This window comes from Callorhinchus milii, unplaced genomic scaffold (genome assembly GCF_018977255.1).
Source record: "Callorhinchus milii isolate IMCB2004 unplaced genomic scaffold, IMCB_Cmil_1.0 Scaffold16, whole genome shotgun sequence".
Taxonomy (NCBI): domain Eukaryota; kingdom Metazoa; phylum Chordata; class Chondrichthyes; order Chimaeriformes; family Callorhinchidae; genus Callorhinchus; species Callorhinchus milii.
In genome coordinates, this window is record NW_024704757.1 from 11,547,777 (window position 1) to 11,600,698 (window position 52,922).

The 52,922-nt window shown below is 39.4% G+C and overlaps 1 protein-coding gene and 2 non-coding genes across 3 annotated transcripts; 2 read left to right on the forward strand and 1 right to left on the reverse strand.

Annotated features, from left to right (window-relative positions):
- The first annotated feature begins 377 nt into the window (after positions 1-377).
- On the forward strand, positions 378-52,620 carry cpped1 (calcineurin-like phosphoesterase domain containing 1). The gene is made up of 4 exons (XM_007893699.2): positions 378-513; positions 7,171-7,389; positions 30,734-31,156; positions 52,216-52,620. The coding sequence occupies exons 1-4, from the start codon at positions 435-437 to the stop codon at positions 52,464-52,466; spliced, it is 972 nt and encodes a 323-aa protein (XP_007891890.1). The 5' UTR covers positions 378-434; the 3' UTR covers positions 52,467-52,620.
- trnat-cgu lies at positions 29,903-29,975 on the forward strand. Its single transcript has one exon. It is a non-coding gene; the product is annotated as a tRNA-Thr (tRNA).
- Positions 33,025-33,096, reverse strand: trnav-cac. Its single transcript has one exon. It is a non-coding gene; the product is annotated as a tRNA-Val (tRNA).
- Positions 52,621-52,922: the final 302 nt, after the last annotated feature.

Sequence of the window (52,922 nt, forward strand, 5' to 3'; positions counted from 1 at the left end):
TGATGGTGATGGCCTGGACTGGAGGCCGCGCCGTAGGAGCGGGAGGGGTTTCCCCGGGCGCAGGGCAGGGGCGGGAAGGGGGGCGGGGCCTGGACTCCAGGCCGCGCTGCAGGAGCGGGAGGGGTTTCCCCGGGCGCAGGGCAGGGGCGGGAAGGGGGGCGGGGCCTGGACTCCAGGCCGCGCCGTAGGAGCGGGAGGGGTTTCCCCGGGCGCAGGGCAGGGGCGGGAAGGGGGCGGGGCCTGGACTCCAGGCCGCGCTGCAGGAGCGGGAGGGGTTTCCCCGGGCGCAGGGCAGGGGCGGGGAGGGGGGCGGGGCCTGGACTCCAGGCCGCGCTGCAGGAGCGGGAGGGGTTTCCCCGGGCGCAGGGCAGGGGCGGGAAAGGGGGCGGGGCCTGGACCCCAGGCCGCGCTGCAGGAGCGGGAGGGAGACGGTGATGGCCGCCATGACAGCGCCCGGCGACCGTCAGGTGTTCCTCAGAGCCCGGGACAGAGGCTTCGCGGGACTGACTGCAGGTCGGGTCAGGGCGGCCGAGAGCCTCAGGAGGGAGAGGGGAGGAAGGAGAGAGGGATTGACTTCCCCGCCCAGAGAGAGTCTGTCTGTGTGTGTGTGTGTGTGAGAGAGAGAGCTTTATTCCCGCCGCTCTGCCTCTTCACTTAACTCTCACCTTTCAACCTCTTCACGTACGAAAAAAAAACACCCGGGGGTGGGGGGTTGAGGGTAAAGAAAGAGAGAATAAACTCCCCTCTACTGGGAGTCCCAGGAACAGACTGTACACTAAAGTCACTCCTTCCTTCTGCCCTCTTACTCCTCTCTCTATACACACACACAGTTGCATCCCTTAAGGAATGGGGGGAAGGGAAGAGAAATCTACATAGAGAATTGTTTGCAGGAAGCACTTATATATATATATATATATATATATATACATATATACATATATATGTGGCACTTTTTAGGGCTGTCAACATTACTGAGAAAGTTATAAGATTGGAAAGAGTGACACAGACACTGTTAAAACCAATTGTTTTATTATTACCTGATTGTAATATATTATAATTCTATAATATTATAATTATTCATATTATATTAATATAAGTGTTATAATCGTAATAACAATATCGCAATTACCAATATGTTAATATTATTATAATATATTATAATGAATATGATTATAATATATAATTATTATTATTATTAATTGAGTGATGTGTGTAGCTTTTTTTCCCCCCCCGTAACGTGCACGAATACAATTTTGGTTAGCCAAAATAAATAATTGTCATTCTTAATGTGGTCTGTGTGTAATAAATATACAAAATGCATCTGGCCTGAATTCTGTAATTGAATACAGCAATGCTGACACCTCGTCTTGACAGATTAATTTACAAAATCACAGTAATAGCGAGAGATTCAAAACCCATTGGGTTTTTTTTCAATGCAGAGACATATATAGAAAAACATAATTTTCTAGAAAGAGGTTTGACAGCTCTGTCAAATTTATTTTGTTCAGTTAGTGGCAAATAACAGGACGTAGCCAAAGACAAGTGTAACAAGGACAGATGTTTCACAGTATTTGAGTGGTAGATCCAAGCAAACAAAGATTTGAGAGAAATTGTATGTAGGTGCTAATTCACCCAAAATATACAGTCATCACTTTACCGTATATCCTGTGAAGCACTTTGAGACGTCTAGAAGACGTGATGAGGCGATATATCAAATGCAAGGATTGTAATAGCAGAAATTCCCAATAGTTTAATGCATCTTGTGTTATACCTGGCTTAGCTGCAAGTGATGAACTCTGCAATTGCACTTCTGGAAAAGGGAAAGAAAGATGATGAAAGGTGATATACTATCTGATAGAAAGTTGAACAGGAAGGAAACGTGGTCTGAGAAGCTTGGTCGTTGGTACTCTGGATTTTGTTTGATATAGTATTTAGGAAATGCTGCCAAATCCTGTGCCTCGTCATCTCTTCAAGAAGAATGAAAGTTGCTTTGATCTAGGATGGTAAAAATGATGGTTACATGTCCATCTTGGACTACTTTCAGATGATCAGGGGTTACAGATCAGAAACAGACAGGCCTCAGATTAATCTGGTTTGTAAGAAAAACACCTGTATGAAGCTATAAGCAACTGCAAGAGCACAGCCACATTTGTGGTTTTGCTTCTGAGCCACGCATTTCATTGCTGTTTATGGAACGTTGCTTGTGTTTGCCTGCAATACAGTAACTGCACTTCAAAGTAATTCATTGTATGAAGTGCTTTGAACTCACGGTCGAGGGCCTAGACTGACACTTCAATGCAGTATTGGTTGAGTGCTGTATCATCGGAGGTGCCATCCTTTGGGTGAGATGTTAAACCGAGCTCCTGCCTGATTGTTCAGGTGGATGTTAAAGATCCAACGGCTCAATTTGAAAAAAAGAAGCATGTTTCTCATGGTGTCCTGGCCAATAGTCTTCCAGAAACAAGGTCATTCACTTAATGGCTATTTGTGGGCATTTGCTATTCCCAAATTGGCTGCAGAGTTTGCCTGTAAATACAGTGTCTGTACTTGACAACAATTATTTGTTTGAGATGTTTAGATAGTATGGATCCTATTATAAATGCTAGAATTATATTAAATGTAAGAATTATTAAATTTATAGTATATTAAGGGAAAGGATTATTATTCCTCAAAAGTTGCAATTGAAGTCACAAATCAAAATGGTGTCTTTTGGAATAAAGATTCAATTTCTGTCATTGTCCTTAACTGATAGACAAAAATGGAATTCTCAGTCAGTAACAAATAGTGAATGGTTGGGAAGTGGGAAGGATCTTTTCTTCAAAGGAAGTTCTGTCCTAAGAACATATAAAGTACTTCATTACAGATCTGTGTGATTTCTAAACTAAGCTATGAATATCTGCTAACTCACTAACAACATGCGTCACCCAAATATTAAAAGGATGGATACAACCTATTTATAATAATAATCCTTGCATTTGATATAGCGATTTTCACCTGTTCTAGACGTCTCAAAGCGCTTCACAGAATATGCTGTAAAGTGAATTGACTGTATATTTGTGGACGAAACGTAGCAGCCAATTGCTCACAGAAGTGTCCCACAAACAGTCGTGGATTGAAAATGACCAATTTATTATTGTTTTGGAGGGATTATTATCAGGCGTGTGCAGTAAGGAAACTTGCCCAAGGTTTCGCCCTGCCTGGAATTGAACCCAGATGTCTCGCTTGCAAGGCGAGTGCTCTAACCACTGAGGTACAGGACTCCAAATATAGGACTATTTCAACAACAGTCATGTCAAAAGCTGCTACACCATTGAGAGAGAACAGATTAACATCAAGGCTGTGAATATCTATAAAATGTGAAGTAAATTTAGTTTCTTTGAATATCTATCCTTTGAATGAGACGTTAAACCAAGGTCCCGTCTGCCTGTTCAAGGGACATTAAAGATGCCATAGTGCTATTCAAAAAGAGAAAGATTTTCTCTCTCCCGGTGTTCTGGCCAACGTCCCATAAATAAAAAAAATTGATCACTCACTCCATGGCTGTTAAGGGGACATTGCTTTGTGCAAACTGGGTACCGCCCACAAAACACACAGTAAAAACCACAGCATAAGGGTATCCTTTGAGACACTTTGAGGTGTCTCAATGACATGATAAGGCTATTTATTTCAGATACATAATAATTTGAGAATATTAATCTCAAATGCAAGGATTATTATATAAAGCATCTAGTTTACCATTGATGACATCCATTTGTGTCTGAGCCAGATTTGTTTCACTCTCTTTCAAATGTTAAGCTTTCTTTTTAAAAAAACCTTCGAGTTAGATCTGATTTAGTGAGACTGATCTAAAATATATTCACAGTTAAATAACTCCTTTGAAACATTGTTTTATTTCATATAGAACATTTCCCATGGGAGCAGCCATGAGAAACTCAAACAGTAAAACAGTCAAGGAAATCTCTAGTTAACAAGGAGGAAAAAATACAGAATCTTATTTCCCAAGAGAACAGAAAATATAAATATCAGTCAAATCTCTTGTTTATTTAATTCTATATGCAGACGCAATGATCTTGTATTTATACTACATTATAAATCTGTATGATTTAAACAAATGGATGATTCCTCAATAAGGTATATTAATAAAAAAAATACATTTCCCGTCAGTGTTTGAGGCAAAGATTGGTTGCCGTGTTTCGCCCACAAATATACAGCCACTACACTTTACAGTATACTCTGAAGCATTTTCAGACATCTAGACGTGTGAAAAGCACTATAACAAATGCAAGGATGATGATGATGAAAGAGGTCATTGTAATTTGAGCTCTGGGTCATTCAACAAACTCCCGAGCAGGCTTTGTTTGGCATCCTTAATATAATCCTATACATTACTCCTTATATCTTATACTTTTTTAGAAAAATCTAATTTTATAGTCCAGACCTCAGTAATCACATCTTTATTGTGCTGTGCAAAACTGAGCAGGGCCGAGGATACAGTGAATATCAGAGTTTGTGGAATTAATTCCACCTAACACAACAAGTTTGTTCTACAAAGTGTAACTGATGTCATCAAACATTACAACGCTCTTGCCACATTTGATAGGTTCAGATCATACAATGAATTCTAAGAGAAGGATGTTAATGTTTATTTAGTCACCGGAGGTTTGCTGAAGTTTAACCACACACCACTATATCGTCTAACAATGCATATTCTATATCTTTCAGTTCTTCCTTTCCACATTTCTAGATTTTCCACTTGAATTTTACTATTGTTGATTATGCATTATTGATTTCCTCCATTTCCTTATCGAACTAATTCATGAGACATCCTCCTGACGTTAAAGGCGCTAAACTGTATAAATGCACATCATATTGTTTGACTTTAGAAGCATGTTTTTACATCCCGTGATTCCAGCAACTTTTTTAAAAAAAATACTAAATCTAGCCAACATACAATTGGGTCATCTCACTGAAAGAGAGGATTTTACAGGAGCATATCTCTTGTATTTATATTGTATATATGTACAAAAGTAAACTTGATGCACACATGAGACAGAGAGGGGTCTCGGGGAGGGGATCAGGAGGTATGGAGTGTAAATACTGGCACGGACTATGGCATGGGCTGAATGGCCTTATCACTATGAAATATTGCCCTTTATATATTGCAGGAACCCAAGGGACATCGCTTCTAGTAATAGACAAATTTATAAAACCCATTCAGTGCCCAATTGATTAAATGATTCCTTTGTCTTTGCAAACACGGGCTGCGATGTTAATGCATTGGAACTCATGAACATACAGTAGTTGGTTAAAATCCTTTGATAATGCTAATGGCAGGAAGCAGGGATGCAGAACCAATGGCAACAGCAGGGAGCAGAACCAATGTTGCCTCAATTGTATCTTGATAGGAGCTGTGCAGCTGTCCACAAACCAAAACCAATTTCAGGCTGCATGTTGGAAACTGCTTTTTATTTTCAGTGTTCAATTGATGTGAAAACTCTGTTGAGTTGACATACGGTGTAGTTTGAAAATCATTAAGACAACGGAGACAAGTTTTGCAAAAGTCAACGATAAATATTTAATTAGCTATTAACATGCTTAAATTGTTGGTTACAGAAGTATTCTAATCTTAAATCTATTCCAGCTGATAGTTCATTGCCCAGGTTTACTGGATGTGCTTCATCTGTTTTATATACCATAGTTTGTTGCTGGATATGGTAATGTCTAAAAGATCAGAATTCGTAATATACTGTGTTTCTAAAGTTGTACTATTTAAAAGTTATTTGCCTGCGTTAGTAGAGATGGACAGCAATGGACCTTTCAGAAGCACACATTTTAAAATAATTCCATTTTGTGTGACCAATTGGTGTGTTATTGCGATCCAAGTGTTGAAGTGCACTTGTCATTAGAATTACATTAATAAATCAACGACGTTTAAATAGATTACAGTATTTGTCATAACTTCCTATTCCTAATAAAGGACTGCAAAAACTGCATGAATACACCTATTTCAGTATTTCAAAACTTTCAGAAGTGCAGAAGGAGTCACGGACAATAATGAGCTTCTTTTCTTGGTTTAATTTCTAAATTGATGTCATTCGAGGTCAACACTACAGACAAATTATGTAGTTGTATTGGGTGAAGGGGTCAACATACAGTACAGGGGCTTTATATTGAGTTGACAAACGAAATGGGGGGAAAAAAGTTTAAATCATACATCATTATTTTTTTCTAAACACTTTATCTCAACACTGATGAATAGAAGTGACCCGAGGTGAAATACAATACTTTCCTGGGTCAGGAGGCTTTGCATAGACTTCCTGCCCAGTACAAAGCTCCTGACAGCTACAGTTTCATTTCGCCCACAAAATATACAGTCAATTCACTTTACAGTATATTCTTTGAAGCGCTATGAGATGTCTCGGACGTGATAAGGTGCTATATCAAACACAAGGACTATTATTATTGGTGGTAGTAGTAATAAATGCAACTGCACTAGGATGCTGTAACCACAGCAGCCTGTCTGAGGAGTAACCAAGACCCCAACAATCAGAGAATTCTGGTTCAAGTTAGTTTTTTTTAAAAAAAACAAGCTTATGTATTTTATACTATAGCTACGGGTATTACTTAAGCAGAAAATACTCCCTTTCCTTCATTCCCCTTTACACCCTTAAACTTTTTTTTCCCCGATTGAAGTACCTTGGTGGTGCTTCAGCTGAAGGAGTTTTACGCTCTGCATCCACTTATGCTTGACCTAACCTGGGTTTGTTTGATGCTGACAAGTGCCAAAAGCAGAAAAAGAAGAGTTCTATTCCTCAGCACTGACATCCCTCACCTTGAGCACAAGAACCAGTGTTTATTTTTACATTTTCCAATTAATTTAGGGTTCATACTCGGGCTCTTGTTCTCAAGTTCTTCAGTGTCAGGTGGCTGCACTTGAACCTTGGGATTCCATTCATTGGTAAAAATAATAGGCAGTGATTTCAATATTTTCCTCTTTCATCACCTTTGTGCCTCTGATCCCACCTTTCCTGTATGCTGGGTTGATTCTCACCTTTGCCACTTGCTTCCCCAGGACATTTCTGGCAGAGCCTTAATTAGGACAGTCACTTGTTCTCATTGTGAATGCTGCACCCGTGTGCTAATTTATTCTATCTTTCTCTTGTTTGGTAGAGGAAGATAGTGAATGGAAGGGACCTTTCTACTTTATTCAAGGAGCTGATCCACAGTTTGGCCTCATGAAAGCGTGGAATGATGAGGACTGTGATAACGGAGGTGATGAATGGAAGGCAGAGATCCAACTCACTGAGCAAGCAGTGCAGGCCATCAACAGACTAACATCTAAACCCAAGTTCTTTCTATTGTGTGGAGATCTTATTCATGCAATGCCAGGTAATTGTTGTTGACAAAGCATGCAATCAAGTAAATGACTGCAGTAACACATTTACTCTTACTTTCAAAAGTATCAATATTGTTACTTCATTAATTTATTCAGAATACATTGTAAAAATTTGCCTCCAATGATATAGTGATTATTGTACTCGGCAATATTTATAATAATAATAATAATCCTTGCATTTGATATAGCGCTTTTCACGTCTTCTAGACGTCTCATTTACTTATATTCATAGTAAATAATAACCATCGGGGGGATATCGCGAAGCACTTCACAGGATTTATTGTATTTACTGTCACAACTGTGGATTTTGTATGCAAACGCAGCAGCCAATTTGTGCACAATGTCCCACAAATATACATGAAGTGAAAGACCAATTTATAGTCCGTAAGCAAGCAATATGGGGAGAATAAACTTATTTTAAATAGTTTTTTTCTTAAATAAGGGGACAAAAAGGTCCTCAAGGATTATTAACCTAAGTCTAACCTAAATCAAATCCAATGAAACTAATTCCAATTTTAAAAAGCCTAAAAAGGAAAGTTGTCTTATTTCAAACAAAAGGCCTATATATACCTTTTGTATTCTCTTCAGCAAAACCTCAGGCATGTTTACTCTATTCACACTTTTGTTCCAAATACGCTCGACAGATTACCTAATAGCTGGGTTCTAATGCAAGATTGAACTGGACAAGTACAACTATAACCTAGCCATACAGAACAACCCAACACTCCTTATGCAAAACAAAGCAGACTTGACCTTCAAGTGGTTGAAAGAACATAGGACGCTCCATTTGCTTGCTTCTAAAGCAAGCCACGATCTCTGGAGTTATCTTTAGAAAGTCTAAGGTCATGTCTGCAGCTTTAAACTAATCACAGTTTAACAACCGCAGCAAAATGAATGTCAACTGCCGTTACTTCAGGAAAAGTGAAACAATCTAATAGGCCTACTAGATCTGCAATGCACCATGCTGGGAAGGCATAGTGCAACATACACATTTCATCTCGTCTTTAAGAAAATCAACACAACACCAAAGTGCCCCATCCAAACCTTAACTATCCAAATCATTCTGGTTGAAGGTTTATTAGATCATCAGTTGGCTGATTTAAGAAATGTCTTGCTTTATAGAAAATATTCCCAGCACAAACAGCAATCAAGTTTTTATTAACATCTGTCTGGTGTACTTTGCTGGGAAAGGATTATTGTGGCTGTTGTTTTTACTGTGCCTGCACTGCAGCCATTAGCTATCAATAAAGTAAAGTAACTGCATTTACAGTCTCTTGGTGCTTGAGAGAGCTCTCCCATTATATCCCAGCTGATCTAAGCTTGTAAAAGACTGCTAGCGGTTATTACTATGTGTGCTTGGACTTTGTTATTCTTCATCTGCTGTTAATTTGCGTTACTGCTGCACTTAGATGGCCTGTTAAAATATTTTCACAGCTGCTAGTTGGGAGGGATGCTACAGATTCTGTATTAGCTCGCCAGATAAATCATCTCAAAATATGAGTGAGGTACTGTGGTGTGAATGACAGAGAATGTTAATCTTCTGAATACCTACAGCGCAGCAGATCCAAGTGTTGTACTCCACTAATTTTTCAATAAAATGGGGCGAAAAGCTATCTTTCACACATGTAGATAAATAAAAGTCCTCACGGGTTCTCTCAGGTTCCTTTCAAATATCCTTCATATAGATTACTGGAAACTGAAGGACTTTGTGTTGTCGTTTTAACTCGAGTGCGTTTGAACTGGAGTTGTAGAAGGAACAGCTGTGAAAAAAACAGCATAGTTACCACCTATGGATTACTCCAGTTGCTATGCGGTTCTTCATGGGTATCAACTGTGACAGAGCTGACTGTGAAACACAGGAATGAGGGAAAGCATAACCTTAGTGAGTGGCAGGAATGATGAACTGCTCTGCAACTGGCAAGACCGGGAAAGTGATCGATTGTTAAAACTCAATAACTCCTGTTTATCAAATCAATCACACAACCTAGTGCACCAAGCACAAGCCACTGCATTGCACCCATTGTCCGGTGGAATTAAATTCAACATGTATTTAACCCCGGCTTGTGTATAAGAATCCAAAGGCGGCTGGCTGAATGACTGGATTTTTCGTGCTTGGTGCACATTTGAAGTGAGTGTATAATTCACCATATAGTGTATTTATAAAATTTACAATAAATTCTGTCAAGCGCTTCGAGACGTCTCAAAGACGTCTCGCAGCGCTATATCAAATGCAAGGATTATTATTCTTATTATAATTCAGGAACCTCAGCACAGCTTTGTGCTAGAACCAATTTTTAATGGGTTTTGCCTCTTTTTTCTCCTCTGTTCCCTATCCTGTACTCTCAAGGACTGACCTCATTCACTTCATACTCGATCAGTTTACCTGTCAGTTTTATTTACTTATTAAACCCAAGTTTGGATTTCAGCTAAATTATTTCACCACACTGCTGTAAACAAACAATGCTAATCTTGTTCACCAGAGGTTAATATGAACTATACAAGTGCAGAGAGTAGGATAAATCTACAACTATTGATGCAGCAGCTGGTGATCACATTAGCTTCATAACATTTCAAAGGAAAAGACAGAAATTAAATGGAAATGATCTGACTGACTATCAATACCTTTAGGATGTAGTCTTCCTTAATTAACTAGTTGAAAAGGAAAAAAATACAGATTTGTAAAGGATATTTGCAGCATTATTGCATTTGAAGGAAATCTCATATTATTCATGGAAAATTAGTATTCTTAAAGAGTTTTTAACTTAAATTAAATTTGGTTTGTAGAAAGGAAACCAAGATTTTGTTAGACTCTGAATCATTATCATTGTCGTCTGATGTGAGAATTCAATTGTTTCATCATTAAAACCGTTAAGCAATGATGTACAACAGTATTCTATTGAGTATAAAAAACATATAATTAATTTATCACAGAATGTTTTCTCCTACATTTTCTCCTAAATAAAAATATTTCAGTTCTTTTCTTTGACTCATTGTTCGGAGGAAAAGTGAACACTAACTGACTGGAGTACTTTAGGGGTGTATTCTTTTCATGCTGTCTGTAGCTACAAGGATTTTGTTGGGGTACTGATCATCCCACCATCTAGTGGTGGATAGTTTATCATCAGTTGAATATTTTTCAGTGTCTCTCAAATTTTAAAACAAAATTACAATCAACTCCAAGGCAGCCCAGTTATTAAGCATCTTGCTAGAATTCAGATAAGATACAATTTTCCTGTGGACGTGCAGTTATCGGTAGTGACACCGCTGGTTTCTGGTGGGGACCAGGATCCTGTGTAGGAAGTGGCCTTATTGGCCTTCGAATACATATGCAGAAATGGGTCAAAAGTTGAGGAGAATGCCTATATTCGCAGTCATCTTAAATGCATTGTATGTTGTTTAAATTAGAACCATCTATGCTATTCAAAGTGCTACAATTCCATTATTGCCCAATTGCAATGTCCTGGAGAATTGCACAACAGTTTGGAACACGTTTGGAACGCAAGCAGAACATCAGTGGTATTGTAACAGAGGAATAAAAAAGCATTGAAAAGATTGATGTTTAGTCCGGCTGTGAAGGTGGCACGGATCAGGCTCGCAAATTAGCAGTGCCCTAAAATGAGTCAGGAACAGTGTGCGCTAAGAACATCCTCAGGTAGAATTTTACCATGAATTCCTTTTCACCAGAAACAGTACTTTTTGTTTTGCAGAACAGAAGTTTGCAGTAGACAGCTTGAAAAGTTAGGGAATCTATATGCTCGTCAGGTTTCCTCCAGGTTGGTTATGCAGCAGATTGTTGAACGCGTCGTCAAACTATTGTGCTTTATGAAAAATGGTTATAATCACATTAAGGTTATGTTGTTCTGCTGTTAGGTTTCCATATGTTTGTCATTTGCTTGATAACACTGAGGACAACATTTGAATATTTCTAACCAAAAGCATCTTTTCCGTATTTACTGAAGGGTAGAAGCTGGTAACTTAGTTGGTTGAGCACCTGGCTTTCAGTCAAATCACAAGTCTGATGCTTTGGTTATATAATTTAGCCAGGTTTGGTTGATGGAGCAGTACAGAGCAGCAGTATATTATATGTGGATCATGCCTTTACAAATCAAGAGTCTCACACTTCATCTGGCCTGAGGCGGAAACCAATCATTACCATATCCTAGGTAAGCAGCTAAACATCGCACAGAATCCTGGTTTAAGGAAAGATGTGCTGCAGGATTATATGAAGCACAATGCTTTGACAGATGGGGAAAGATCATAAAACCATAAACATTGGGAAGCTCATCTCCGCAACAAGTTTCAGTATGAAAACCTAGTGTAGTAAAAACACGTTTGTCAAAGTCACTACATGTGATGGCAAGTGAAATGTCTTGTCCATTGTATGTCTTGAGACGAGATGAAAACAATAATTGTAGGTCCATTTCCTTTCTGCCAATTGTGTCAAACCTTATGGAAACCAAAGAGAAGTTGCAACTTCGGTAACAAAAACCTAATATCTGATCATTGGTTTAGCTCTGGTGGGTTATGATAAATGGATATTTGTTAACACTAAGACAGGGCCCCTCAGGGGAACACATTTAGTCCTACATTGTCTCTTGTATTCAACAGTGACCGAGCGGAATTCGTCAAATTGACATTTTCTTCACTGATGATCCTGCTTCAGGCAAATTTAGATAGAACTGAACTGTGTGCAGATATACTGTGCATTAACTGCAGTGCCGAAAAGATCAAGTCAATAAATTGGTTGAGAAAGATTGACTGTGATGTTACGCATGTTACCCTGCCTTAGGAACTGCAAACTGTCTTCAGCTACATTCAGTTCCTCATCTCGGTAATTGTGCTTGATCTATATTGGGACAAATGAATGGTAAGCATGTTACAGGAGTAAAAATGGTGAAAAAAGCAATACTTTACACCATTATCAAAGTCATGGAATATTGCAGTTTGCCAAGGAAAACCCCAACTCTTGCTTCTGTATTCAGCACAGTTCAGACCGATGGGCCGATTTCATCCATTTCCACCCCCCCATTTCATTTGGCCCACCCACTTCCTCTAATAACCTGTCAATTTTATGATTATGGAAGGGAAATAAAAATATTGTTTTTGCAGCCTGCGGAAGTTTTTCAAATAGGGCATCCAGCCCTCAGCAGCCAAAAGCTTGGATCACCCTGACCCACTCTATACACATTTAATACCAGAGTAATAGCAAAAGGTTCGTTAGCAAGTAAGACCATTTTTTTATTCCCAGGATCATGAGAGCTGCTGGAATTACAAGTGCAACATGATGTATCCATTGGACAAAAAGTGCTCAGATCACCAGAGACAAAGCCTCACATACTTCTCTTTCGTGTGGAATGTTGTGACTGTTCGTGCTATTTTTTTAATTTTGTTTGCACGCACAAGATAAAAGACAGGATTAACTACATTTGCCAAAGCAGGGTTGTTGGATCATGCATTTATGCGATGTGATATTTCTGATTTGCTCATTGCCAACCCAGGAGAATTTCTCCCAAGTCTTTCTGCGTGTCCATCAACTACCAAATCACATTCCTGAGTCGTCCGTCTTAGCTTTGTGATGCCGCCTCATATCCAGAAGTACAAATGGTAGTTTTTGGATTCACGACAGTAGTAAACCATGATGTGATTGACAATTACAGGAATTGTCAGTGGACCCAACTTTAGCAAAGTCATGTCATTTATAAAGAATAACTGACTGAAGAAATGGGAAAGCAGCCGAGATGAATGATCATTCGAATGCTGATTAGCAAACTCAGGAAGTAATCAGATGGAGCGAGCACTTTGTGTCTAACTGCAATTAAAGAGACCAATAATCAGTGATCACACTCTGTCTTGGTGCTGATTTCAGAAGGGTCCATAATTGATTTAAAATAGCCATTGTTCAAGCAGAAAAGCATTGATTGTAAGAATTTCAATTGTAAGAATCTTAAGGAATTAGAATAATGTTAGAAACACATTAAAGGAGGTCTACTTGCAAGGATTCATGTCAGAATTGTTTAGCATATAAGGATTTGTGAAAGAAGAACAGTAAACTGTCTGAGGCAAATAGAAGTATGTTTGTAATAATAGTTTAAGGAGTGGCTGGATAGTTGGCTATTTGCAGACCTTTAAATAATTTACACTTTGCAGATGGTATCTGTAGTGGCATTTAGTGCTTTAATTAATTTCCTATCTAACAAAAGTTTTTTTGTATAATTGAAATTCCCCTCCCTCTCACTCCATACAATTCTGGCCTGAGAAATGTAGCCCTTTGTTTTAAACTTTCAAAAAGTTTAGAATATTATTTCAGGAAGATTTGACAAAACAACCTGTGCTATACTTATTTAAAAAAGGGGGTTCTAGCATGCTTGTTCACAATCTTCATTAAACTGTGAATGTAGTTTACTGTTAGAATGCCCTAATCTGCTCCAATACAAGAATGAAGAATTTATCATGGATAGTTTTATTCCATTTTTTAACTACAACAACATAAGTATTATGCCAACTTTATGATTGAGTGTTTCCAGTGAAGGCAACAATTGTCGTTGTAATTAATACAAGTGAAACCTTTTATTGGGTGGTTTGTAGATTCCTTGCTTAAGTTTTATTTTTGACGACAACCGTTTTCCACTTAAAATGCTAATGATCCTCTCTCTCTCTGGTTTACAACGAACACATTAATGGATCTGTGGAATTTTAAAAAAAGGATCATCTAAGTCACAAGGTTGGTTCATTAATAGAGTCCTGTTAACATAACAGGCAGTCAGTTAGCAAATGCATGAAAGCAAAAGTGAGAAGTGTGAGACAGCAGGTAAATGCATTTGCTCATAATTATCCTTTCATATAGGTGGACCTATAATATAGAAAATTCTCATAGGTAATTGTCAAATATATTTGTAGGCAAATAAGGTACAAATAGATACAAAGGGAATGATGTATTTTATTTGAAGCATTTTTGGCCAGGGGGCAAAAAAAATCTTTTCAAATAGTGTCATGGGATCTTTAACATCCACCTGAACAGGCAGTCAGTTTAATTTCTCATGTGAAGAAGGATGGCACCTCTAACAATGCAGTACATCCCCAGAACTGCACTGGAGTGACAACATGGAGTTCAGCCACTCTGCCCCCAACCTCTGGAATTCTATCCCCCAATCTCTCCGCCTCGCCCCCTCCTTAGCCTCCTTCAAGTCCCACCTCAAAACCCCCCTTCTCCTCCCCTCTGACCCCAGCTCGGGTCTGAAATGCTGTACACTGTCCAGCACCTTGGGATGTCCTCCTGACGTGAAAGGCGCTATACCAATGTAATCTTGTTGTTGTTGAACCCAAAACCTTCTGACTCAATGTCGAGATTGCCAACAATGGAATCAAGCTGATCCCGAATACTGTGCAGTGAAATGTCTGCTGACTTTTCCTCCCTTATCTCCTCCTTTAACCACTCCCTCCACATCCACTCCGCTACCCACGTCCGCGGTCACCCCCTCGACCTGGTGATCACTCAGGGCCTCGCCGTCTCGGATCTCACCATCATCGACAAAGCGATCTCGGACCATCACTTCATCTCCCTTAATTCCTCAATCCCTCTCCCCACCGCCACCCAAACCACCTCCATCTCATACGCCCCTGGAAAACAAATCTCCCTGCTTCCCCCCTGCCCTCCACCCTCCCCCACCCCGACCCTCAGCTCGGGTCCGTAACTCTGTCTGTCTAATGCCTTGAGACATCCTCCCGACGCGAAAGGCCCTATACAAATTTAATTTTGTTTTTGTCAGAAGGTTTGGGGTTCAAGCCCCTTTGAAGCTGTCAATCCAATGCAGGAAGCAAAACACAGACACTGCAGCAAGGACATAGTACAACGACTGAAGTTATGGGCTCAACCACAAACGTGTTATTTCAGCTGTTATTTCAGGAGTCCGGTGATGTATTTAGTAACGTGCCTGTTTATTTTTAAAAATGGATACTGTAACATAATTTCATCGGAAATCAATTTTTCTTTCTTAAAAAAGGTGACCTTTGAAACATATAGCAGATTGTATTCCCCTTACTGGATAAATAATATTGCCATAGGACCCTAGATCAAAATAGAAGGGTTTCCCAAATTTGGAGAGTGACAGTGTAGCACAGATCAAGGCACAAAAGAAATGAATCCCAATCACGGCTGATATCAACGGGACGGGAGAAATTCTCCTATATACTCTGTGGAGATGACTGCAGACTCAATTCCTGGCAGAGATTTAATTTCCTTTTTGTTAACCTTTGTATCCAAATCACCATCAGAATCAATCCTGTCTTCAACTGACAACCACAAAATAAAGCACACGTAGTTTCCAGCAGAGTTCACTGAAAATCAGTGAAGAATGGAAAGGGTCGTTGATTTTTGCACACAAGGCTGGAGGCACCATAGTGTTCCTACTGCCGTGCGCAATTGGCTGCTGCGTTTTGCCCACAAAATGCACAGTCAATTTACATTATAGTATATTCTGTGAAGCGCTTTGAGACGTCTCGAAGAAGTGATAAGGCGCTATATTAAATGTAAGGATTATTATTATTATTATCATCATTACTGATGCCTGAGCTGAGATCAGTTAACTCAGCACAGAGAGCACATCAAACCCAAGACTTTGTACGAGTTTGTTTCATTCCAGATAGGCTTTACCAACTGGGGAGATATGATCGCTGTTTCAAAGGCAACTGGTGCCATTAGCATTCACTTTTGCTGCTGCCTTAGTCCAAAACAGTTCTTAACTTAATAACAGATTAGGCTGTCAAATATATCATTAAATGACAGGCATAAAAATGTTTACGATTGTAGCTAAGACATGAAGAGCGATTGTAAAATAACTGCAGGATCACCTTCGCTGTTGGGGCTTTGACTTGCTGGGTTAGCAGGAGCTGAGTGGGAATCCCTGCTCTCAGTGACTCCCGGGGAATATTGCCTGCTCTCAGTCTGCCTCTCCAGGCTTTGCAATGAGCCAGGCTGGCTGGTCTTTCAACTGCAGTGCCCTGGTGCCCTGCGGACTCACCTGGCTCAGAAGTGGGCTACTTGAGACCGCCGCAGATGATTGCCTCAATTCCAACATTCCACTGCCAAGCACGTTGCCTCGGAGCCGTCTCAGCTCCATTGAAACCCCGCTTATCTATCTCCCCTTCCTGGACAGAATAGAAAGGACAGGGCAGAGAAAAAAATCTAATGAACTAACTTCCGCATTCCACTTCCCAACCAAATCTCGAATTACCAGGGGAAAATTCCTGAGCAACTCCCGAAGGTAGTGGGACAAGCTCCAGAAGAGGGTAACACAGGAGACAAATTAACCTTATTCGCTGCCTCACCGCTATTAGTAATGTCAGTGCAGTACTTTTAGGCTCCCTGTCTGTAGCTGCCACTTCAATCCTCTCTGCAAAATCTGCCTAAGCTTCTCTTGAAAGAGTGAGTACTATCTGCACAGACGGTATCAGTTGGGAGTCTGTTCTGGATGCCCACCACGCCTCTATGTGAAGAGGTGCTTCCTCACTTCCAACCGGAGGAGACTTTTCTCCAACTTGATGTGTGACCTAGGTTCTGGAGGGTTTCTTAATCTGGGCTACAGTGAGCAGCACAGAAAATAAATAACTTCCCTCCAGTAAGAAAATCAATCACAAATTACAAAGGTCACTGAATAACTGAATATTATTATATTATTATTATTATATAATCGGGGTAAAAAGTTTCTCTGTTTCAAATAATGGTGCTTAAAACCTTTGGAATAAAATGCTACAGCTTGAAATTGCTCAATTTATATTTGTCTTTGTAGAGTAATTTTAACCTCATTGTTTACCAATAATAATTGGTAAATAATAATTGAATAATAATCCTTGCATTTGATATAGCACTTTTCACGTCTTCTAGACGTCTCAAAGCGCTTCACAGAATAGGCTGTAAAGTGAATTGACTGTATATTTGCAATAATAAATGGAGCACTTTCAGGAGCAATTTCCTTTTTTTAAAAAAAAGTATAAATTCCATTCCTAGAGGTAAATGATTTGTTTTTTACCTCATCTTTCTGAACCTTGCTTCCACGGGCTGCTCATCTCTCCATCCTCTCCTTTCACAGCCAAGTTACGGAATTATCATTGAAAATTACTAATGCAATTTGTAATTGGACAGCAGGAGGCTTGGGATATGGGATTGGGGTGGGGAGACAGAGAGAAGAAGGGAAAGCACTAGGTTTGTTTCTCCTGCTTGGGAATTGGAAGCATGTGCTTCAGAAACACATTTCACCTCAATGATCCTCAGCTGCTGGTTCGTGAGATTCAGCCAACCTTGCCAATTGAATGAGCTGCAACTGCGGGACTCCAGCTCACGGCAGCTGGCTGGTAGGTCATAAACCCATTTTGTCACGAACCATCCCACGATTCATCCAATACTGGAGACGAACCCCACAGGTGGCTCTGGTCAGTTGGCAGGCAAAATCCAACATCAATCAACACTAACTTCATATCCATCTTTGTTTCACTCCTGACAGAAAGTCAGCTTCCTCAGAAGAGGATACCCTGAGGCAGGTTATTCATGTCCTGATTGAATAGGACCACAATCTGTTGATCGTTCCTACTATCCATTACGTAACCATCAGACATACAGAGGTTCACACACTATCAATACAGACCAATTGTTAGATAATCAAGATGGCAGTTAATCAAAGTCCCATTGTAATTACCACACGCCCACCCCCCCACCCCCACCACCGACAGACCTGCAAATGCAGCATAAACTGTCAAAGAGAGAGAGAGCCCCCCTCCCCCCGTTAGAAATGGACAAATATATGAAAGGGGTTGGCTATACAGCTTAAAAACATATTTTAAGAAGTGTCCAATAAGTGTTTTAATGGGATATTTTTATTTTTGTGATTTGTATACAGAATAGGGAGCATTGGATCTGGGCTTTATGTGTATAGCAGGAAATGAATTATTCCAATTGAGGCTCATGACATACGAAGGCCATTGGAAACAAACCACAGCTGGAATTGGTACTTGGGGGATTTTACACATTTAAAAAAACTCATTTGGTTGTCTCATGGAGGAGCTCAGATTATTTCACTTTTCTTCTGGTGCTGTTTTGAATTTAATTTCCAATCTGCATGCAACAACGGTACCACAGCATTTTATACGGTTATGTGCTTTTAGTTCATATCTACATTTAATATTCTGTTTTAATGAGCTCTCATGAGAGGGCTGTTTCAAACAGACATAAAAGTGAAAAGGCAGTCCCCTTTGACTCTGTTGCACAAAGCACTTTCACCTGATTACCCATTTCAAGATTTCGAATGACATTTTCCCAAATTGAGAGACTTTTTGGTTACATTTAAGAATCCAGCCTCTGCTCATACAGTTGTTAGTTGTTCGAGAGAACAATTAACACCTGCCTGAGGGACGCTATATAAATGCAAGTTGTTGTTGTTGCATCTCTGTATGCAATTGAAAGAAAATGCAGCACTTTATGTAGTTAGATGTCAAATTCAGGGATTAAAGGAGAAAATTGTCTTGAGTGTGCGCTTGTATGTGTCAAATACAGGCCTTTGTGGCAGTGTTCGGCAGAATAACTGAGGATTCCTCAGCCTCAATCTCAACTCTCTGAATTATGCCAGCTGTGAAGAAAGAAAATCCTATGATTGAGTAAAACCATCTAAACAGTCCCAACTGTGCTGTTGTAGTTCAAGGTACAGATTGCAAATCAATTGTCATGAATATTTTCAATATAGAATAATAATAATAACCCTTGCGTTTAATATAACGTCTTATCACATCTTCGAGACGTCTCAAAGCGCTTCACAGAATTTACAGTGTATTCTGTGAAACGCTTTGAAATGTCTCGACAACACGATAAGGCACTATATCATTTTCAAGGACTATTATTAATATACTGTAAAGTTATTTGATTGACTATATTTTGTGGGTGAAACACAGCAGCCAATTGCACACAGCAGTGTCCCGCAAACAGTCGTAGATTGAATGACCAAATTCTTCTTATTTTTTTTAAAAAGCAGGCCTGCTATCCAGCCCTCAATGATAATTGCTAGAGTTGCTATAAATAGTGTCAAAATATTCAGCGGTTAAAAAGTTACTATTGAAATTGGTTGCTCCAATTAACCTCTGTATCATGTCCTGGAGATTATTGTTATCACTGTCAACTGTTAATGATGGTATTTTATGTGAAAGGCAGCTTAGAAATAAACCAACAAAGTTTTTTAATTCACACAAAAAATTGAAACCTATCATTAAGATAAATACCTTCTGTAAGCACTCACTCTTAGTCATGCTACATCAGTACTCGTCATTGTTGATAGCTACAGACAACAGTGAGAGCTGTTGGAAGGAAAATGCATATGAAATGTCATACTTTTTGTATATTTTGTCAAACTAATCTTTATAGTTATAACCTTCCAGTACAAGATCAGATTGAGGTGATTCGGTGATAGCAAATGTAGAGACACCCTTAAGATTGGTAAAATATGCTGCAACAATTCAGATTAATAAAAGGGAATGTTATGACATGTTCAGTTTACCCAACCGTGCCGCCTTTAACATAGCAAACACTGGACCAGCTGGTTTAGGCAATAATGAAGGAGCAGTTCTGCATTTCTAGATGACAGTGATCAGGCAAATGGATATCGCTGCTGGGTTTTAGTTGCCCTCCTGTTGTGTCAAACTGGACTGCAGCATGCTAAGCTCTACACTGTTGAGCACACTGTTGCCATAAGATTGCAGGCTTATGCGGGATATTGTTTGCACACGCTTCAACGTTGAATTTATAGCTTTATTTGAAGTCTTCCTGACTGGAGCAAAAAAATCCAAGTAGTATTCAACACTAAATATCTTCCTGTGGCTATTTCTGTAAAGCCATTTGCATTACCTGCTGATAACAACAACAACAACAAAATGACATTTGTTTAGCTCCTTTCACGTCGGGAAGACGTCCCAAAGCGCTGGTTGAAACTGGAACACTTTAATAAGGGGCATGCGCTAGTTGTGAATAGCTCCCTTCCTGCCTGGGAGTACAGTATACCTTTAAAATAAACATTTCCATTGACCCTCACAGTGCAACGCAACCACCATTGCCTGGTAATAAGTGGTTGGGCTGAATCATGCTTGACTTTGATTTATTTGAATAGCTCAAACAAAACTACTGCATTTTCAAACTACTTAACAAATTCGGGCTTTCCATTGTTTCTGAACACCTTTCAACCACATCCTTTCAATCTCATGTTGACACTGATCGTAATTTTGGATCCTCAGTAATAAAAACGAGTTGTGTTTACAGTGTAGGAAGGTTTAAAAATGAAATAGCAGCGGCTGTAATACCTGCCCCCTTCTTTTTCTTTAATTTTCAATGTCCGTGGTCCTGAACGGAATTTTCATGCTGTTTGACTAGCAATGCATTTACACCACCTCCAATCTCATGTACAGTGTTCTCTGTCTGCATTATAGCTTCTATATCAATGAATTCCAAGTGTAGAATTGGACCTCTTTTGCTGAACAGCTCATACATAAACATGAGCCTTTCCTCTCTTCTTCCCTTCAACTCTGGCTATTTGCAGTATTTTGCTGTATGCAAATTGGCTGCTATGTTCATCTACAAATATACAGTAATAACACTTTAGAGACATCTTTGGATGTTTCAACATCAGGTGCTATATCAGATGCAAGGATTATTATTATCAACTCCCTCCTCCTACTCTCACCTCTCTGTCCTTAGCTTTCTGCATTTCTCCAGCCAAGCGGAAGGCAAACTTCAGGAAAAACTTCTCTTCTACTTGAAGGCTCTTCAGTCCACCTGATGTGAATATTGAACTTAACATCGTCAAATCTTAGCCGTCTCCTTTATTTTCACAGCCACTTCAGGTTTGGTTTTCTAGCACTTTCTTTCTTCTCTCCCACTTACCCCTTGTGCTTTGTCTTGCTAATATCTGTGTGCTCGACTCCTGTTTGGAATTACCACTGTAGACTTCTAATCTTTCCAATATTTTGTATTCTGTTAATTAGCCATTGTGCCCTATGATGAGTGGAGTTGGTAGTTTTAATTTAGTTTATTTCTATTGGCTTGATTTTTTTGGCCTGCTTCTGAACGGCTTGTGTGCCTCAGCCCTATAAAGGGAATTCTCCAGCTCAATTGTTCTAGTTCCGACACAGGGTCACACTCAATATTGTCACCTCTCTATTTCAGAAAGCTGATTAGCTTGGTGTGCAGTTCCAGCACTCTGTTCCTGTGCCTGTTAACTACAGCACAGAGTTTGGTTTGGAAAAAGTCACCGGAGAGGTTATTTATTTGTTGTAAGAAAAGGAGTTTTTCTTTCAAGTGTGCATTGGAAGATCATTCATATAGACCCCATTGCAAATAGATAATGAACCAATGACAAACAGTTGAAAAACGTCTGCATTTTTTAAGGTTTAAATAGCTCTGCCTTACAACATCTGTGCCTGACTATTATTATGTTTTACAATTTTTGGATTGTGCAATTTTGGAATTAGAAGTGGGGGGAAAGGGGATGAAAAGGGCAAGGTTTTCAAGAAGTGAAAAAATCTATTATAATAATAATAATAATCCTTGCATTTGATATAGCGCCTTACCACGACTTGAGACGTCTCAAAGTCCTTCGCAGAGCATACTATAAAGTGAATTGACTGTATAGTTTGTGGGCAAAATGTAGGCTTAGGATTTGTCCTGTGTTAACTCAGTTTACCCGTACGCTGATAAAATAAGTGAGATAGCTGAGACTGAGGTGTTTGTAACAGCCCTCGTTAAATCAGCATACATCAACATGAGGAAGCATGTTGAGGTTTAATAATCCCTTCACAGAAGAAGAGCTGTCACTGCAGGGTATTATTTAATTATTTTGCTGTATATTGTATTCCTGCCACGCATGACAGAATGAGTGTGTGACAGCAACAGCACCGCTGTGCCCACCCACAGGTTTGCTCCAGCAATGGAATGCAGCCATTACAATTTTCAGATAAAATCATTCTCATCTAATAATCTGTGTAAGCAGAAAATCTGTAGAACTTTCATTGAGTTTGATCTGTTAGTGACCTGATAATGACAAAAGGAGCAGGTCTTCACGTACTCGTAACCTTTTAACATTCAATCGCAATGAAAATGTGAGAGCACTAGCCATGTTGTGCTAAATAAGCACTCTGGTAATGTAATAAACACAAACATTTTCGGTATTACACTAACTGCTTTGTGAGTACTGGTTACACTGTGCTGATGTTAACACCAATCCACTTTTTACAGTTAAACCTCCAACGTTTAAACAATCCAATCATCAATTTTGAAGGGTGCTGCAGTACCTTGTGAAAGGGTAATCTGCATTGACTTTATTGTGGCAAATGGTAATTTTGCTTGCCAGTTCTCATTACATCACTGTGAAAAGTTTTGTTTGCAAATGCGACTGAATCTTTCTCTTACCAAGCCCTTCGGGCATAAAAAGCATTTCTGTAATCCAAAATTCTGTTAAATTCTTTGGAGCTGGTTTAAACCTTCAAAACATCAGCAGGAGCTGACTTTCGCTGGCAACTTACGGAGCGGAACAAGACTTACATTTAGAATTTGGTCAGGAGGAGCTCTTGGAAGGCACAGGACAGCTGACCTTGGAGAAAAGAATGACATTAGAGGTAGGTAATATATTATTTAGACGTTATATGAATTGCCCTGTAGAGTAAAACATTATCTGTATAGATGCACATCAAAGGACGTGTAACAACAATGTTTCAGTTGTATAAGGGCAGAGCAATGCCCAAGTGGATTTTTGTGCAATTGAACTGATCATGTACCATCTGCTTGTTTTTTTTCTACAGAACAAGAAGCCAGTGGATTGTCTCCAGCACCTAAGGAGCGCCACAGCTCAGCACTGACCATCAACATCACTATTTGCTGCAGGCGCAGATACATATACTGCGGGAGGTTTCAATATTGCCGAGGAGACCTGGGGAAATGAGTGGTGGGGGGAGGAACAAGAGGTCAGCTGGCACAGGGCAGAGGGCTGGGGTCTACTTTTGTTATTTGCCGATGCAGATCATCCTGTGACTGCTTCGAAAGAAGACTTGTCATGCAAGGGTTATGTTGACGAGTCCCTTGCTTTCCTTCAGTCAGCATTGGAAGATGGTCAGTACTCGGATGGAGGAGTGCAACACTCAGCATGTCCTATATTATCTGCCATGTGATTAGGGAAATGGTGCCTGCAGTTTGGGTCATGGCAGCACCTGTAACATTTGGAGTGTAGCCCTCATTGTATAGACCTTAGACTTACAGTAGTTTTCGTTAATGCTCCCACTGCAACTATGTCAGCGGTGAGGTCAAACCACCAAGACAATGGTGGCAATCTCTGACCTCGCTCCAGTTTGTTCCACCTTGTTGTTAAAGTTGGCAATGACGGGAATATTAGGTCCAGAGTCACTGATGAGCTTTTATTGCTGGAGACGATGCTCAAATCGAATCCAATCACAGTAAATCTCTCAACACTGCTGTCATTTGGCTTCTTACTTGCACCATCTGCTTTCTGGATATTTAGGATTTGATGTCCACCAGAAGCACCACATGGACACATGAACTGTGCAGCGTAATACAGGAGACGCCTTCCTCCAAAGATGGAGACAAAAACCCTACACATTTTGAGTTACCAAGTCAAATAGAGACATTGTGTCCCAATGTTAATCTAGAAATAAAATAATTATTCTGCAATCCTAGCAGTCTGGAGCTGAAGGATCTAAGCCTTTTATGGTATATTTCCTTCTCACGACTGCTCCGGTTTAATGTTGTTTTTAATGGTGCTGGGTAACTACGGTTATTTTTGTTAGAGGCTACATTGTGATTGATTGGGTAGCTTAATCACTCAGGCCAAACAGGACAACTTCAATTTTTGAAGTAAAAATTGTTCAAATATTATGCTGTAAAAACCCAATATTGCAATTTTCTGGAGCTAATTCATGTTTTACAGAGTTAAAAGGAAAAACACATCTGTATGGTGGTCCATTTAATGTTTGCCTTGAGGGACTCTTGCACTTCAAGCCATTAATTCTCGCATGTTGAGAAGTGGAAGGCAGGGGAAATGACACAAATCACTTTAGCAGACATTAAAATTGTTCTTTGATTGAGGAACAGAAGGCAATAGAGAAAAAAATGGCACCAGAATCTATCACGATTAACAAAGCAGCTTGACCTGGTATAGTCAGTAATGGAAGACAGAGGAAATGTTATCAACTGAGACATCTCATTAAAACTGACAAATTTTGGGATCATGGTGATGTCTGGGTACTGAAATGTAAAATCAGACTTCCTTGAAACACATTTCTACATTGAATTTCATTTGAGAAAAACAATGGTCATCATGCTGAAAAATCTGCTTTTAATAATATTTAATGAGTAATATACGCTCTGCAGCTGTTTAGATGCAGTCTTGTCACAAATTCTTGGATATTTGATAGACAGTTACAATAGAAATGTACATTTTCTGTTCATAAAACATATGCGTTGGCTGCATGACTGCTAATAGGAGATTGCTGTGCGCAGATTAGCTGCCATGTTTTGCCTACAAATACACAATCACCAAACTTTACAGAAAACTTTGGAACAATTTGAATAAAGCCACTAAATTCAAATGCAAGGGTTACATGTATGTAAATGCTTTGTGCCCAAACATCAGTTATATTTTGTCAGTGAAGTAGCAGTGTTAACCAGCAGCAAGAACAGTAACAGCGTTTAACTAAGGTTAAAAGTTTCAACTATTTATATCCATTTATACAATACGTACTGACATTCAAGATTACGTCTTCAGCCCTTTTTCAAAAATAAAACAAAATCTCAATTAGTCTTCTGATCATCAATTGCTTATAAAGGGCCCTTTTTATAACCAGATTGGGTTTTTTTTGGACCAAAATGACTTAACCTCCACATGTGTGAATTAATTTGTAAACTCGTTGCTTCCTCCAATAACTGTTGCTGTATAATTAACACTGCTGAGCTCTTTCAATAAGTTAATAGTCTGCCATACACAGTTTGATAAGGCAGGGCACTGCTGAGGTGGATGGGCTAGATGCTGAGCTGAAAAATACTTGATGGATCACAATTATTATTATCTCTGCTGAAGACTGAGGAGGTACTGTCATGGTCAGATAAATGGACACCTGTGTAAATTACACGGACAAACAGATCAAGTCACGTAAATAGGCAACTGCACCGATGTAGCAGAAACTGCTGAATACCTTAACGTTATGGCAGAGGCTACTTTATATTCCACAGTAGGTGCTAAACAAATGATGAGATTACCTGCTGGTTTGCACAGTGAGGAAGGGGCAGAGACAGCATTGACACTACTTGTTCACAAGCGAAGTGTCAGGAAAATGCTATTCAGATTTGCATTTGGGGAGAAATGTTTTTCTCATAGTAAAGGAGCCTTGAACTACGTGCTGCATTCTGCACGGTTGTGGCATAATTGCGATTCTAAATCATATAAGACGACAAGTCTAGAGTTTAACTAGATTTGGGGTTTTCTAAATAGACTACGGCCAAGAATCAATTAGTTCAGGCACAACTTTCAAAAGTTCAGACCTTCGTACAGTTGTGGATGTGGTGGAGGATTATTGCAGTTTAAAATAAACACTGAGGCTGACATCCATTTTATTGCTATAGACGTGGATTAGGATGCAGGTTTGCTCCCACAATACAGTATCACACACAGCAAACTGCACAACTTCAGAACTGTCTTCAGAGAGAAGACAAAATAGAGCATCGAGTACAGGGAGAAGATGAGAGATGAAACAGAAAGATTTTTTGTTTGGTTGGCAAATATTTGATATAGAGGATATGGAAGCTCATTGCCAGGCTTAAAAGTATTCAAACCAGAGAGAGTTCCACATATGCAAGTCATTTACATACGGAAATTTCCCTTTGTTTTACCTAATCCTAAAAAATATTAGGCGCAGGTTGGCAAGACCCTAGGCTTGGGATCCCCCATAATTGTTCATTGGGATCCTGCTGGAGTTTAACCACCTAAAACAAAGGAGGAGAAAGATAGAAATTATTTTTATTCAACTTAAAAATAATAGATTTTGAAATAGACCAAAAAGATACTGAATGAGGAAGACAAGGCATAAGGAATGTTAAGTGACTCATCCAAAGGCTAAATTGCTGAGCCCTTTTAATTTACTCTGATTTTTAATTCTCGGCTGAGCCAGACAGGTTTTCAATGAGAAAATGTATGTTCCGTAGTGTGCACAATTAAATCTTGGCTCTGGAGGATTCATGTGAACTGAGGTGACAGAAAATAATCATGTAAGAAAAATCCACAGTTTAGAGAGAAGATTCTGTTACTGCAGCAGTAGGATAAGAAAAAAAATGAAACGACTAGCTTCGTTTGGCTTTCTTATTTGAACATGCCACTGCACAGAAAACAATTTGGGTCCTGGAGTTGAGAGTTGATCATATAGAGTAGCGGAACAGATTTGAGGGGCTGAATGGCCTAATCCTGTTCCTACGTCTTGGATTGTCAAATATATTGGCTTTTAGAACAAGATTTACAGAAGTAAAAGATATTTTAATTCCGCACTAAACAAGTTGTCCTGTATAGGTCCGCCTGCCACACTGAAGTCAGATATCCATTGAATAGTTGATGAGGAAACTCTTATCGCTTGGGAGAACAGCTGTTTGAAGGTATTATCTGGAAACTGGGTTCATGAACAAACACTCCAGCGTTTGGTATCCACCTTGATTGGTAAGCAGAGAGATAAGCAGTTGCTACTCAATGGGTAGGGGTGTATGGGCAGGACAATGATGGCAATACTATCACACATTTTATGCAGGAATTGGAAGATCAGACCAGTCACTGGGAGCTAAGACTGGTAATGCTGCAAGCAAAAGTAATAGTGATTATAATCCAACGAACAGCAGGAAGCTTACTAGTTTTCTGCAATGGCTTTAGTTGGTTAAACATCAGGATTACCCTCAACGCACACTCTGGAGTCCCCAGGCCTTGTCTCTTGGCAACCTGCTGCCAAAATTTTCTGGAATTGGATAAGCAGGCTGCAAGTCTGCGGGGAGGAGAGTTAGCAATCCTTATTAGATAACTGGAAGTCATACAAATGTGGAACACTCACTGGTTTAGTTTAGAGACTCTAAAGCACGACGATGGGTTTCGGTGCATCAGATGCATAACTGGTCAAAAAAGAAAAGAGCTTGGGTTTGAATCACAGCCAACATGTTCTTTGAAACAGATTAACTGCATCTTGAAATGCCTCGGTTGACGAAGGAATTATAATCTTACTTCAATTTTAAGGCACGAGTGTTTTTTGTTTACTTCAGGAGAGACACGATTTTAGGGATTAAAGACATCACACTCAAACAATAAGTTGCGTGTTTCAGTGCCGTTCAAGCCACTGCTTGACACACATTTGCCAACAGAAAAGGTTTATCTGCATTTGCTCAACGACAGTTCGCCTTTAATGTTAATCTTTTCATGATTAATGTGCTGCGTACACTCAACAAAATCAGATGCAAGTCCTGAGCTGGGGATCGAGTGCTTGTAAACATCCGCGAATCCCATGAGCAGACGATGCTGCTGTTTGCATTGTGCAGCCATTCAGACCCATTGACTGAAATCCCTGCTCTGAATTATCTACTCTCGTTGGTCAACAACACCTTGTATTTATACAAATTTTTTTATGCAAAAGAAAGCACTTGCCAAACCTAGCGGTGGAGACCAGATCCAGGAGAATGACAGATTTAAAACGTTGATCAAAAAGCACAGTTGAAGAGTGGTATTTTCGAGGAGGTTTCTAAAGGTAGAGAGAGGTACAAAGAGGGAGGATTAGTTTTATACCTGTAGAAACTAAGCAACAATTGTAGAAACAGCAAGTAAAATGTTAATACTGATCAACTGAAGTGGAGTTGCTCTTAAAGAGTTGGACATCGTTTAGGTGTCAGACTGGCTCAGTTGGGAGCACTCTCGCCTCCCAAATTCTCCTATCAAAGAGAATCTGTCTTGATAAGAGTCAGTTTCATTTGTTTGCCGATGCTTTGTCCAAAGAATGTAAATTGCATCACAGCTTATCATTCTGTGGAAACAACACTGCTCTCTCTCTCCACCCCAACCCCCCCACCAGATAGTTTATATGTTTCAAGACAAGTTGTCTCTTTCAAAATAACGGATTATACAACAAGACGTTTTTCCTCTTTGTCCTTCTTCAGGTTGTGGAATTGAGAAAATTTTCGAATGCAACTTGCAATTGTGTCTCCCCACACAGTACTGTAACCCATTGCGGCATTTCTACTTTCTACGTCTGGCCCTTACGTCCTCTCTGAACCGATTGCTAATTTAGAATCAGTTAAGGAAAGAATATTATCAAACTCATTCTGTACGCTTGTACTCAAACGCAACCCACTTTAGGCACCCTCCTGAGCGAGGATGTAATTGAGGAAGTTAGAGTCAACTCTTAAGGAAATGTAAACGTATTTCTAGTTAAATTTAACAACCGAGGTGTCGGCTGCCCTCTGCTACCTCCACCAAATTCCCTTCTCACGTGAGCCCACATGAGATTGGGGAAATGGCAAGCCCAAGGGACTGTATGGATTGCTGTTTGAATGAGCAGTGGTAGACACAATTGGCTGAATGGCCTACTGTGCTGTAAATTTTCAAGGAATGAAAAAAATGAGCAGAAACTGGTCGATACTTCCCAACCAAACATAGAAAGAATGAAGCAATTGTAATAATTCCATCCCTCTTTACCCCCCCCCCCCCCCCCGCCCCCCGTTCCCCCACCCCTCTCGTGTCCCCCAGAGAGGTGAGTTAATTCAGCAACCGGTGACACCACCTCGAGCCTCAGGTCCACAGCAGCCTTCAAATATTTTAGAACAAAAACGAGGAAAGAATGAAGATTTCAAAGGCAGATTGTTTCATGAAATCACACAGCAATTTTTGGTGAAAACATTTTGGGACGAAAAGAAATGTCATTTTGAATAGTTAAAAAAAACGAAAACGACTTAACTACATAACCATTAAAAAGAGAAACAAACTTGTGTTCAAGACGCCCCAAAAAATGAACAAAATCTTCCAATAGTAAAGCTTTGCACATAAGAACCATTACAATCACTCTCTGAAGCAAGTAAACATATGCTAAGCTTTTAATGAGCTTAATAATCTAGGTTCTGCCTTTATTTTTGGTTCAATTTATGTTGCAGTAACTGCCTCTAATGTATATCAAGATTATTCATTTAATATGTTATTGAAACAATTTGGCTAATTGGCCTAAAACTCTTCACAATTAGACACAATTGCTAATTGTGAGTCTAATATTCCGGTTCATGGGCCTTTTAATATTTAAGATGATTATTAAGCATGTGTTGCAATACACTGTTAAAGTCATTAAAGTGTAGCACATTTAACAAATCATTATTTTCTATATTCCTTACGTATTCATTTCATGAATGGATTATGAGGAGCATTTAAAAAGCGGCATGGTGGCACAGCTTGCTATTGCTCCTACGTATGGAGCCCTGTAGCTTAGTGGTTAGAGCATTTACCTCGTAAGTGAGAGGACCTGGGTTTGATTCCCGGCAGGGCGAAACGTTGGGCAAGTTTCCTTACTCCACACGCCTCTGTTCACCAGCAGTAAGCAGGAACCCGGTTGATAGTTGATTCGCTTTTCCAGGGGTAAATAATCCCTTTAAAAAAAGTATCTGGTCACTCGACTGTTTGTGGGACGCTGCTGTGCACAATTGGCTGCTGCGTTTCTCACCCCACAAAATATAGTCAATTCACTTTACAGTATATTCTCGAAGACGTGATAAGGCGCTGCATCAAATGCGAGGATTGTTATTATTATGTATTCAGAATCATGCAATACGAGCTTTACAATGTGGCTCATTGAGAATTTTTGTGCTCTAAACTGCAGGGTAACCAGGCAAGAAAGGCGCCTACCTGTTTGTTCAAACTGCCTTTTCATTGGGAGAAAAGGACGGCAAAACACTGCTGTGCCTAAATAACATTCTATATCAAACGCGAGTTTCCCCCTGCTGTCCCCGATTGAATTCCTCTCACTACCTCTTCTCCATCCCATCTCGATTCACTTCAAAAAAATTGCCGAAAGTAAACAGCTAACTGCTCTCACCGCTGTTTTGTGGGAAACATCTCTGTTGCAAATGAGCTGCCACTTTCACCTCCATGACAATGTTCACTTCATTTCCAATTGACCTTAAATGTAAGGAGCTTCAAGCCGTTTATCCTTCTTGAAAGGCATTGTATAAAAGGCAAGTTGTTATAATTTTGGAGTTAAAAAAAAAGGATCAGCCCACACACACGGATCTTTTTTTAATATTTTCAGGGAGCCGTTGGCGAGAGGAGCAGCTGGGTGACCTGAAGCGTACTCTGAAGGGCATCAATCCCACTATTCCACTGGTTTTTGTCAGCGGTAACCACGATATAGGAAACACTCCAACCCCGGAGAACATCGCAGAATACTGCAGTCACTGGGGTGACGATTACTTCACCTTCTGGGTGGGGGGAGTCATGTTCCTCGTGCTGAACTCACAGTTCTACTATGATGCTTCCCGGTGTCCCGAGCTGAAACAAGCCCACGATCGCTGGCTCGAAGCACAACTTGCTGTGGCCGAACAATGCAAGTGTAAACACGTGATTGTCTTTCAGCACATCCCGCTATTTCTCCAGAATGTGGAAGAAGAGAACAATTATTTTAACCTGGAAAAATCATTACGGCTGGAGATTCTACAGAAATTTCACAAAGCAGGTACCTGTGTGTGTGTGTTTATTTGCATTCTCTTTAAAAATGCATTTGAAACATCAAATGAGCTGGGGCAATAAAAAGACCATTTGTTCTATCGAATCTGTTCCTTCCACAGCTAATGTCTGATACTCCTATCACTGGCTCCATTCAGCACTTAACCTCCAGCTTCTTAGCTCAACGGTAAACAGGTTGAAACTTTATTATCCCTATAACCGATAATCCCCTCTCAACAGAGCTACTGTCACCGAGCACAGAAAGTTAATGGATGAGATGATAGAGGCATTCAAGATAATGAAAGTTTTCTGTAAACTGTAATGACAGTTTGCAGCTGAATGTGGCAGCCAATTCGTACTCAGCAAAGTCATGAAGTGAAAGGTAATTTTGTCTGGAAATTGTTGGGCAGGACACTGGGAGAATCTCCCCTCTCTTTTCAAATAGACTTGGGATCTTTAACCTGCCCTGGAGCAGGCAGACAGGACCTTGGTATAAAATCTCACCTGAGGGACAGCATCACCAGCAATGCAGTAATCCCCTAGTCAGCCAAGACTATGAGATTAAAGTCACAACATTGAGGGGATAATTCCACAAGTAAGTGATACGAGGACAAGAAGGCATGAATTTTAGATGATAATCAGCAGCATGAAGTTGGGAAAGTCAGGAAAAAAAGATTTTCCTAGAAGCTATGCTGAGAGCACACAAAGGTGTGAGCTCCTCCTAAAACCAGAAAGATAAGGTTTCCACAGAAATGTGATTCTCACCTGCTGCGGTCTAAACTACGGCTCACATTGGGCTTATAACCCAGTGATCTGTTGAAAGCTCTCATGTGATCCATTCAATGCACTGTATTTTAAAATTAATAAGAAGCAGTTTCTTCTATAACATTTCAGTGTGCTGGCTCTTCCCTTTAACGCTCTGTTCAGCTTTTTTTTGAAACATTCCTCCACTCATTTAGGGTTTAACAAATTACAAAACTCTCGATTCACTGCTATTCCAGCAACAACTGAGGGTGCAAATTTGCTAGTGAAATCTTGGGATGTCCTCCCGACATGAAAGGCGCTATACAAATGTAATTTTGTTGTTATTGTTGTTGAAACAACACCTTGTAATTCAATAACAAATAACACTCTGTGTCCGTATCTGGTAGAAAGGTGATCTTAAAAGTACAGGGATGTGAACTTTCTGTCAATTAAGTGGAACACTGACAAAGACTCTCCTTTGTCCATTCAGATATTGGAGTGCAGTTGTGCAAGTGAGTATGAAGAAGAGAGGCATTGTAAAAGTCTGACTTAATAATCCTTGCATTTGATATAGCGTCTTATCACGTCTTCGAGACATCTCAAAACGCTTCACAGGATATAGAATCATAGAATTATACAGAACAGAAGGAGGTCATTCGGTCCATCATGCCTGTGCCGGCTCTTTGAAAAGAGCTATCCAAATCAATCCCACTCCCCTGCTCTCTCCCCATAGCCCTGCAAACTTGTCCTCCACAAATAATTATCTACTTCTCTCTTAAGAGGTGTTATCAAATCGCTTCCATCACTCTTATAGGCAATGCATTCCAGATCCAAACAACTTGCTGTGTGAAAAGATTTCTTCTCACCTCCTCTCTGTTTCTTTTTAACAAATATTTTAAATCTATATACTATAAAGTGAATTGACTGTATATGTCGTGGGCGAAATGTAGCAGCCAATTACGCACAGCAGTGTCCCACAAACAGTCGTGGATTGAGTGACCAATTATTTAAAAATTTTTGGAAGGAATTATTACCCCCAGAAAAGCGATCCGTCAATCGACTAACAACCGGGTTCCTACCTTCTGCTAGGTAAACAGAGGCGTGAGCGTGGAGTAAGGAAACCTACCCAACGTTTCGACCTGCCGGGAATTGAACCCAGGTCTCTCGCTTGTGAGGCGAGTGCTCTAACCACTGAGCTACAGAACTTTATGACATTTGTAACTCGGGGAGAAACAGTGACTACAAGCCGATAGCAGACGCAGCAGTAGAGATGTCTCAAAGCGCTTCACAGAATACACTGTGAAGTGAATTGACTGTGTAATCTGTGGGATGTGAAGCAGCCCTGCCTTCACTTCATAACAGAACTGTCCAGGTTTGTAGAGAACAGCAGCAGGAATAGGAATTGAAATGAAGGTTCGAGAGTTATAGGCTGTATCCTCAACGCACCCAGATCCACTGGGAAATCAGAAGAGATTTAAAGTGAACATCAAGTTAGTAATGTCAATGCCAAAACAACACAGCACAAGCTATAAAAGCCAATGTTTTCCAGTCCCTTATTTACACCCTTCTATTGGAAAGCAGTAGGAGTCCACAGCAAACTGTTAGCAATAAGTAATTCCCCCAGCTTTGCATTATATGATTTTTTTTCCTGTAGACTAACCCATCTTTTTCAGAATTCATTTTACTTTCAGCTCTTGGGATTCATTAGAAGATAGATTTGATCAGCAAACCCAAGTAGACTGTCTTTATCCTCTAGCATCTCGTCTTTCTATCCACATCAAACTACGTATTGTAAATCACAATTTTTTTGTTTTTTACGTACACTTCACACAGCTGATAGGGCTCCCAAATTGGCTGACCGAAAGCATGGTTGATGGGCCTTAAGGCCAAGGAGGATAGGTCTTAAGGAGTGCGGAACCTTAATAATGGATGCATAACATAACATAACATACCATGTAGGAGCAGGAGTAGGCCCTTCGAGCCTGCCCCGCCATTCAATCATGGCTGATCATCTAATCAAACTCCAGCTAATAACCTAACCCTGCCTTATCCCCATAGACCTTAATCCCTTTTGCAATAAGAAATCTATCTATCTCAGTCTTGAATATGTTCAAGGACTGAGCATCAACAGCCCTTTGGGGTAGTGAGTTCCATACATTCACCACCCTTTGAGTGAAGAAGTTCTTCCTCAACTCAGTGCGAAAGGGCTGGCCTCTGATTTTAAGGTTGTGACCCCTGATTTTAGTTTCTTCAACCACGGGAAACAATCTCCCACTATCTACTCTATCATGCCCTTTGATGATCTTATAGGTTTCTATAAGATCCCCTCTAATTCTTCTATATTCTAGAGAATATAGGCCCAAATTGGTCAGCCTATCCTCGTAACTCATCCCCTTCATCCCTGGTACTAACCTGGAAAATCTACGCTGCACTCCTCCAAGGCAAGAACATCCTTCCTTAAATAAGGAGACCAAAACTGCACACAGTATTCCAGGTGTGGTCTCACCAGGGCCCTATGCAGTTGCAGCAAGACTTCCCTACTCTTATACTCTAATCCTTTCATAAGGATGCAGACTACATTATGGCAGCAAAAAAGCTACAAATACCCTCGCTGAGAAGTTTAGTGTTCTCAGTCTATTAGACTTTTATGAGCAAGATCAATTATGATGACATTTCAAATAAAAATCAGTAAAACATGTGGGAGGACATGAATCAGATAAACTTGTGATGATTTTGACACTCGTTCGCTATTTATTTCTCCAATATATTCAAAGTCTCCTTTCCTAAGAACAAGGATAATCATTGGATCAAATAGATGGAGGGCTTGCGTCAAAACTTCCCAAGGAAATAACTTGCCAACAGCTTTGCTCTATATAGCTGCAGTTCAGACTAGGAGTTTTAACCTCCGTTTTAATTCTGTACTATCCCATTGATGAACAGCAGCATCCAAAGTTCAAAGAAAATGGTTCTGATATTTGAGACCTGCCAGTCTGTATTCCTCAAAACCTTTCACAGAAGGATCACAGCATTCATTCATATTTCCCAGCTGATATTTGGACAGCGAAGAAGATACCACTTAAACATTTGGACAACTGAGAATTGAAAGCTCTTCCTGCTGAGAAAACCAACCCACTGAACTACTCATTAACTGAGAGAAGTGTTCCTGTGTCAGTGACTGGCCCAGTAGAAAATCTCAGGAGGAGACTTAAATGCCAATGATCGTGCTTGTAGTTCTAAGCAAAATCTTGACTAAGTTCTTTCTCCTCCAAAAAAAGGTAATTAAGATACTTTCAAGAACATTACCAATCCTTCATCTCAATTATCTGCAACTGAGAGTTCAATGCATTCCAAGTGTAGGTGAACTGCACGGAACTCTCAGTTCGGTTTGGAAACTCTTAAACATGGTGACGAGTTTCCGCATGCGTCAGACACCCGGCTGACCCCGAGTAAACCTCTCAAACTTTTCAAACTGTTTGTTTGAAAGTTTCTCGATGAAAAGAATCAAAATTGAATTTTCTCCATTTAAGCGGTGAGCAAAAATTACTCGCACAAAATGATGACCTTTAAATCATACCTCACAAAATGTCAAATCGGTAGCCATTCTGCAGCGGTTCCATCAATTTTTATTTCCTGTCAGTGAATTACAGATATACTTGTTTTTTTTTTGCCTTTTAGAATCTCCCCCCCCCCCCCCCCCCCCCCCATGCTCAGTGCACTACTGTCACGTCTGTTTACCTCATTAAGCAAATCACTTTTTATGGTGAGTGGAGCCTTCATTCTAAGTAGTAAGCTTTATTCAATCCTGCTCACTTGTTTGTAAATTCAGTCACCTTGCATGAAGTGTGGTACAACATAAGTGGAGTAGAAAATGACTTTTTTAACTACTGCTGTATATAAATTACACTTTAATTTGGACTGTAGGGAGTGCATCAGAACCATCTCCAAGCCTCAGTTTTCTGGCCACTATCCAAATCAGTAGCAGTATTACCATGCAATATGTTTAAACATTACTGTGTTAAATAATGAGATGAAACAAGTCTAGTTACTAGATCACTAGACTTCACACTATGCCATTCACTGGCGGGCATGTATATTCGAATACTGTGGCCAAATCCTTCAGAAAGCCTCAAGCCTTCCCATCTATTCATGCAAAGGGATATAAATGGCTAAAAACTCGAACACGAGAAATTGCAGTCTTCGGATGAGGATAATCTTGTAACTTGGTTGTGTGTTTATTGCTTGACCATCCTGACCATGTGTGACCAGGGTTCCCTCTGTCACCTCATCCTCCTCGACCTCTCCACCGCCTTTGACACCATGGACCACTCAATCCTCCACCACCTCTCCTTCCACCCCAACTGGTTCAGGTCCTACCTTTCACGCCGCCTCCACTTCATCACGGCAAACAGTTTCTCCTCCAGCCCCCGCACTGTCTCGTGCGGTGTTCCTCAGGGCTCTGTCCTCGGTCCCCTCCTCTTCATCCTCTACATGCTCCTGCTTGGTGACATCATCCGCAGACAAGGGGTAAATTTCTACATGTATGCGGATGACACCCAACTGTACCTCTCTGCCTCCACCCTGAACTCCAGGACTACTGCATCCTGACCGACTGCCTGTCCAACATCAAGTCCTGGACGAGGGACAACTTCCTCCAATTCAACGTCAGCAAGTCCAAGGCCCTGTCTTGTTTGACTCTGACCTGTCCTTTCTCCCCCACATCCGCACCATGACCGGCACTGCCTACCACCACCTCAACAACATTGCCAAGACTCTGCCCCCACACTCTGGAACTCCATCCCACGGTCCCTTTGCCTCGTTTCCTCTCTCGCCTCCTTCAAGGCCCATCTCAAGACCCTTCTCTTCGACCGTGCCTTTGGTCTCCCTCCCACCTCTCTGCCTTCCCTCACCCCTACACCGCTCCTCCCCCACGCTCGGGCCCCGACACCTGACTGTTCAGCACTATGGGACGTCCACCCAACGTGAAAGGCGCTCTATAAGTGCAATTTTGTTGTTGTTGTTGCTTGCGGGTCCTCATTTGTGAAACTATCTTGTGGTTTTCTTGCTTCTTTTAAGCCCTGAGGTGCCACACAGCCACCCACCCCGAACGAATGCTAGTGGGGGATATTTTTATTCTATTAGCTAGCAATAAATTCAGGAAACAGCCATTTAAATAATCTCTCAGTGAAACGATCGCAGTGCACAAGAGTGTTATGGTGGCCGGTGAAATTCCTGCAACAGAACTTGAAGGATCTGGAGGTAAAGTGAAAGAATGGCCTGGAAGTTGTTTTAATGCGCTCCATCTGGTCCAGACTAAAATGTAATTTATATAGTAGCAAAAATTCCAAGCCGCATGTGTCACTCCACCGTAACTATTTATGCTAAGCATTTTAATTTAGACAAGTAAGCAGGACTGAATGGGATGTACAATACAATACAAAATTACATTTGTACAGTGACTTTCACGTCAGGCCATTTTCATCCCAATACATCCCATTCAGGCATGGCATCATTTCCATACTATGATTGTATATGATAATTCCACACGCAATGGCACAGTGTTCAGTGGCCTCTATGTCTTTGGTGAAGTGGAATAATAATCAGAAAAGCACTGGAGTCAGCTTTGTAAAACTGTAATTACACTCCGGATCTCTCCTTAATCTGAGAATGTGTAGAGAGTTCAGCAGAGTCCAGTGCCATTGCCCTGGTGAAGATGCATCTTTAAACATGGTTCGGAGAGAAGATTTTGCAGTTAAGTGGCTGCCTGTTACCTCTCAGTCAGCGAATTCACGTTGTGAGCTGACGTATCACTTTTGGCTGGAGATGGAAATGTACTCAACCGGTGCATGTGTAATTTGATAAAAATTGCATTAAATCTTCCAAATTACCTTACAATTTGTTGTAGCATTAAGATTAATATTAACAATCACGTTGATTCAGTAGGTGTCATTAATTGAAGCAATTGCAGTGAATTCAGAGTGGAATTCTGTGCGTCTGTATTTAGAGAGAATGTGCGACGAAGGGTTTGTGCGGGCAAAGTCATATCATCACACAAGACAATTGTTGCATTATACGTTCACTTTGTTGCCAAGTCTCGAAACTGTATTTTGGGTAAACACAAAAGTCAATTTTTACCAAGACCGTATTTTTTGGCGAGATAGCTCAATAAAACTGATTAACTGATCACGTTGATCGTTTCCATGGAAACACATCCATAATTTTTTCATATACGGCCCCCAAAGTCTTGATTTTTTTCCCCCAGCACTCAACAATCTTGTCAGAATTGCACAAATAAGGAGTTATCATGGTTAGGCAGAAACGCAGATGCACAGTGACACCAATTATTTGTTTCTCTCTCGCGAGCTGAGGATAATAAATCTTGGCATGATCACAATTAAGGCTTATTTTTACCTGCAGAGAAACATACACCACACATATAGGAAATGTAACTCTCGTCTTAAGGAAGAGGATTATCCTGATCAGCAACACACACCATTTGTCTCAGCATTTTCAGAGAATTGTTCATTGCAAACTACGGTAGCGATGCCTTATAACATAGACTTGAAGCAAATTGCTTTATGACCAGTGAACCCGGCCATTTTGAACACAAACTGACAATTATTTTAAGTCAATCTTTGTGAAACTTAGATATCGGTTATGAATCAATAAGACAACTGATGTACTGTACTGAGAAACACCAGCTCGTTCAATTAAATTATGCCTCTTTACAAAAAAGTTTCAAAATTTTAAAAAATAATTTCCTCGCAAGTAGTCATGCAAATCTCTAGCTGCTTTAGTTCATTATAACCTTCCATTTATTATCAACAGGAAAACTCTTCTGTAATAATTATATATTCCACCTACAATCCAAAATTGTAATTATTGGAAACCCGTGGTATGAAATAAAATGTATTTTGGTTGTTAACTAAATATCCAATCTGTACATTTTAGAGAAATAGGAAAGACAGATCCAAACAAGTGCTGCTGAATTCTTTTAACGGGACAATATAATTGCATAACCAATAAGGTATGAAAACAGAATTTGAATTCTCACACCTTTACTCCACTCGAGCCACTCCAATGCACACAACTCCTGGAGAACGCAACATGCACCAGGAAGCTTCCATAAAATGTCTCTCTGACTCCCAAAGGAAATCAACTGAAACTCTAGGACTTTATAACCCACATTGTTCAATTCAGAGGACTTGTGAGGCATGACTATTGCTTTGAAGCCCCTGCTGACTAGTCCTTATGATGGCGGGCGTAATCCATATAGTCTGAAGCTTCATGTTATTAGGGGATCGCTTAAAAGACACATTTTGCTCGATCTGCAATACAATTAAATACGTTTTAAAATGTTCAGAATTATCACATACATATATATATAACTACCTTAAGCACTACTACACAAACCTATTCTTTTTTGCCTACACTTAATTTACTGCGAAGCACACTGATACTCATTCTCCCCTCTAGAACCCCATTGTTTATGGACGCTTTACCTGGGACTTGTACATGTGTCTGTTCGTGTCTTCAGTTGTGTTCTTTCATGGCATCCAATTTCCAAACTTTGGCAAAAGGATTAAGAGCTAGGACAACAAAGACCAGTCATACAAATCCACAGTGTAGTTCTGAAAGGACATTTACAATTTACAACATAAGTTCCGGTTGAAGCAGAAAGCATCAACGTATTTAAGAAGAAATTTAATGCATTTGTGACGGGCTAGGGAATAGAGGGTATAGAAAATGGGATTTGGAGGGTTAAAGGCTTGTGTAGAGTATACCAGCAAGGGTCTATTTCAACTAAATGGGCTGTTTCTGTCCTGTGACATTCTAAGTAATAGGAGACGTAAATAGATTTAGTTTAAGCTTTTCCTGAAAGGATACAAATCCAATTTTAATTAAGAGATTTGAACCTTGTCATTGGCACTTGGAGCGAGGAGCTTCTTCTCACTTATTGCAAGAGATTGAACTATGTAAAGGGTAGTTTTCTTTTGTTTGATTAAGCCTGTCACTCGAGCTAATTAGGAACAAAAAAAATCTTGTCAGCAACGATAACTATTTTCTGGCTTTAAACCACACTGGCAAACTTCGCTTATTTCCTCAGAAAAACGCCAGGGCACAAATGATCAATCAAGCTAGAGCTGCCTTTTAATACCATTGTTCTACAATTAATAGAGGAAAGCTTCATACTAAAGATACTAATGAATGAATGTTTAAAAAAAAAGACCTGTGACCAAGATATGTGTAAGATTTTAAGCCAGTTAATTAATTAATGCTGCTGAATCCTCTGCCTCAGTCGCCTGCTCAGGTTTGCCCTCTCAAAATGATGTATAAAATGTATTGGGGAATAAGCAATATATTTCCTGAAATTAAATTTTAAAAGATTAGACTTGTGGTTCAAAACAATCCAATGTTGACTGGGAATGAATCATGAAGCACACTGTTCATTTGGTTGCAAGCGGCATTACAATTTTTTTTCCACATTCATTATTTCTCTCAAGACCAAATAAATTGAAGTGAACAAATGTATTAGAATTCCCATCTCAGTGTATGTACAGTATATGCATGTTAAAGTGGTCGGCAGACAGACAGACTTTTGCTCATTTATGATGTAGTTTCAAGATTATTTTCTGTGTGCTTTAGGAACCAATGGAAGAGTGTAGTGGCAGTATATAGAGGCAGTAAACAAGGTATTAAGAATTGGTGGTTGTGATTATAAAATCTTCCTGTAGTAGCCAGTTATAGCCTTGCACTTTATTCATAAAAATACAGAATAATGCTAGATTTGACAGTCCCGTGTTTTACAATATACATATTCAGATGTAAAGAACAAATCAGCATCTCATTATATAGGGGGAAAGAAAAGGAAAAAAAGCTAGTAAGAAGGGAGAGCAGATATAAAACTGCCTTGTGCCCCAATTATACTACGCACTTAAAATTGCATTATAAATCTGTTTTTAGAAGGTTCTTTGAGAAATGAATCAATCCCAATGCTTGAATCATATTTTTTCTGATTTCAAATGAGTTTAAACATGAAAAAAAAAAGCATCAACGTTAGCAAAAATCTGTTACATTCCAGGCTCTCCTTTTAATATAAAAATATTAGCTGATGGTTGACATTGGTTAGTCAAGTTCTACATCTGCACATAATAATTAATCGTTCAGGACCGAAAATGTGGAGAACGGCTCAAAGCGATTCACAAAGTTTCTATAAAGTGCAGGAACTGGATATTTGCTGATGGACAGAGTTTAACATTCACCAGACATTCGATCAGCAGAAAAAAAAATCAATTGCAATGAATGTTTTTAGTGATATTGACTTTCCTTAAATATTCTCAGAGTAATCACCTTTGGGTTGCAGAATCTGTGTCAACTTAGTCTGTTCACTACAAACCAGATGTTTCCAAAAGATGCGAAAAGACTTGAGGCTCCCCATATGGTATACAATACAGATTAACCAGTAAATAGAAGTTTGTACATAGATACAAGTGAATATTTACAGTGTACTAAAGTTTGATGAATTATCAGTGTTGATTCTCCTTCTGTTCTGATTATAAAACATGAGCACAACAATTTTATTGTGCGAGTTCCAAGAAAATACCAAGCATTTTAATAGGGTGTAGGAACTTAGCCAATGGGCTTTTCGGCATTTACAAATTCAGCTGCTGATATTCAAGTGTTTGATGCCTGAAGTGACTTAATACCAATGGCAGATGGGAAGAGAAGGCATTCAGCCCGGTAACAAAGTACAGTCTGGATGATCTTTCATAAACAAAATATGGTCTTTGGTGCCAAAAATGCACACATTTAGAAGTCCTTTTCTGAGGCTCTCAACTGTGCAGAATCTTAACCTTAGCGTTACTGTTTTGTTTTAATTTTACTTTAATTTCGGAAGCTGACCTTACGCAGTACTTAAAAAGAACCAACTTTCAAATTAAGACTGAATTCGCCAATTTTCCGCCATTGAGTTTGAAATTTTAAGGTAAATGTTGCATTGGGGGCGATGATTAGGAGGGTCAGATTTTATTTAATCACTTAATTGCTGGGCATTAAAATTACTGAATCTTTTTGTAAAGTGGAAAATGTGGCGTGGCTGACAAACAATTCCAACCCACTTCAGTTTGGCAGAGCCCAAGAGCACAAATGCAGGTGGCAACAGAAACTGCTAAACCACAAATTCTTGTGCCTATAAACAAGTTTGTTAATTAATTAAGACACAATAGAAAGTCCAGGTTTTAACCGGGAGCGGAGAAAGACTCAGCAATTCCAGACACAGGGAAATTTCCACGTGTAGGTGGTTAACTTATGTGCACCTCTCAGTCTGGTTTGGATACTGTAAAGCATGATGATGGGTTGTGCCGGGCACCCAGCTGACCAACAAATTCATTCTTGCGCTTGAGGGAACCTCTGTTACCTCATGGTACAATCTAGACTTGCTATAACAGCTGGTATCCAATTCTCTTTGATCCAGAATTGGACCCAGACCAATAATAAAAGTCGGAAGAAGTGCAGAAATAACAGAACGTGTCAAACTACTGCCTCATTTGTCAGAAACACTGAAAGGAAGTTATTTTAAGTTTCGAATATTTTTTTGTACATCCGACAGTTTGGATTGGCAATCTATTCAACATAAGCAAATCAGAGATTGAATCCAGTTTTCCTTTTTTGAGAGGAATTACTTTTCAAATTCAAACGCTACGCAATTTGGGGGGGTGGGGGGCGGTGCTAAACAATTTAAGAATCGAATTCCACCTTTTTTCCCCCCTCACATGAGAAGACAAAAGCAATTTTTTCAATCTTGTGATTAAAATTACTGTCGTGGAAAAAATTAAAACTTTGGATTTATGGAGCAGAATTGTTGAAGTAATTGAAACCTAAACTCTAGTATTCTTTCTGTGCGAATCATTAACAAAGAAGGCTTTATAGCACTAAATAGCTCTAATTGACTTCTGGAACATTTTGTACAGCTAGGTGTTGTTTATGTTTGAGATCTTAAAATGCTATGAACATTTTCACTGTTTATGAAAATAAACAGTGGTTGCTAGGAATTTCTACCCCAGTTCAGATTCAATTGCAATTTAATATATTCTGTTGAAAATATGTCATTTCATAGATAACAGATTTACACCCAGTATTTTCCTTCAATCAAGAGCTCAGTTACATGGGAACAAATCTTGAATTTTCTCGTGCACCTCCGAGGAGTCAGTGAATGCATTGCTGAACAGTTTCAAAGGCTGAAACTTGTGCCTTGGTTTCTATCCTACACCCAAGAAAAAGTTCCATTACTGCATGATTCAGAATACCATTTTATTCTATTGCAGTCTCACAGCAACAGACATTTTCTGTACAGAAGGTGGGGTGGTGGGGGGGGGTGTCATTTGGCCCATTGTGTCTGTGCCACATGAATCACTGCCTTGTGAATTATCATTTGCATTCTTAAAAAAAATTCACATAAAATTTGAAGAAAACTAAAATCGATGCTGCATAATTTCAAGATTCACAACAAATTATCCTTTATGGGGAAAATTATGCCAGCCAGGGCTGAAATCTCATGGACAGAGGCATTATTCATAAATGATTAATTTTAAATTTACTTTAGAAGATTATGGGCATTTTATTCCTCTATTTTTTGAGTAATGTGCTCCTATTACTGGTAAGCTTCCCCGGCCTGCCGTAAGACTTCCTGTTAATGGAAGTTCTCATTAATGCTTCACATCTGACAGCAAATTGCAAACAGTATAAATCAGGGTTGAGCTAGTGCAAATCAGGCTAGTATCCTGCTGCAGATTTTGCTTGAAGGAGGTTGGTGACAGGAGCAGCCCAATTCCCGTGTATGCAGTTAATAGAGGATGTGAATCACTCTCCTGTGGTCCACTGAACCATCAAATAACAGCTGTTGGTCTAAGCTGATGCTCTAATAGGCATTATATCAAATGCAAGGATTATTATTATTATTATTATTATTATTACAGTGCTGGGGTAGCACTGCAATGTCAGGGGTGCTGTCCTTCAGATGAGAAGCTAAATCAAGGTGCCATCTGCCTGTTCAGGTGGATGTTGAAGGTCCCATGGTACTACACAAAAAGAGAAGGGTGTTTTTCCCAGTGTCTCGGTCAACAATCCCCCATATAAAATCGGTCATTCACTTCATGTCTGTTTGTTAGACGTTGCTGTGCCCAAATTGGCTGCCGTATTCACCTAAAAAATACGTGCACTCACTGCAGCAAATCATGTGAAGTGCTTTGAGACAAAGCCACAATCAACATCCATCTTTTGTGAAACAGTCAAAACCTCCAGAGGTGGCAAATCACACGTACATAATATTTTCTTCCTACATTCACATAAAAATGGTAATTCAGGCCCAAAATACAGATAATGCAACAACAACTTGCATTAATACGGGGCAGTGTCTTGGATGCACTTGAATGCAAATATTATTAATGTGAATCAAACAGGTATTAGGAAATATGAGGTGTTCTGGATTGCACAGAAATGTTCCAAATTACAACAGAGATCTTTAGTTATCAGGGTTACTGCTATGATTAATTTTCACATGAGGAACAGCTGTTCTACAAAACAAATAATTGGGATGGTGAGAGGAAAGCTAGGAGTTTGCTTTGATCAATGAATAGACAATGTATGAGATGTACGGCTTCGGATAATGTAATAACTTCCACATTTTTCCAGGGGTGAAGAGGAAGGAGGAGGAAGGAAACTAACCTTCTGTTGCTATCCCTTGGCAATTTTCTGCAAATTCACACATTTCTAAGGAAATTATATCCATAAATTTGAAAGTATAATTCGATTTCAAGCGTCTATCTCTGCAGGGGTTGAAATCAATACCACTGTGTCCATGTGTGGAATGTGATTACATTTGCAACATGATCTATATTAAGTCATTCTAATCCCGTTGCTGTAAAATTACAGATCTATTGGTTGCTCCCTTACACAACAACTACAACAATAAGAACTTGCATTAATATAGCGCCCTTCACATAGGATAGCGTCTCATAGCACTGAAATACATATTTCTAAATCTTACACCACTTTTGGTCTAGCAATTCACATGAATCTCCCTTCACCAAGTCATCTCGGAAGTGCCTGAAACATCAGGCAATGGTTGTACAAAGCACATTCAGGCTGAAATACAAAACAAAATTCCAAACATGACCCCATATCCTTTCTTGCAAGAAGCAAAAGATAGATTGAGTTAATCAGAACAAACAGTGCCTCTAGTGCTTATGCAAATGCAGTTTAAAAGTGTCCTTGCTTTCGGTTTCAGCTTGCCATTGTGAAAATATATTCCCACACATTGGTACATTTATTGACCTTAACTTTTACACTATACACCAGATAATACCCAGATTTTCTCTGTGGGATTTGAGTCTAGAAAAAATCAAGTAGTCTAATAGCTTAATACCTTTTCTTTTGCACAAAAGGATTGGGATAGAGGCACATGTCAAATAATTCTAGCGAATCTTTGCAGCTGAATGGGACTCGCACAACAAGACTTTGTACTGTATGTGTTTAACACATTTAAGTACAAATATGTGTCAAGAAAATATTCATGTCTTTCATGGTTACCAAAAGGTTATTTTGTGTACGATAAGCACTGAAGCTTAAAATTTAATTTTTTTTGAGGTGAAGAAAGATCTCATGTGGACAGTTCACATTGATCCTTGAGAATGAGAAAGATCTGTTACTTTTCTTTGAGGCAATATGACTAATTCTCATCTCCGTAATGTTGATGTGCCTCTTAACAATCTGTTTAATAAACACACCTGACACATGCTCTCAATGAAGACTATTAATGAAGCATAGGTAGTGAATGGACTAGTTGTTAATGAAGCAGGAATTGGTCCAGTGGTCGTGCCTGGCTGGTAACCAGTCACTGTCTGCCTCCGTCATATACTGTGGTGCATTTGGTCCACAGGCTCCTCTCTCCCTAGTCCAATTCCTGCTGTATGCTACCAGATTTTACAGCCCATCTGTAATAAGGAAAAATATCCTGTAAAAAGAATGAAATTGACCAAACTCCTCAACATTCCATATAGACAATTTTCTAAATAATTTAAAATATAATCCAAATGTAAAAGAATAGCTGCAACTCTCCTAACGTTGTTTTGAAGTGAAAGTCTACTGATGGACAATTTACTTATTTTCCTCATTTTCCCACTGGGACGGGTCCTAAATTGCTCGGAGCTCCCATGCAACTGGAAAAGCTCACTGTAGCAGCACCTTTGAGGGTGAAATCAGAAAAATACGATTTTAACTACTCTGCAAATAAAACCTGCCAACAAAAAGGAACAGTCAGTGAGGGAGGCCGAGAGTAATGTGACTGCAGACTGCAAGTAACAGGAAAGCTCACACACACACACACAGTACAGTCACAGTTATTCGAGAACAATTTTTTTAAAAAAAATCATTCAGCTCTTAAGTCTGATGACTTTATTGTTTTTCTTTCATTGAGTTTCCATCCTTGTTTCACTTCTAATTTATTTAGGATTTTATTTTATTTCACCTTTTTTTTCCCTGCTGTCTCTCTTAATCCGAGCCTTTTCTGTTTCCTTTGTGTTTTTGTATTTGGTTTCATTCTCTAGCTGTGACTCCTCTCTCTCACATGTTCTATAGCTGTCTCTTTCCTATAGCTCTGTTTATTTCTTCCCTTGTTTTCCCGCTCCTTCAGCAGTCACCTGTCTCCTTTGAGTTGAATCCTATCTATTAATTCACAGGATTCTAAGGATGTTGAATTTGATGGATCTGTGCAGGAAGAAACAAGGCATAAAATGAGGGTGAAATGGTCGTATTAGTAAACATGGCTTGACTTCAATAAAGGTAAAAGCCTTGTCGATTTAAAGTCAATATTAAATACCCAAAGTTCCAGTGACTGAGCATGTGGCAGATTCCAATAAGGCTCTTAGCAAACCAGTAAGAGAGACTTATTTGCAAGGATGGGTTATCTTAAACAGTTAGAGAGAACCCCCCTCACCTCCACTTGGTCTTGCTCTAGATGGCCCAGGCTCTGGGGAATTATAGGGACAAAGCACTTGATGAAAGAGATTTTATTCTAAGAGGGAGGAAGAGTTCGTGATTGAATTACAAAAATCTCCATCACATGTGAAACAAGTACAAATGTTCTGAGATGTCATGCATTTAAAGGCACTCAGCTGGGAGGGAAAACAAAATGCAGCCTGATATCTGCCAACATACAGCACCACGGAGTCAAGATGCTAGTTTGCCCCTTCAGCAGACCTACAAATATTGCAGGAACGTGCCGGAGGATAAACAATAATTAGCGGACAGAAAATGAGGTGGGCGGTTGGCAAACACACAATAACAATGATGTAACTATTTTTTCTAACCGGATTGTTTCAGAGGAAGATTACACACAAAATACATTGCAGAGGGAGACTCTTCAGATTTTAGGTTCAGTAATTGAGGGGGAATAAACAAGTAAGGTACAGTTCTTGTATGTAGTGAAAAATAGTCAGATTTAACTGCCGGGAGGATAACTGTTGAGGCTGATTAGTTTGATCTTGAAGCTTTGAGCCCTAAGGCTCCTGTTAATTTATCGACAACGCTACTTGATTTATTGAGGTAACAGAGTAGCATGGAAGGATTTAAAAAAGCTGCAGTTTTATTGAGAAATAATGCAGAGCTGAGCAAACACGTAAACAGACTTCTGTGATAAAAGATTAGTCATCGGCACGACAAATACTAAGCCTTGTCTACACAAATTTCTTTTCAAAGCAGTCAATTTGTCAAGCTGCCAGATATGAGAAATAGTCAAGGTGTTCCTAGAGTAAAATTGTATGTGGTAAAGCTACCTCACCACTAAAAAGTACTCAGGTTGGCATGACGTCTTACAGTAGTGAGAGAAGCTTAAATTTTCAAATTATTAAACAGAAACATAATAATATATCAAATAAGAAAGTATTCAAAGCATCAAGTTTTCTCTGCACAGATTCAGTACTCATGTTCTGCAGTTACCTTTTTTTATTATTTAGGGCAAATGTTTTTCTACAACCTCAAAAGTAAAACTTTAGGATATGAATCTGTTGTTATAACATACTGTTGTACTCCATCTGGTTGTATTCCACGGATGATTGATTGATTGATTGATTGATTGATTGATAATCAATCAATCAATATATATATATATAATGGTTTACCCAACATAACATGGACTTCTGGTGCTGACAATTTGTTCCCCATATAATACTTCTTCTGATCTCATTAGAAGCTCTCGTCATGGCCTTAAATTCTCCAATCACAGTCCATGTTGAATAGCAATACTTACTTAATAATTTGCATTTGATAAGCGCCTCATCATGTAATGTAAGAGCACAGCTGCTTCCAGTGAAAGTCACTTCTTGGGACACCTTCCTGCATAATGTAAATCAAATTGAAAAATATGATCTTCTCATTTGCAGTTGGTATTAATTTCCTAAGAATCATTCGTGGCTCTTTTAATCCTTGCATTTATATAGCACCTATAACGCTAAAGAGCCTCAAATGTGGGTAAATGCAGCAGCCAATTTGCACACAGTAATTTTCCTTAAATAGCCATCAAATGAGTGACTAATTTTATCTGGGGGATTGTTGGCCAGGAGAAACTCCCTCCTCTTTTTGATTAGTGTCATTGATCTTTATCTCCCCTTTCAAGAAAAGCTTTGACAACTGCATTTCACAATGACATGGTGACACTGCTCCTTTAACAGAATAACTTCAATGCAAGTGCCATCCATACTGGCAAATACAGTCTCACAAAAAACTAAAAACCCCCGGAACTTGGTTACTACTCAGTATCATACTGTGCTCATGTTTGTATTATCGCATCCAGAAAATACTGCACTGAAAAATAAGACGGAAGATTTGTATATTGACAATGAAGTGACCTGTTGACATTCATCACTGAGGCTCACACATAACAACAACAACTTGCATTTATATAGCATCATTGCACATGATCAACAAGAAGAGGCAAGAGAGACATATGCCAATGGGGAGAAAAATTAGAAAAATAAATGAATACTCTAAATTATCTTTGAGATACAAGTGAGATGTGTCAATTCTTAATTCTTGCGTTTCTTATAAATTCTCAGGATTACACATGCTGATTTGAACAAACAAATACAGGCACTAAAACAGCACATCATTCGTTCTTTCCTCCAGTGAGGCTGCTTCTGTCACAGGTCTATTGCTGAATGGCAATTTATTATAATTAAGGTGTTGAGATGCCAGCAGTTGCAGATGAAAACAAAAAGGAGCAATTATTGCTTGACTAATTATTTTTGGCACCTATAGGAATACAAAGACCCGACGAACTTTTTAATGCGTTCTCAGTTTTAAAAATTAATAGTGAAAGTGCTATAATTATGTTTTGCCCACAAAATGTACAATCAATTCACTTTACAGTATATTCTGTGAAGCGCTATGAGACGTCTCAATGATGTGATAAGGCGCTACATCAAATACCAGGATTATTATTATGCCTCTTCAGTGTCCCAAGTAAAATTCATATTTTTCAAATTCTACATTCATTTATTGATGTAAAGCACCACTAGGAATACTAAAACTAGAATGATGTTCATTCAAGGCAGTTTGCTGAGTGAGTGAGAAAAATTGCACTGTAACCTCATAAGTCTATGTTACGTTAAATGTGTCCGTGTTAACCCAGGAAAACAACACTTCAAGGAATGAAGCAGATTAAGTCTAGAGGCCACTTGGAGTTACTCCAGATTGGAACGAAGGAAATTGGAAATTTCATGAACAGCTTGGACAAAATGCCGCTTAAGTAGTTTAAGTGGAAGCGGCAAGCACAAAACAATTGATGTACATTATTTTGCATATATACAATACAGAATCCATTATGATTTGTGAAGCACTTTGGGATCACGATTAATATCCCACAGGTGTGCAGAAACAATAAAATTGTGTCTGTGAGTCTTGATATTTATCCTATGCAATAAAAGTAAATTGAGTAAAGAAGTTAAATAATGGCAAATTCTCAACTCTTTGATAACATTAAAACATTAGAATCCATTACCAGAACTCCCCTCAACCTCCAGTCAGTATATAAATGGAGCTTCTTGCTCCTAATGCTCGTCATTTCCCTTCCACAGGATATTAAATCCTCTACTAGTTGGGGCTGCTTTCTCTCTCCATCTGTATTCAGTGGCATATGGTTTCTACATTTGTTCACCATCCTCCCTGTGGATGCCAATATGTCCAAGTTGCTTAGGTCAACAGTGAATGTGGTTACTTGGGAGTATTAAACGGTTGAATAAGCCAATAAAACACCATAGAGCATTATCATCCTGAATAAATTGAAATGTCAAGTGGCATTACCACAGGAGATTACATTCACAATATAGATTTTTTTTTAAAGATTGAATTTACCATGAATATTTATACAGATTATTCCCACTGGGACCTCAATAAAAACATAATATTTTGAGTAAATTGTTATCCTAAAATGGTAATGGAGGAATTCAAATTAATGAAAGGATTAAGGGATATTTAAGCATCCTGCAGAAAATAAACCAGTTATGGTCAAGCCCGTCATTGGTTTGATCATTAAGATGCATCTAAATTATATATTCACTGTAAAGGAATTTTCTGTTTCTTAAGTCAGACGTACTCTAGGGGTATGAAGGCAGGTTAAATCCTTGATGTGAACAGAAAATGGCAAAATCGCTTCTTCATTGCTGTTCAACAAGTCTAATGGATAAACTAGATCTCTGCAGCTACCAAGAGGAATTGAGATTGTTTTTATTCAAAGCTATTCCACTCAATGGACGAAGTCTCCCAGGTACAAGAAAGACTGGATTCCGATAGTCATTTACCAGACAGGATTAGGTGCATCACAGGATTGAAAACATTGTTCCTGGTAAAGCTTTAGGAATGAATGAATTTTCACGAGTACTTCAAAAGCAATGCTTCTCCATTCGTCAAAGCATGTTACAATCAAACACTGGTGGAAGGAATTTTGATAGCTTTCATCATGTTTTCTTGTCTTCTTGCTCATTAGGGGAATAAGGTGCAGTTATTGGAAGCGGATACCTGTCAAACACTGTTGTGTAAAATATGACTTACATGACTTGGTGATCCAAAGACCACACCAGTGTTTTTGTTTTGAGTGACAATTCAATAATAATCCCTCCAAAAAAAAGAACAATAATAATTTGTTCATTTTCAATCCACGACTGTTTGTGGGACATTGCTGTGCGCAATTGGCTGCCGGACTTCGCCCACAAATATACAGTCAATTCACTTTACAGTATATTCTGTGAAGCGCTTTGAAATGTCTAGAAGACGTGAAAAGCGCTATATCAAATAATAGTAATCCTTGCATGTAAATGTACTTCACCTTTGTTAAACACCATTTTAGCAGATAACCAACAAAATAATAACAGAGGAGGTGAAGCCACACACAACGATCAAAAAACACTCACACATGCTGCTTTTCATCTTACCATTTTACCAACAAACAGACAAAAAGGTCAAAGTAAACATATATATGCCATGTGAATGTGAGTACTGTATTGTATTGAGATCGCATTTCTTACTGACTTACTAATTTACCAAAATGTATTTCCTAATCAAAAATGCAATTCAGCCATATCTGGATTCCCAATTAGCCACAAATGGCTCGTGGCTAACATATTGGGCAATCCTGCAGTAATACACTCGTCCTTAACTCAGGTTTATAGTGAATCCAGTTTCTTCACGAGATCTGCTGTTGTGGAATGAGTCCCAAAAGCACCAATACTTACAAAACTTTGTGCAAGTTAATAACTTTCAGTGTTTAAAGACCGTTCAGATTCAATTAATGCCAAGAGTGTTTTTAATGAAACTGCCGGAGACTGTGAAGGGGCACAGAAAGAAAACCAAAGAGAATAATCCCAGTCCAGTGTGGTGCACCACGCACTTCTCTGTACTTTGATATAGCGTGGCACTGGATGAGATCTGAAATAAGCTTTAGCGTGCCCTCATCACTGGGCACTGATGGATGGCACGGGGGAGTGTGAAAGAATAGAGAAAGTAAATATAAAACAAATATTTGGGACCTTTTATAACAGCTGGAGAGTAATACCCATTTAGAACATAATTCTCAAGTAACCATTCCCCCAGACTGCACAATATTATGCTTTCATTCCATGGGGAACAATGTGTGCATTTAGTAGATTATACGCCAATTCCAGGAGTAAAATGACTGATGGGGGTGATTCTCAACTGAATGAAGCTTCTGAGGAATTGCAGCCCGAATACCAATGACAAGGAAACTGAAGTAAACTGTACCACGTTCTGTGTTTTCGGCAGGTGTGAAAGCTGTCTTCTCTGGACACTACCATAGGAACGCCGGAGGTGTGTACAAGGATCTGGAGATGGTGGTGACCTCTGCAATTGGCTGCCAGTTGGGGAAAGACAAACACGGCGTGCGTGTTGTGGCGATTACCGAGGACAAGATTGTCCACAAGTACGTCAGCCTGGATGAGCTAAGTGAGCTGAGCATCAATCAAACCATTTCCAACCTTTTCAAAGTAGCTGATCTGAAAGATTTAACTAAATGATGCTGCAGAGAAGAGGCTGGTCTTATCAAGGCACACTGCATTTGTAATGATTAAAGATATTTGAGGTAGTCCATTATACAATTCCACAAGTCGGCCGAGAATCATCACTGAGATGCTATGTGGGAGCTCTAATAAATGTACTTTACAAAATTAATTGTTTTCACCATATTTTAGGTAGATGGGTGTTATTCTATGCAATCGCACACATTATTTTGAGGCATTTATGGCACTGTTTTCGCAACCATCTGTACCACAATTCCACCAGCTGTCATCAGCTTAATCCAGGAACCACTCAATCCACATACTTTGAAGGAAGAAGTAAAAATATAAAGTGAATGTTTTAAGAAAAAAACTTTTTTTTTCATTAGCAACTCCAGTTACAAAAATGTTGTCTGTAAAGTGTTCATTGCTAAGCTAATTAAAAATTACAGCAACAAACACTTCTTTTTTTTGCAT

What these genes read in the sequence shown, in the direction of transcription:
- cpped1 (XM_007893699.2), top strand. Translation starts at nt 435, where the DNA reads ATGGCCGCCATGACAGCGCCCGGCGACCGTCAGGTGTTCCTCAGAGCC. An exon ending in CTTCGCGGGACTGACTGCAG is followed by an intron (nt 514 to 7,170) that starts GTCGGGTCAGGG and finishes CTTGTTTGGTAG; the next exon opens with AGGAAGATAGTGAATGGAAG. An exon ending in ACAGAAATTTCACAAAGCAG is followed by an intron (nt 31,157 to 52,215) that starts GTACCTGTGTGT and finishes TGTTTTCGGCAG; the next exon opens with GTGTGAAAGCTGTCTTCTCT.